This window comes from Polyodon spathula, chromosome 22 (assembly GCF_017654505.1).
Source record: "Polyodon spathula isolate WHYD16114869_AA chromosome 22, ASM1765450v1, whole genome shotgun sequence".
NCBI lineage: Eukaryota > Metazoa > Chordata > Actinopteri > Acipenseriformes > Polyodontidae > Polyodon > Polyodon spathula.
The window spans coordinates 692,480-762,359 of record NC_054555.1 but is presented as its reverse complement, the minus strand read 5'-3'; the positions used below and the strand labels follow the sequence as shown (position 1 = coordinate 762,359).

The 69,880-nt window shown below is 48.4% G+C and overlaps 3 protein-coding genes, 1 long non-coding RNA gene and 3 other non-coding genes across 12 annotated transcripts; all 7 read right to left on the bottom strand.

The window, feature by feature from the left end:
* Positions 1-6,731: 6,731 nt before the first annotated feature.
* On the bottom strand, positions 6,732-24,659 carry LOC121297253 (F-box only protein 38-like). Of its 4 annotated transcripts, none has more exons than XM_041223439.1 (22): positions 24,577-24,659; positions 23,083-23,323; positions 22,726-22,859; positions 22,173-22,336; positions 18,112-18,277; positions 17,681-17,818; positions 17,310-17,447; positions 16,789-16,882; positions 16,530-16,675; positions 15,913-16,083; positions 15,258-15,400; positions 14,598-14,793; positions 14,156-14,287; positions 13,769-13,915; positions 12,933-13,526; positions 12,459-12,559; positions 12,032-12,134; positions 11,785-11,951; positions 11,535-11,680; positions 10,539-10,642; positions 9,966-10,079; positions 6,732-9,237 (listed from the first exon to the last, which is right to left on the bottom strand). In XM_041223439.1, the coding sequence occupies exons 2-22, from the start codon at positions 23,211-23,213 to the stop codon at positions 9,059-9,061; spliced, it is 3,408 nt and encodes a 1,135-aa protein (XP_041079373.1). In that variant the 5' UTR covers positions 23,214-23,323; positions 24,577-24,659; the 3' UTR covers positions 6,732-9,058. The 4 variants fall into 4 exon arrangements, with proteins under 4 accessions (XP_041079373.1, XP_041079374.1, XP_041079375.1 ...); XM_041223440.1 differs by having other exon boundaries at positions 16,530-16,660; XM_041223442.1 differs by lacking the exon at positions 12,933-13,526 and having other exon boundaries at positions 6,733-9,237.
* Positions 24,660-27,206: 2,547 nt separating this feature from the next.
* LOC121296964 (fibroblast growth factor receptor-like 1) lies at positions 27,207-47,074 on the bottom strand. Its single transcript, XM_041222939.1, has 7 exons — positions 46,768-47,074; positions 46,108-46,203; positions 34,342-34,614; positions 29,348-29,437; positions 28,864-29,142; positions 28,018-28,371; positions 27,207-27,775 (listed from the first exon to the last, which is right to left on the bottom strand). Exons 2-7 carry the CDS (start codon positions 46,169-46,171, stop codon positions 27,435-27,437), a joined length of 1,401 nt encoding a protein of 466 aa, XP_041078873.1. The 5' UTR covers positions 46,172-46,203; positions 46,768-47,074; the 3' UTR covers positions 27,207-27,434.
* Positions 47,075-49,430: 2,356 nt separating this feature from the next.
* On the bottom strand, positions 49,431-52,257 carry LOC121297373. 3 transcript variants are annotated; one of them, XR_005947159.1, is made up of 5 exons: positions 52,206-52,257; positions 51,113-51,332; positions 50,485-50,550; positions 50,022-50,107; positions 49,431-49,612 (listed from the first exon to the last, which is right to left on the bottom strand). It is a non-coding gene; the product is annotated as an uncharacterized LOC121297373 (long non-coding RNA). The 3 variants fall into 3 exon arrangements; XR_005947158.1 differs by having other exon boundaries at positions 52,195-52,245; XR_005947160.1 differs by having other exon boundaries at positions 51,230-51,332; positions 52,195-52,245.
* Positions 50,219-50,290, bottom strand: LOC121297637. The gene has a single exon (XR_005947191.1). It is a non-coding gene; the product is annotated as a small nucleolar RNA SNORD63 (small nucleolar RNA).
* Positions 50,776-50,979, bottom strand: LOC121297631. Its single transcript, XR_005947185.1, has one exon. It is a non-coding gene; the product is annotated as a small nucleolar RNA SNORA74 (small nucleolar RNA).
* Positions 52,258-52,770: 513 nt separating the features above from the next.
* LOC121297014 (stress-70 protein, mitochondrial) lies at positions 52,771-63,156 on the bottom strand. The gene is made up of 17 exons (XM_041223026.1): positions 62,476-63,156; positions 61,133-61,191; positions 60,728-60,815; positions 59,442-59,623; positions 59,074-59,198; positions 58,903-58,976; positions 58,458-58,564; positions 58,020-58,182; positions 57,469-57,561; positions 56,610-56,819; positions 56,002-56,229; positions 55,758-55,862; positions 55,388-55,505; positions 55,089-55,183; positions 54,883-54,975; positions 54,347-54,487; positions 52,771-54,225 (listed from the first exon to the last, which is right to left on the bottom strand). Exons 1-17 carry the CDS (start codon positions 62,566-62,568, stop codon positions 54,151-54,153), a joined length of 2,049 nt encoding a protein of 682 aa, XP_041078960.1. The 5' UTR covers positions 62,569-63,156; the 3' UTR covers positions 52,771-54,150.
* On the bottom strand, positions 57,168-57,352 carry LOC121297632. The gene has a single exon (XR_005947186.1). It is a non-coding gene; the product is annotated as a small nucleolar RNA SNORA74 (small nucleolar RNA).
* Positions 63,157-69,880: the final 6,724 nt, after the last annotated feature.

The following is a 69,880-nucleotide window of genomic DNA, read 5'->3' as shown; positions in this document are numbered from 1 at the left end:
GGTGGCCCAATAACGCAGCACTGCCAACATCCCACAGCATCTCAAAGTGCTTCACATGTCGGCTCAACTAGAAATAGCTTAAAACGATTTCTCGGAAAAGAGCTACTCATTCACTCTTCAACTGCAAACCCAAGCTGGCCTTCTCTCTAAAACTGAGGCCCCGTGCTTTAGCCACTGTACCCCAAGTTCCCCTCTAACCCCAGAGGCCTCCTCTGCAGGGCGTTGGGGAGCAGGGGAGCTGCCTTGAGAATGAAACCTGCAGGCTGCTGTTCACCTGTCCTATACCTGCAGCTCAGCCTCGCTGTCACTGAAACGAAACCTGCAGGCTGCTGTTCACCTGTCCTATACCTGCAGCTCAGCCTCGCTGTCACTGAAACGAAACCTGCAGGCTGCTGTTCACCTGTCCTATACCTGCAGCTCAGCCTCGCTGTCACTGAAACGAAACCTGCAGGCTGCTGTTCACCTGTCCTATACCTGCAGCTCAGCCTCGCTGTCACTGAAACGAAACCTGCAGGCTGCTGTTCACCTGTCCTATACCTGCAGCTCAGCCTCGCTGTCACTGAAACGAAACCTGCAGGCTGCTGTTCACCTGTCCTATACCTGCAGCTCAGCCTCGCTGTCACTGAAACGAAACCTGCAGGCTGCTGTTCACCTGTCCTATACCTGCAGCTCAGCCTCGCTGTCACTGAAACGAAACCTGCAGGCTGCTGTTCACCTGTCCTATACCTGCAGCTCAGCCTCGCTGTCACTGAAACGAAACCTGCAGGCTGCTGTTCACCTGTCCTATACCTGCAGCTCAGCCTCGCTGTCACTGAAACGAAACCTGCAGGCTGCTGTTCACCTGTCCTATACCTGCAGCTCAGCCTCGCTGTCACTGAAACGAAACCTGCAGGCTGCTGTTCACCTGTCCTATACCTGCAGCTCAGCCTCGCTGTCACTGAAACGAAACCTGCAGGCTGCTGTTCACCTGTCCTATACCTGCAGCTCAGCCTCGCTGTCACTGAAACGAAACCTGCAGGCTGCTGTTCACCTGCCCTATACCTGCAGCTCAGCCTCGCTGTCACTGAAACGAAACCTGCAGGCTGCTGTTCACCTGTCCTATACCTGCAGCTCAGCCTCGCTGTCACTGAAACGAAACCTGCAGGCTGCTGTTCACCTGCCCTACACCTGCAGCTCAGCCTCGCTGTCACTGAAACGAAACCTGCAGGCTGCTGTTCACCTGCCCTACACCTGCAGCTCAGCCTCGCTGTCACTGAAACGAAACCTGCAGGCTGCTGTTCACCTGTCCTATACCTGCAGCTCAGCCTCGCTGTCACTGAAACGAAACCTGCAGGCTGCTGTTCACCTGCCCTACACCTGCAGCTCAGCCTCGCTGTCACAGAAGCTGCTTTGTAAGTTAAAAAACAGCTGAACTTCACAAACCCACATTTTGATCTTTTGCTCCACTATTGTGGTTTTCACATTACCATTAGGCCTGAAGTCCCCAAGGGCTGCCATTCCCTATGCTTTCACATGATTCATGTACTATACTATAGAGGATTGACACCCAGACACCCAGACAGACAGACACCCACCCAGACACCCAGACAGACAGACACACTCACACCCGGACAGACAGACACACACTTAGCTGCAGGTGTTGTCTTGTATTTAATATAAAAAATCTTTATTAAAAAAATAAAAAATAAATGACTTACCTGTCCCAGTGCTTTGCTCCAGCTATCCCTCCGCACCCATGGGGCAGGTGGGTGGGTTTTGGGAGTGGGGGGTGAGGAGGGGGCAGCTCTCTTTCTGGGCACCCCTCCGGAGCCTCACAATCTGGACATCTTTCCTGAGACGAGGTTCCCTTTTGAAGCCTGAGCAGCACGGGGAGCAAACTTTTCTTTTCCCTTATATGAGCTCAGAGGCAGGCCTGTCGACAGGCCGGCACATTTGGGAAAGCCCACAGAGCCATGTGATTGGCTGGAGGGGGGGCCCCTGCGACCCCCACCCTGTGACCCGACAAAGGGGGAGGGGAGGGGGGAAAGGGGAGCAAAGGAAGCCGCCTTTGACAATTTTCATATTTCTTCTAAATTTGGAGATTTCTGCCCAGGCTGGAGTCTTGGCTGCCTCCCCCACCCCCCCCAGATGTCCATGTGGAAACCATTAAAGACTGAGAGCTTTGGGATTCCTGGCAGCGCCAGGCTTGGGAACATGACAGGATTGCTCAGACACAGTTATCTGGAATAAATAACTTCCTCTCCCAGCCCGACTCACCCATATGGGAAAGCGCTTGCTCACGGCAGGCTGGGATTAGTATACAAAAAAGAAAAGGAAAAAAAAGGTCTCTTTTTGTTTATTTTTGAATGGGGGGAGGCGGGTGAAGAGAGAGAAACCTTGGGAGCCAGACCAGGTCCTGTTAACCCTTTCCTGAAGGGATCCCTTTGATTCAGAAACCGGAGAGAAGAGGAAAGAGAAGCATGTGCTCCTGACAGAACAATAGGAGAATACAACAGAGTGTAACTGTGAAAAGAAAACCCACACATGACAACCGACTCCGAGTTGATTGTTTAGGTTAGAGCAAGAGCTGAGCTCGTTGCCTGCCTTCCACTTGCAGTAAGCCCCGTGATGAAGTTCAAGGTTATCTGAATGCTTGGGCAGTGTTGCAGTTTGAAATACTAGTCTGTGCTATCATAATGAAATGCATGCTGATAGGAGAAAATCACACTTATATGTAAAGTTTACCACTGCCTTTTTGTCCCCCTCTCCTCCCTCCTCAGTGTCTGTGCAGTCTCATCAGCCCATCCTCTCTGTGTTTAAAGGTGCTGTCTCCTGGTCAAAAGCGCTGCCAGACTTAAAGAAAAACTACATCTAGAGGAGGGTGGGAGGTGGGAAAAACAAGCGAGGCAATGTTAGTGTAGCTGTTTGTTAACTGGACCACTGGTTAGCTCGCTGATCCAGGAAGGTCATAGCTCTCCCTCCCCGAGAAGCCTTAAAAAGGCAATGTTTGGGGAAGAATCTCTGTTTACATCTCCCATAGACTGGGGCTGTTGAGAAAAAGAACGAAAAACCTGCTGTCAGCGAGTGCCTCAGAGCCTGGCTGGCCACAGCATTAATAACTAAATAGATTGTGCTTTATTTTTGGAATTGAGTCTTACTTGTCCATCTTTGGGCTTCATGTTATCTTTTCCTCTCTGCGGCTCTGGGCAGCTGGTCATTTTTCCTATGCTCATGTCCTCTGTACAGGTTTGCAATGTTGAAAAGCTTTACTGCTGGGCTGAAATCCCTGTCCTGTGAATTTCAACAAGATTGCAAACAAAACTGGGTTGCAATGGCTCGTCATGTCAAAGATGGACATGTTTCCAATGAGGTGACATCAGCACATCACATCAGCACTTCCACAAAGCCCCGTTGCAATGTCATAGCAACTGTCCGCTCCGCTCCACCATATTAGCAGCCATTCACGCTGCTGCAGATGTTGAAGACTTGAAACTCCTTCAGAAACATGCCAAGAAAAAGGCCTTGTGTGTGTGTGTGTGTTATTTGTTTCTTGTACTGCGTTGTAAATGTTAATGCAGCACCTTTTAACTCTTTTAATGAGTCGTTCAATTCAAACAAACCCCTATGTTTGTACACTAAGCAGGGTCCTGTGCTGGACACTCCCTTCCACTCAAGGGTTAAGAATGTGTTTGGAATAAAAGCCCAGGGCTGGAAACAGCAAGGCTACCTGCCCTGCTATAGTGCTCTCAAGCACGCAACATCACCTTGCTGCTAAATCTCTGCTGACTAGCAGTCCATGATTAGAATGGCATTGTAATGGCGCGCCCTTTGTCTTTTGCACTCAAGCCCTGGCTGTGTACATGAAATATCCTGAGTTTGCAGTAGACTCCCTGCCTCCCACTACAGAGGGAGCAAACCCAGCCCTTATTTGGAAATAGCGACAGTTCTAATAAAGTTCCTTGGAGTCAGAATGTGTGTTTTTTTTTTTTTTTAATTCCCTGTTAAAGTCTGGGCCAGCTGGTTAACTGTTACGGTTCTGAAAATAGTCTGTTTCTTTATCTTCTCAAATACAAATGCTCCTTTTTTAAAGCACTTTTTTAAAACATTTACAGCTAGGATGTAATTCAAAGCACACATTAAAAAAATAAACACAGCATTGCAAATCGATGCAAATCTCTGCTCTTGTAGCTATGGTAAAGAATTGTAAGATTCTGCTAATTCAAATGAGAACTGGCTGCCTATTTACCTACTGTCTTTGTTAAGTGGATAAGATTTATACAGCAGTGTCAATAACGTTACACCCTGATGGATGTGGTGTATATGCAGTCACACTACAGTATTGCTGGCAGTGATATGGAGGATATTACCTCTGCATATTTCTACACTCTCACTGCTGGGCCTACGGCAGTTCAAAGTATTCTATAGATTTCTTATGTCTTGCAAATGCTGCTCCTTCAATGCTTATTTTTTAAACCTGACTGAATTCAGTCACTATCGCTTCAGCCCTTTGTCTGGTTCCTTTTGAAAGTACTGCAGACTGGCTGTAGTATACTTAATTACAAAACTCAGCGGACTGTCTCATCCAATCAGATCCCAGGCTTGCCTGGCGGTCACTATCGCTCTGTAGATGCCCTGAGAGACTGACGGACTGATGGAACAGTTGCAGGAAACCTTTCTGAAAGATTTAAAATCATGACCTGCAACCTCCTTCAGAAGGTAGAAATCAGATCTACGAGTCTTGTTAAGTGAGGGTGTCACATGCTTTTCAATTCTTTTTTTATTTCTGGTTGTTTCTAGTAGCTTTGCCCTCTTTAAATGTCACGCCATGCTGTTTGTCCAAGCCTATATGCTGTGTGCACAATTCATTTTCCAGGGAAATGTATGCATTGCCTAATGATCGCAATACTTTCTGCCTGATGTAATTCCCCTCCTGCATGCCAATCAAAGCCAGAAACTCCAGCCCTGGCAGCGGAGCCGCCTACACTAGACTTGTGTACACACTTCCAATTCTCAGTGTGTCTGCACGGACACACACTGAAACACACACTGCAACACACACCCAGCATCCCAGAATAACAAAGGCACTCCCTCCCTCTCAAGGGCCCTTGATTTCAGAGCAGTCTGCATTGCTGGGACTCACCAGGATACTTTGTCACATGGCTCATTCTACCCTGCCATCTTGACTTCCTAACCTTGCTGTTCTGGTAGAACATTGTGCAGGCGGTTCTATTTGATACAAGCCAGTATCTATCCTGTGAGTGGGCAAACTGGCCAGCTCTGAGCTTGTGGTGAAAATCAGCGTGTTTCTGCCTCACTGCCCTGGACTGTTTCGTTATGAATATATACTTCATTAAACACTTGCAGCTGTTTAATGTTACATTGTTTCCAGGCGATATAAGCGGTCCCACACAAAGACATTTCAGATGGCTGAATCCCATCTATATCAGGCTCTAGTGTGCCTTACACTTTCATCAGCCCAGTGCTCATTTTAAGACAGTATTTACTGAACTGGCTAATCTGTTTCAACCAGCGAGTTGTTTGCCTAATGACTTTCCTGGGAGTTTTGACATTCTGAAGCAGCAATGTTTTTGTACGCATCCTTTCTTAAATTTTACCCAAAAAAGGCAATTCTTTATTTCTACGAAGACAGCAAGATTATGGTTGGATAAGCACCGCGTGGCAGTCCTGCTTTCAGACGGAAACAGTTAAGACAGCTAGCAGAGATCGATGAAGGAGCTTGCATTAACAAGCTAGGAAAAATAACCGGTCGCCAACTAACTCGCTGTGATGGAAAAATGCAACCCCCACCTGTAATTTAATGCACTGCTTAGTTTAAATAACCTGCTAAATCTGTCATGCACAGTTAGTGCATTTTTTATTTTTTATTTTTTTTTTGGTCAGAAGGTTTATCGTCCCCTTCCATTTAAAAATAGCCTCATGCTGTACCCGGCCTGTTTTGGTAATCTCAGTTTAGAGAATGCCTCAGATACTTCACTGTGGTTCACGTCTGGATTCTATCAGCAATAGGAAATGATGTTCACACATGAACGCAGTTAAGAGGTATGTTACCACTGCAGCCAATTCCAAGGTTTTCATCTTTTTTGGTGAAAAGGGAAACGCGCTCCTAGGGAAAAAAAAAACAAAACAAAAAAAAAAAAAAACACTGGGGCCAGTTTTGATAAGAGAACGTTCAGGTCATTGCCACAGCAACTGCGGCAGCCCATGCAACACTTAGTTCAATGTTCCCTTGCAAAATCCTAGGCACACAATTGACTATGTGGATTAATACATCGTATACTCTCCGTTTATATCACATACAAAGGTACAGCTGTGAGATTCTGAGCTACAAAACATTGTACTACATTAAAACTGCTTGAGAGAATACTTAGCACACCATTGGTCAGGGCTGCAGGGGATTAGTTTGTATTTATTTTAACCAGTCACTCTCAAAGATACAATCAACCATACCCATGTATAATCTCGACTCTGTCTCTCTCTCACAAGGAAGCGTTTCTGAGCGGAGTGAGGGAGGCAGTGTGCTCCAGTGGTCAGAGTGGACAGACTGGGACGGTTTGGTCCCGTGGTAATCTTTGTAGGCTATTTGGGGGTGTACACTAAATTCTTCTAAGACTAAGATTTCCTAGAACTTTACTGTGTTGGAAATGAGACAGAAAAAAGTACTTGGAATAAAAGATTTTATTGTAAATGTTTATTTCCTCGAGAAATAACAAATATAACGTATAAATGTAGAAATAAATATGTTTTATTTTTAGAAATATCCGTGCATCACATCGTATTAAACAGTCGCTCCAAACAAACACTTTGTTTCTCGATTTTGTGTAAAAAAAAAAAAAAAACCTAACAAAACAAACAGGAAAAAAAACTAAACAGAAAACAGAAAGTAATTCCTATTTGCTTCTCTACAGAAACTCAGTAAAACACGGTCTCAAAAGTCTCAATGAAACTCCCCATCGAAACAAGAAACCTCACTGTGCAATAGAGCAATTCTTCACAGTCTGCAAGCCTCGTCTGTGTCCTGCGTGGAACCATCACCAGAATGAGCTGTCCTCTGAACCGGGGCCTGCAGATATGTAGCATTATCATTTATTTCATTGTTAACTGGAAGATATTTCCAGGAGCCCCTCTTCCTTTTCCCTGGACTGCCCTTCCCCCGTTTCACAGCTGGGAGGGGCAGAGACACCAGGAGTTCCGAGCACACACTCCCCCCAAGTCAGTACCTGATACGGGTCAGTTCTGCTCGACTGTGGCCTTGCGGGGCCGTTGTGCATTCTGGTGACAGACAAGTGGTCTCTGAATAGATCTTGAGCAGTTTGCTGGGCTGCAAGTGTACAGAAAGCTCTCTTTTAGCGTGTGAGTCCGCGTGTCCGTGGTCGCTTCTTCTGAAAAGTCTCTATAGAGACCAATGACCCTTTCAGCAGGTCTCTCTCGATGCGCTCAGATGATCCAAACAGGAGCGTGTGGTTAATTACCAGCAAATGCAGCTGGACCTCAATAATGTCCCAGGTCACCCTGGGCACGTCCTCACCATCATGATGAAGGTTACTTCCCCATTATAAACTGGAAAAATCACCTTCTGGGCATGACTTCTTTCCCAAGAGCTAGGTGAAAAAAAAAAACCAAAACTTTCCAGTTTGAAAGAGAAAAAGGCACAGAAATGAGGAGTGATCTCAGAGGCTGAAGGTAAACTCTCGTCTCTACTAGAAAAATACTAACAAGAGTTATCTGCTCGCAAGCCAGGCTAACGAGTACAATCAAGATGCATTTCCTCATGCATTCATTTTCTTCTCCCTTTCATCAATAACAACTCAAATCGTTTATGAATTTTCTCTTATAAAACGTAAGAGAGCAAAAAAATAATACAAAATCCCAGCGGCTATTCATAATGCATATCTGTATATAAGTGAGCTGAAGTCGACAGTGGGGGGAGAACGGTGCTGTGTCCCAGCAGCCTGGTTGTGACTGGGGGCTGGAGGGGAGGAGACATACCCAGGCGTAGTTAGATGCTTATGAGCAAGCAGCACAGAAATGACAGGTTAATGACTTTTTCATTTGTATTATCATCATTCATTAGTGCCTTGACTATTGTGATGTTTTTTGTGCTGCGATTCACACACATCATTTGTTACTCTCTCTCCACTCGGACATGCCCTTCGTTTCCAGGCTGGAAGGGGATGTCAACCTGGACCCTGGACCCAGTGCTAGGCAGTGCTCTTACTGGTTTCTACAGTGAAATCTAGGGGTCACTGGGACAAGCATTCGAGTGAAGGACTTTACAGGGCTAGGACTGGGGCTTAAAGGAGAGGTCTGACATCCCATTCCTGTCTGAAAAGAAAAGGGACATGAAAAACAGTAAAACAAAAAAAAAAAAAAAAAAACCCATGCAACTTTAAACCCCAATGAAACACGCAGCTGGACAGTAAATCATCACAACAAGCAGAGACACTGGCAGGTCTGAGGCTCGAGTGCTCCTAGCGCGGGAACTGAGTGTTTCTCGCAAGCTTGATTCGATCTGTGAGCACCAGAGGTAAGAAGCAAGAAAACAACAACATGTTGTCACTCTCGCATTCAGACATCCCACGGCAGCACTGTATTGGCCTCCTGCTCTATGGCTAGTCCCCTGCTCTTAGGAAAGCGCGCTGCTCCACAAGTTTCCATCTACAACAGCGGTGCATTCACTGTGCAGCCCAATCCCGTCCTCTTCAGCAGAGCCACTGAGCACGCACACACACACGCGCGCGGTTTCCTAAACAACGCAACAAGGCCAATGCCTCCGTAGGGCACGCTTCATTCAAAAAGCACGCAGGCACAAACCACTTTTACCAGGGGGTGAAAAGGAAGGCAGATTTGGGCACACCACTGCTGTAGATGGAAAAGTACCTCAGCAAGGCGGTTGAACCATGTGCAGGTGTGACTGTGAAGGGCTGCATTAAATACTGGTGTGTGTGTGTGTGTGTGTGTGTTCCCTTTGTTTAGCTTTGTAGAGATGCTCCACTGACTGGGAAGGGGGGTGGTGTCCTCCGTTAATCTCCACCCCTCTCTCGGAGGCTCCTGCAGCTGGCTATATGTAATCATCCTCCACCGGCTCGCCCCGCACGTCGCAGTAGTGGATGAAGATGGCCACCACTCTCTGGAACACGCCCCGCCTGCTCTGCCGCAGCTCTGAGATCTCCTCCCCGATCGTCTCCATGCAGATATCTGCAGACAGCTGGCCCTTCCGCCGCGGGGCGTAGATGGTGGCTGCAGTGGGGAAAGAGAGGGCGAGAGGGGTTAGGAGAAAGAGGGATGCATTTAGTGCCTCCACAGGGCACTAAATTACTACATTTCTAGCCACTCAAACCCACTGCCTTCCACGCTGCAGCCCAGCGCTTTCTCTAACCACTGAGCCACCTAAACCCACTGCCTTCCACGCTGCAGCCCAGCGCTTTCTCTAACCACTGAGCCACTCAAACCCACTGCCTTCCACACTGCAGCCCAGCGCTTTCTCTAACCACTGAGCCACTCAAACCCACTGCCTTCCACACTGCAGCCCAGCGCTTTCTCTAACCACTGAGCCACTCAAACCCACTGCCTTCCACGCTGCAGCCCAGCGCTTTCTCTAACCACTGAGCCACTCAAACCCACTGCCTTCCACACTGCAGCCCAGCACTTTCTCTAACCACTGAGCTACTCAAACCCACTGCCTTCCACACTGCAGCCCAGCGCTTTCTCTAACCACTGAGCCACTCAAACCCACTGCCTTCCACACTGCAGCCCAGCGCTTTCTCTAACCACTGAGCCACTCAAACCCACTGCCTTCCACGCTGCAGCCCAGCGCTTTCTCTAACCACTGAGCCACTCAAACCCACTGCCTTCCACGCTGCAGCCCAGCGCTTTCTCTAACTACTGAGCCACTCAAACCCACTGCCTTCCACCCTGCAGCTCTCTCAGCAAGCCTGCAGACTGGCCCCGGGTATTAGCAGACTCACTGCTCTCGTCATCCTCGAAGTCGTAGCGCGCGTAGCTGTTGGGCTCGGCCGAGCGGAGTGATCGGAGCCACGGGAAGTCTGTGATCATAGAGTACGGGGCGCTGTCCACTAGACCTGCAGACAGAGAGGGAGGGGGGTGAGAGACAAAGAGAGAGAGAGGGTGGGGGGTTCAAACCTGACACTGTCTGGCCCACACATCTAACCTGGCAAAAACTGGGCACCTCTTTACCCAGAAAAAAAAAAAAGAAAGGGAACTTGGCTGCACATTGTCTTTAAAGGAAACTCAGTTTATTTATAGGTTTAAAAACAACAATAGCTAGAAGTAGTAGTGAAGTTTGAGAATTGTTTTGGGTGAACGCCCTTCTGGTTGTTTTCTGCTTGATTTAGTTTCTTCTAGTTTTTCACTAGAAATGAATGTGGAGAGGCTGAAGTCAGGAGCAACTGTTTCTATAGACCGAGCCCATGGTGCAGATTTTTACTTGTTAATTGTGTAACTGCACAGCCAGCATTAACCAGTCCAGGGACTGCACGTGAAGGGCCTGGAATCTGATTGGAAAGCAGGCTGTCACTCACCCTCCAGAGTGTAGATGTCCCGCCCCCAGGGGTAGTGTGGGTGCCTCTTTACATCCTCCTCAGTCCGGGAGGCTTCTGGAAAAAACTCATACTTGATCAGCTCTCTGTGAAGAGCAAAGAGAAAAGGACAGGAATGAAACAGAGGCCGCAGCAAGGGCAGCTCTGGAGCAGGTCAAAGCAGCAAAGCAGAGACAGCTAGACAATACCCCCAGAGAGAAATCTTTAAACCCGTCCCCGACTGAAGTCAAGAGCATGTCAAATGCGAGGCGGGGTCACTAACAAGTTCATCCATTCTATGACAAGGTGACAGCAGTGCACTATTAGAGCACTGAGTTTCACCATTGCTTTTAATGCCAAAAGTGCTTAACAATGGTAACAGAGAGCACACACCAGTCTACGTGGTGGACATCTCAGAAAACTGCTGTGAACACACTGCCATCTCCTGGCCGGCTGAAAAAAACACACACACACACACACACACACACACACACACACACACACGTCAAAGCCAGAGTTCACTGTTAAACACGAGCCCTGATGCCTGTCGTTAGTATTATTATTTTTTTTAACGAAAAGTATTATGCTTGAATAAATGAATTAAAATAATTTCACAGTTTACTAAAATCTGTGTTCAAAAAATTTTTTGGCAAATACATTTTAAATTTGTACTAATCAAATACGACAAACCCTAAAATCTCTGTAAAGTTGGGATTTTTAATTTTTGGTATTTTTACAAAAAACTAAATTAGGGGAAACCCAAGGGAAACCACAGTAACCGCAAGATTTTAAATGTGCGGCATGCTCTTCATTATTCACTATACTTATTAGTGTGCATGTCCATTGAAGCTCTTGCATTTGTAAAGCACGCATTATAGAATACAATCCATTATAATAAAATAGAATAGACGGCAGCACCTATCTATCTATGTGAACAGTAGCAGCCACAAGCCCCTGCTGCAGGCTCCCCTGTGCTGCCTCGCCCCTCACAGGACTCACTGGTTGATGTTGGCGATGGTGTCCATCCAGCTGCGGATGCGCACCTTGTTCCTCACGTTGGGGGGGTTGCTGAACTCGTGGATGATGCAGATGTGGTAGGGATAGGGTCCGCAGAAGATCTTCTTCTCCAGGGCTAGCGTGTCCACCTGCAGAGAACACCAGCAAGAGGTAAGAGCCAGGAGGCTGAGCAGAACGCCTGGGGAGAGGGGAGCACGATGCATCTGAGCTCGCTAGCTCGTCTGAACCCCACCTGCTGCATGGGGCGCAGGTAGATGATGCGGTTCCTTTCGGGAGGCATGCGCAGTATCTGGTCCAGCACCTGATCCATGTTCAGCTTTTTGCACTGTGCGTAATCGAAGCGGTTCACAATCGGCGCGTTCTCTACCTTCAGGTGCTTCAGCACGCGGCACCTGGTAGCTGGGAAGGGGGAGAAGAGATCAGGCCAAGAAAACACAGAAACGGAAAAACGCTGCACAAGACAGGCATGCCCACCTTACCGTGAACGAACATCATTTTGGGGCAGTCTTTCAACACTAAGTCCGTTATCCCACAGTTTGTTAACGTGATCCCCACCAGGTTTTTGGATTTTAGAGTCAGCACCTGCAAAGCACAGAGACACAGAACTTAGCAGAGCATACTGCTGATGCACTGCCACCCAGTGGCCAACAGCAATACTGCTAAACTTAATACACCAGTTCCAGGGTTTGCTTCTGATTCAACAAAATGGGGCTGGACAATACGATACTCAATGCTAGAATGTCTTCTTTTAAACAGCGCTGATCCAAGTGCACTATGGGATTTCCATTGTGAGGTTCATAACAACATCCTGGCTAGCGCTGTGTAGCTTGTAGCCTACAGTAGTCTCAGTTCTTTTGCATCTTCAATCGCTTTGTATTCTGTCAGTGTGGGCTGCCGCTCTAGTACCTGCACATGGTCGTCCTCGGTGACGGGGTCGCTGGTGCTTGTGGATTTGTCCGAGGTTCGTTTCCGTTTCACAGCGGCCCGCGGCTTTGGTTTGGAGAGCTCTGTGAGGGAAGAGTTCAAACTTTGGTGTTTAAAAGTTTGGAGGAATATAACAACTTTGGAAAAGTTAAACATTGAGCCACTCAAACACACTACCTTCCACACTCCAAACACTGAGCTGCTGAAACACACTGCAGCCCAGCACTCTCACCGCTGAGCTACTCAATTACACTGCCTTCCACACTGCAGCCCAGCACTCTCACCGCTGAGCTACTCAATTACACTGCCTTCCACACTGCAGCCCAGCACTCTCACACTGAGCTAAAACACACTGCCTTCCACACTGCATCCAGGCACTCTAGTAAGTAAAATGTGATGCCATGCGGTCGGTTGGTTAACATACAGCAGCATTACAGATGTACTAATGAACTCTACCTGTCTCGGAGACCAGAGGCACGAGTGACAGCCTGCTTCTGGCTCTGGTGACGGGTCGGTGTGGGTACCCATCTCTCAACCTCCTGTCCTGTCCCCTGCCCCCTGCCCCTTCCTCAGAGCAGTGCCCACTAGTCCTACTGCTGCTCTGCGGCACTGGGCCACCTTGAGTCCTGGGAGGGGTCTCATTGGCCCCACCCCCCTGCCCACGCCCTGTCCCCCCGGGCAGTGTTCCAGGGCCTGTCCCCTGCTCTCTGGCCGTGCTGCTGGGAGGCTCACTTGCCTCGGCTCGAGTCCTGCCCTCTGCAGTGGGCCGAGTCCTGCTGCAAGTGCAGCGCACCGCTCCCTCGTTACTGCCTCCCGCCCCCGGCTGCACTCGACTAGCTGCAGAGGCGTCCCTCCAGCGCATGGAGCACGTGCATCTCCCGTCCCCAGTGCGACCCGCGTTCGAGCTCGCCCCCCTGCCTCCCCGCTCAGGGGTCTCGACAGCAGCCTTCATATCGGCCTTGATCTGCTCGCTGGTCACCTGGCAACCCTTCTCACAACACTGCTCCGGAATGGGGGCCCCTCGTCGCCGCAGGGGGGTCTTCCCTTTACCTAGGGAGAAAAGGGGGGCATTGTGCCATTTCAGTGTGACACAATAACTTGGCTCTACAGCAGGGGTGTCCAGGAGGGCCACTCCACTCCAGGTTTAACAGTGACAGTGACTACTTCAGGGTTTGGATGTAGGTTTATCTGAGTCAAGTAAAGAATTTAGAACAGGGTTGGAACAAAGACCAGGACTGGAGTCACTGCTGCGCTTTCGGATCTGTGTGTGTGCTGCTGTTATGAAAACTCACTGCTGCGTTTCCCTGGCTCCTCAGCGTATCCCGGAGTTGCCCCCTCATTAGTGCCGGCCGTCCTCTCTCCGTCGTCCTCGTCTTCGCTGTCTGAATCAGGCATCACTATAGGCAGCTTCTTCACTGCGGGCTGCACTCCGCTGGGCCCTGAAGGAGACACACAGCTTTGGAACTGAGTGAGTGTGCTTACTGTGCTTTACACACTAACAAACTACTGAAGCACTAGACTGCTAGCTAATAACAAACACACACACACATATGTTTTAAGCCTGGATTTAAAGGTGGACAGGGCATTGCATAACTCTGCCCATTCATTTGATAAACTGCTGCTTGAGCTCTGGCTACGAGGGGACAATCCTTGCTGTTGTATAATCAAAAATGTCATACCTGCTTGTTCCTCGTCCACCTCCACGGGTTTGACAGCCGGTGTGGGTCCCGGGGAGTCCTGTGGACTGCCTGCTGCAACCCCTGCCTCGGCTTCCATGTTCTCCTGCACGGCTTCCTCCATGCCATTGAGCTCTGGAAAGAGTGCAGCAGGAGGAGGGGGAGAGAGAGCGTGAGGGGGACTATTTCAAGCATGACGCTGACTGACACACACACACACACACACACACACACACACACACCCACATCTTCTGACCAGCAAAAACTGGGCCTTCGGTGTTCCCCGGGTGGCAGGAATTGTTGCCACTGTGTTCTTTGAGGTCGTTTGCAAAAGGGAACATGGCTGCACACTGTCTTTAATGAAAAATCGATTTCTAGTTTAAAAAAAAAAAAAGTAGCTAGAAGGAGGACTGAAGTGCTTGGGGGCTCAGGACCCGCGCCGTACCCTCGGCGTGGAGCTGCTGCTCGGGGGCGCCCCCCTCCTCTCTCGCCTCGTCGTTCCCGGGTGGCGCGATGTTGCCATTGTTGTTCTGATGGTTGTTATTGTTGTTGTCGTTGTCGTTGTTGGAGTTCTGGTTGCTGACGAGAGCTGAGGAGACTCCGATCCCTGTGCCGGCACTCAGACCCACGCGGGCACAGCCCTACAGAGAGAACCAGCACAACTCATTACACCCAGAAATGCAGAGAGAACCAGTGCAACTCATTACACCCGGAAAGAAGACATCACGTGCCTCTGAGGCTAGAATACACAGTAGGGTTGGTACATTAAACATTTACCCACGGTTTCCACGTTTTAAATATCTTCACTACACCTCTGTGCTTGACCATGCTTTATTACTCTTTGCATGCTTTTACTATTGGGAAACCTTTGTGATAATCGCTAACTGAAATTTTCATTATTGTCCAACAGAAATACATTTCGAAATACAAAAAGAAACTTAAAATGACAAGTGTCTCTCCCAAAAACAGAACAAAAAGCACAATACCACTGAATTGAAGTTTCTTTAAGTATTTCTAAATTCAGCACTGTTTAGTTTAACAGTTATGGATGAAACCTAATACAGAAGCCTGTGCCCTTGAGCAAGGGGCAGAGCGGGCAGATCACCTTGGGCGGCTCCCTGAACATCTGGTCCAGGGAGATGAACTCCAGGCTGGGCAGCGTCTCGATGAACTGGCTGAAGGATTCCAGTTTAATGGCATGGCAGCGCAGTAGGGTGAGGTCCACCAGCCGGCTCCAGCGGGAGCGATCTGGGAACAGGGAGTGTCCTTAATACCCATCCCGACTCAAACAAGATGCTCTCGCCTAACGCACCGGTTACAGTCCTAACCTGTGTACTTTGTCACTTACTGGCAGCCTTCAAAGTTGAAGAATATCAGAGAGTGTTTTATAAAGCACCCTGTGCTTTTGTTACAATGGATACATAGCAGACATTGTAAGAAGTCGAGTGTATTACATTAATCCAATCGCTACAATCTTAGGATTGCCGTAAGTCTGATTTCTGAAGACTGCGTGTGTGTGTACTTGTGATCCAGGTGTGTGTGTATGTGGGGAGCGGAAGGGGTATCTGTGATCAAGGTGTGTGTGTGTGTGTGTGTGTATGTGTGTTCGCGTTTGTCTGTGTGTGGGGGGGGGGTACCTGTGATCCAGGTGTGTGTGTGTGTGTGCAGGGGTGCCTGTGATCCAGGTGTGTGTGTGTGTGTGCGGGGGTGCCTGTGTTCCAGGTGTGTGTGTGTGTGTGTGTGTGTGTGTGTGGGGGTACCTGTGATCCAGGTGTGCGGGGTGTGGAGGTGGGGGCAGTTGTAGATGCCGAGGTACTTGATGGAGGTGAAGACCTCGTTGACCGCTTTCATTCCGATGTCAGTGATGATGCCAGGGTTCTCTGTCACATCCGCCAAGCCGTACTTCACCAGGTCAGAATGGCTCATTTTACCTGAGAACGGAGAAAGAAACACATAATAGCCCCTGCAGATTTAGGGCTGATCACCCGTCATCAACAATCAACTAACATGTTCAGACCTGGTATGGGAACTGTAAAGCCAAATATAGAATAGCAGGGCCACCCTACAGACTGGGAGCCCACCCTCTCTGCCATGGTTATCCTTACTTAGTCATGTCAATGTCAGCTACACTTAAAAACATCAAGGCGACAAACATTTTGGAGAATGCCGTCATCAATGCTTGAAGTTCTGGCTCAACTGAAATATATCGTGATTAATGGCTGGTTCCACAGACCCAGAACAGCACTAACCTAAAACCAAACATTACACAGTCCGCAGTTACAATTACAGAATAGCTTGCTGACGCAGCTGCCCCACCAAGCTGAGGTTTTATAAAGAATGGGTTTGCTGACTGTGCTGGATAACTGTGAGCGCTTACACTGTAACAGAAACTCATCAACGTATCCCAGGTGCAGAGTCTCAAACTGGGGGAACTCCAGCTCGGCCATCTTCAGTGCAGAGAACACCCCGTCTTTGGTGAGGGAAGGCTGGATTCGGACTTCGTGCAGCCTGGAAAACACAGCACTTCATACCTGCCTTATTTATATATGTCTCGCTGCACAAGACACACACAAGGCACGGCTGTTCTAGAGTAAACCTCCAGCAGCGTCAATGTTTTACCCCTTTCTCTCTCTCACCTTCGGGCAGCAGTAATGATGAGGTAGCCCAGGTCCACTTCCAGTGCATTCTTACAGGCTCCAAACACAATGGTGTGCAGGTTCCGGAACCCTCCTAGAACACAGATGTAATCAGGCTAGTAATTCCGTGCTCTTTGATGCAGAACAACGCATGCTTGCTGGTTTTGTTGCTCTTTCAAGAATGTCACAGCCATTGCACAGGCACTTCCTTATAGAGCACACACTGATACACAGGAGAGGGATTTCTCCATATACAGTTGATTCTCAAAAAAACGATTATTAAAGTTTATGTTTCTACATTTAGTACAAGTGTCTGTTTCAGGGTTACATATTTTAACTATAAAACATTTCTTTTTGATAATTTAGAGAAACAATTCTATATTAAAATGTCTCTTTTTTAGTGCATGACCCTGAGCTAGCCAAAAAAAAACAAAAAACAACAAGACCAATGACTTCAGCTTTTAAAAAATGTAAATCAATGAATGAATGAACTATGGAAGGCACCTGAGCAGCCCTCTCACCTGATCTCCAGCTGTCTTCCACCACGTGCTGAATCAGCCCCCCCAGGAAGGGCACCCTCACCAGCTCCAGCTGCTCCAGGTTCCTCGCCGAGGCCAGGCCCGTCACCAGGGGCACATACTTCAGGGAGTTAGTGGGGCCTGCGGGAGAGAGCAGGAGCGCATCGTCAGACATCCACTGATGTGAAGTGAGTCTGCATCAGACAACTTGTATATACACAGATAATAGATCAATATATTACTCAACCTATCTCTATCCCTCTATAGATATGCTTTTCTCTACCCACACATACACACACTGACTCCCTGACTCCTAGTTTGTTTCCCCCTGTAGAAGACACAGCCCTGGTACCTTTGTTTCAGGCACGGCTCACCTGCACAGTTCCTCATGATGAAAGTGCGCAGGCTGATGCAGAGGAAGTCCTTGAAGGGCTGGGGCTTGGTGAGCCGGACCCACTTCAGATAGAGGTGTCTCAGCAAGGGAATGCAGGGGATCTCCGGCACATTCACTCCTGGAGCACACAGGAAATACACAGCAGCACCAGTCAGCTACGCAGCACTGCAAACACTGACCCTGTTGCTACAGGCTTGTGCCAGCCTCTCTCAATTCTGCATTTGCAGAGGGAGTGCAAGACATTCCCTCTGCATTCATACTGGACAGCCAGTGAAAAAGACACTCTCTTTACTGCATGTTTAGCAACAAGGTTTAAGAAGATCAGCAACAAGAGACAGCGTTCTCAATTTCAAGGGCTGTAATACGAAAGTGGGAGCACTGCCTTCCCTGGCTTTGCTGCGGGCCTCCTACCTATGAGGTGGAGAGTCTGGACCTTGGCACCGATGGGAATGGTGAGCTTGTTTTCTGGCGGGATCGGGAACGCCCCGTTCCGGTTCCTGAATTTTCCCAGAACGTGAACCTGAGGCATGTAGTTCCAGATGGCCTCCACCAGCTCCAAGTGGGAGGTCTCTACTCCCTGCCGAGGAAACGCAGCTCGTTACAACTTACCCCTCACTCAATTACACATGCAGTGCAAAAACTGTGCTTCCATTAGGGACTTACACATGCACTAGAAAACAATGGAAGCCATTACTGGGCTATAAGCAGTCATAAATGTGCTATACATTTATTTATTTATTTTAATAACTTTTTGTAGAAACATTTATCTACTAGTTAAACAAACTGTGCGTCTTTCTGCTGTGTGTGTCTGTCTGTGCGATATGTTCTCTGTCTGTCTATCTATGCGCTGTGTGTCTGTCTGTCTGTCTGTGTATGTGCAATGTGTGTGTGCCTGTGTGTGTCTATGCGTTGTGTGTATGGCTATGGGCTGTGTGTGTGTGGGGGGGTATGCGCTGTGTGTGTGTGTGTGTGGGGGTATGCGCTGTGTGTGTGTGGGGGGGGTATGCGCTGTGTGTGTGTGTGGGGGGGTATGCGCTGTGTGTGTGGGGGGGGGTATGCGCTGTGTGTTTGGGGGGGTATGCGCTGTGTGTGTGTGGGGGGGTATGCGCTGTGTGTGTGTGTGGGGGGGTATGCGCTGTGTGTGTGGGGGGGTATGCGCTGTGTGTGTGTGGGGGGGTATGCGCTGTGTGTGTGTGGGGGGGGTATGCGCTGTGTGTGTGTGTGGGGGGTATGCGCTGTGTGTGTGTGTGGGGGGGTATGCGCTGTGTGTGTGTGTGGGGGGGTATGCGCTGTGTGTGTGTGTGGGGGGGTATGCGCTGTGTGTGTGTGTGGGGGGGTATGCGCTGTGTGTGTGTGTGGGGGGGTATGCGCTGTGTGTGTGTGGGGGGGGTATGCGCTGTGTGTGTGTGGGGGGGTATGCGCTGTGTGTGTGGGGGGGTATGCGCTGTGTGTGTGTGTGGGGGGGTATGCGCTGTGTGTGTGTGTGGGGGGGTATGCGCTGTGTGTTTGGGGGGGTATGCGCTGTGTGTGTGTGTGGGGGGGTATGCGCTGTGTGTGTGTGTGGGGGGGTATGCGCTGTGTGTGTGTGTGGGGGGGTATGCGCTGTGTGTGTGTGGGGGGGTATGCGCTGTGTGTGTGTGTGGGGGGGTATGCGCTGTGTGTGTGGGGGGGTATGCGCTGTGTGTGTGGGGGGGTATGCGCTGTGTGTGTGTGGGGGGGGTATGCGCTGTGTGTGTGGGGGGGGGTATGCGCTGTGTGTGTGTGGGGGGGGTATGCGCTGTGTGTGTGGGGGGGTATGCGCTGTGTGTGTGTGTGGGGGGGTATGCGCTGTGTGTGTGGGGGGGGGTATGCGCTGTGTGTGTGTGTGGGGGGGTATGCGCTGTGTGTGTGTGGGGGGGTATGCGCTGTGTGTGTGTGTGGGGGGGTATGCGCTGTGTGTTTGGGGGGGGTATGCGCTGTGTGTGTGTGTGGGGGGGTATGCGCTGTGTGTGTGTGGGGGGGTATGCGCTGTGTGTGTGTGTGGGGGGGTATGCGCTGTGTGTGTGTGTGGGGGGGTATGCGCTGTGTGTGTGTGGGGGGGGTATGCGCTGTGTGTGTGTGGGGGGGGTATGCGCTGTGTGTGTGTGGGGGGGGTATGCGCTGTGTGTGTGTGGGGGGGTATGCGCTGTGTGTGTGTGTGGGGGGGTATGCGCTGTGTGTGTGGGGGGGTATGCGCTGTGTGTGTGTGTGGGGGGGTATGCGCTGTGTGTGTGTGGGGGGGTATGCGCTGTGTGTGTGTGGGGGGGTATGCGCTGTGTGTTTGGGGGGGTATGCGCTGTGTGTGTGTGTGGGGGGGTATGCGCTGTGTGTTTGGGGGGGTATGCGCTGTGTGTGTGTGTGGGGGGGTATGCGCTGTGTGTTTGGGGGGGTATGCGCTGTGTGTGTGTGGGGGGGGTATGCGCTGTGTGTTTGGGGGGGTATGCGCTGTGTGTGTGTGGGGGGGTATGCGCTGTGTGTGTGTGGGGGGGGTATGCGCTGTGTGTGTGTGGGGGGGGTATGCGCTGTGTGTGTGTGGGGGGGTATGCGCTGTGTGTGTGTGTGGGGGGGTATGCGCTGTGTGTGTGGGGGGGGGTATGCGCTGTGTGTGTGTGTGGGGGGGTATGCGCTGTGTGTGTGGGGGGGGGTATGCGCTGTGTGTGTGTGTGGGGGGGTATGCGCTGTGTGTGTGGGGGGGTATGCGCTGTGTGTGTGTGTGGGGGGGTATGCGCTGTGTGTGTGGGGGGGGTATGCGCTGTGTGTGTGTGTGGGGGGGTATGCGCTGTGTGTGTGGGGGGGTATGCGCTGTGTGTGTGGGGGGGTATGCGCTGTGTGTGTGTGGGGGGGGTATGCGCTGTGTGTGTGTGGGGGGGTATGCGCTGTGTGTGTGGGGGGGGGTATGCGCTGTGTGTGTGTGGGGGGGTATGCGCTGTGTGTGTGGGGGGGTATGCGCTGTGTGTGTGGGGGGGTATGCGCTGTGTGTGTGTGTGGGGGGGTATGCGCTGTGTGTGTGGGGGGGTATGCGCTGTGTGTGTGTGTGGGGGGGTATGCGCTGTGTGTGTTGGGGGGGTATGCGCTGTGTGTGTGTGTGGGGGGGTATGCGCTGTGTGTTTGTGGGGGGTATGCGCTGTGTGTGTGTGTGGGGGGGTATGCGCTGTGTGTTTGGGGGGGTATGCGCTGTGTGTGTGTGTGGGGGGGTATGCGCTGTGTGTTTGGGGGGGTATGCGCTGTGTGTGTGTGTGGGGGGGTATGCGCTGTGTGTTTGGGGGGGTATGCGCTGTGTGTGTGTGGGGGGGGTATGCGCTGTGTGTGTGGGGGGGGGTATGCGCTGTGTGTGTGTGTGGGGGGGTATGCGCTGTGTGTTTGGGGGGGTATGCGCTGTGTGTGTGTGTGGGGGGGTATGCGCTGTGTGTGTGGGGGGGTATGCGCTGTGTGTGTGTGTGGGGGGGTATGCGCTGTGTGTGTGGGGGGGTATGCGCTGTGTGTGTGTGGGGGGGGTATGCGCTGTGTGTGTGTGGGGGGGGTATGCGCTGTGTGTGTGGGGGGGGGTATGCGCTGTGTGTGTGTGTGGGGGGGTATGCGCTGTGTGTGTGGGGGGGTATGCGCTGTGTGTGTGTGGGGGGGGTATGCGCTGTGTGTGTGTGGGGGGGTATGCGCTGTGTGTGTGTGGGGGGGGTATGCGCTGTGTGTGTGTGGGGGGGTATGCGCTGTGTGTGTGTGTGGGGGGGTATGCGCTGTGTGTGTGGGGGGGGGTATGCGCTGTGTGTGTGTGTGGGGGGGTATGCGCTGTGTGTGTGTGTGGGGGGGTATGCGCTGTGTGTGTGTGTGGGGGGGTATGCGCTGTGTGTGTGGGGGGGTATGCGCTGTGTGTGTGTGTGGGGGGGTATGCGCTGTGTGTGTGGGGGGGTATGCGCTGTGTGTGTGTGGGGGGGTATGCGCTGTGTGTTTGGGGGGGTATGCGCTGTGTGTGTGTGGGGGGGTATGCGCTGTGTGTGTGTGTGGGGGGGTATGCGCTGTGTGTGTGTGGGGGGGGTATGCGCTGTGTGTGTGTGTGGGGGTATGCGCTGTGTGTGTGTGTGGGGGGGGGGTATGCGTAAACGCGCTGTGTGGGGGGGGGGGGTTGCGCGCGTGTGGTGTGGGGGGGTACATGCGCTGTTTTATGGTGTGTGTGTGGGGGGTATGCGCTGTGTGTGTGTGTGGGGGGGTATGCGCTGTGTGTGTGGGGGGGTATGCGCTGTGTGTGTGGTGGGGGGGTATGCGCTGTGTGTGTGTGTGGGGGGGTATGCGCTGTGTGTGTGGGGGGGTATGCGCTGTGTGTGTGTGTGGGGGGGTATGCGCTGTGTGTGTGGGGGGGGGTATGCGCTGTGTGTGTGTGTGGGGGGGTATGCGCTGTGTGTGTGTGTGGGGGGGTATGCGCTGTGTGTGTGGGGGGGGGTATGCGCTGTGTGTGTTCATACCAGCAGTGTGGGGCAGGTCTGCAGAGCCTCCAGGACTCCGGGGATGCTGAACGCCTCGTGTCCTCGAACCCGTCGCCGCTCCAGGTATCGGGGGTGCAGGCCGTACAGCTGCTCCAGGTCTGGCATCTTCTTCAGCAGCATCAGGAAGCTGGAGTCTGTGAAGCCTGGGGAGGAGGGAAGGGCAGAGGAGCTGGCTTTGTTTTAGTAATTCTGCACAAAAAACATTCTTTAAAACAACTCAAAAGCCTGCCCACTGTGACGTATCCCCATGTGTAATGCATTTCCCCGGAGTACTGTAATTACCTGAATATAAAGACCCTCTGTGTATAAATCTCTCTTTCTGATGCTCCCCTCAAGAGGTTGTTTGCAGCGCTCACTTTTGTTTTGGCTGTCTGTGCCCAGGCTAGCTGTGCAAACACAAACCGTGTGAGCAGAACTAACAAGATCTGTTCACTTATGTATTCTTTTTTTATATAACAGCTTCTGTCTTTGCAGCTTGCATTCAGGCGGACGGTGGATTGATAGAGAGAAGGACCTGCCCGGCTCAGCCTACCTGAGGGCATGTATTCCCACCAGCGCCCGGCACACAGGTCCACCACCTTCACCACCCGCAGGTACAGCATCACCGCCTCCCGCAGCTTCCGAGACAAGCACTCCATGCACATGATATCCAGCAGGGGCAGGTACCTGAGAGAGAGGACAGGGTCACAAATCAGCAGCCCTGCGCAATTACTATTTCATTACAACAAAAACACACAACACTAGCCTATTTGTAGACGTGTGTAAAACAGGTGAGAATCGTGATCATGTTCAATGTAGAACAATGGCACACAGTTTGCAAACCCTGTATCCTGGAGTATGTACCCTGAATATCTGATCTCAATATAAACCTCCACTGTAGGAAACTCACTTAAATATGTGACAGAGCACTTCGTGGGAGAGCTTGTTGATGTAGTCCTTGGGCTCCTCCTGCTTCTGCACGTCGGCCGGCCCTCCTCCTGCGCACTGGGGCTTGGTGGATTTCCGGCGGGGGACCATCATGGCAGAGGGCTGGAAGAGACTCACCCCAGGAAAGGCTGCACTCCTCCACCCGCTCTGTTTCTATCACTATCACAGCGTTTCACTCGCACGCAATCACACACTCGTCACTTCTGCAACAAAAAGGGGGCACAGTGCATGCTGTAAGCGATTCAACTTGGCTCTGCTGTAAAAGCTGTTTTTTTGTGCAATAAAGATCTGCTGAGATGTCCTGTTCCCAATTATAGGGAAATAAAAACAGATCAGACTTGCTTTTTTATGGCCTGTACTTGCAGGGATGGAAATAAGACCCCCCCCCCATTGTACAGAGGTTTAATCCATTCCTGGTTTCACTATGGTTTTAATAATGACACCCCTGAGTGTGTTACACTGTGGTCAATCAAGCTTGCATTAAAACCTGGAATGGGTGGAACTGCTCTGCAATACAAGTCTTATTTCCATCCCTAATTTGGAGTAAGCTTGGTCACTGGAATACACATTTGGGTTGTGTTTAAACATGCTTGCATTTCGTGTAGATTTAGGCTATGCTGTTTTCTGTATGCATCTGGGGGGTAATTGACACACTGGAATTGAGGTTGATGACAACATAAATTAGCGACTGTACATACAGACGCAGCTATACCCTTCTACATGCACGCTTTTTATGGAAAACGTAAAACTGAGCAGGACGACCCAAGTTTTATATATATAATTAGGAATTTAAACCAATTAGTTAAGTACAGCGCGTGTGTCACATTATTCCCACGACGTGGTGCAGGTTATAGTTCAATGTTTGATTACTGCTGGTTCATTTTTAGCTAGCTGGAGTACTGGTGATCTGAACGCACTGGGGACTGTAGAATATGCAGTATTTTATTTTAAATGAACCCCAGCCCCTATAAAAACAAAGCCGATACGTTATAAAATAAGAACATTGTTTTGAAAATAGAGAACGGTCTCGCCAGCGCTAGCAGTCTTTCCTACGACAACACTAACACGTTACCGCTGGCCACGACACAACAACGCACAACAAACTGCTCACATTCCGGGCTCAACAAAACGGGACAAAGTCTGCGACACACGCGGGCTAGTTATATTAGCGCACTGCAGCTCGGCTCGGAGCTGCTAAACTGTGAAACTAGATTTGGGGAGTTTTTTATTGGTGGAAAACTAAAAGGGCAACTCCGGCGGAGATGCCCCCCTGTGCTTAATAACAGCATACAAGGCCTTTCCCCGCTACCGTGCGGCTGGCACCGGCTTATCAAACCCCACGGGCTGGTGCAAGACCCCTGTCCCGCTCCGCAGGCGCACAGACCCCCCCTGCCACGCCACTATCGGTTCGCACTAGCTCACATTTGAAAAGCATAGGAAGAAAATTTAAGCAAACCTGCGAGCTCTCTTTTGCTGCACCTCAGAGACGCACTTCCGCCATCTTTCCAGCCCGCCCCGCTACGTCACGCTCACCCCCGGTGAAGGCGTGGCCATAATCTACAGAGGCGGGGCTAGAGAGAAACCTCAGCTGGACAGGGTCAAAACGCTAAGCATAATTTAACACAACCAAGTGCATATCCATATACACAGCAGTATATACACTATTTCCAACAGTGTGCAGAATTATTAAAACACATCAAGATCTGTCATTTATATCCTTTATATACCTACCTGCATGAAATCCTCTGGTGTGAGAATTTCAGTTTTCAGTCAGTAATCAGTGATACAGAAATAGGCACTCATGTGAAAATGTTGGAGCACTTTGTGCTTTAATTAGGCATCTTAACAATCACCCATTGCCTATGTTGAAACTTTTCCAGGATGTTCAGCTGCAGTGGTCTATATGTATGTATATATAGTATCGCTCTGTGTTGCCTGGTTCAGGTGCTCTGGACTCTTTGAGTGACAGCCTCCCCTCCCATGCCTACACACTCAGAGGCCTCATTGGATCCCTGTATGCTGCATCACCGCACTCTGTGTTAAAGGGGGCAGAGAGTGCATACAAAGAATCGCTTGGGCTTTGCCTTGTTTTCACAAGTTCATGTTTCAGTAATAACCGCAGCTCCAAAAAGGCACAGCCGTGTTTTTATAAAGCATTTTCAAGAGGGTCCCGTTAGACAACAGAAGGACTGCCCCTGATCTGCAGTGTATGTAGAATAAATATTAACTGAAAGTGCAGCACATTGCTACAGACTCCATGGAGCCAGCATGGCAGTAATAAATGCATTTCAATTCAATCAAAGACTTCAGTGAACTGGACCATGGGAGAGCATGTGGACTGGGGGCCTGTTCCAGTAGATACAAACACAGTGAACTGGACCATGGGAGAGCATGTGGACTGGGGGCCTGTTCCAGTAGATACAAACACAGTGAACTGGACCATGGGAGAGCATGTGGACTGGGGGCCTGTTCCAGTCTATACAAACACAGTGAACTGGACCATGGGAGAGCATGTGGACTGGGGGCCTGTTCCAGTAGATACAAACACAGTGAACTGGACCATGGGAGAGCATGTGGACTGGGGGCCTGTTCCAGTAGATACAAACACAGTGAACTGGACCATGGGAGAGCATGTGGACTGGGGGCCTGTTCCAGTAGATACAAACACAGTGAACTGGACCATGGGAGAGCATGTGGACTAGGGGCCTGTTCCAGTCTACACAAACACAGTGAACTGGACCATGGGAGAGCATGTGGACTGGGGGCCTGTTCCAGTCTATACAAACACAGTGAACTGGACCATGGGAGAGCATGTGGACTGGGGGCCTGTTCCAGTCTATACAAACACAGTGACCTGAACCATGGGCCAGCACGGAGTTTCATGGGTCTGTCAGTTAACCCCTAATGTAACGAGGACATTGTTAACAGACACACACACACACACACACACGACTGGAAGCGCAAGATAAAACATTTGAGATGTATTTTTTATTATTTTCTAAACATACCTCTTAAATTCTACGCGTTACATGCAGCAATTCTTCAATAGGATTATTCTGTACATTATACAGAGGAAATTACATCACAATTAAAACAGACTCCATTGTTGTTCCCAGCGCCTAAAATCACAGGTACAAAACAAAATGTATAAAAATACAATACGGCTTTCTTTAATATTTTAAATAATATCTATATCTAAGCAGGAACATCAAGATATTTAGCGAGCAAGTAGTCTGAGTGAAGTTATCCGGCAACAAACTCCTCATCCCCAGCTGTACTGCTTTCCTAGAATGAGGAGAACATTTCGGGGGTCCGTTCTACTTGTGAGGTGTCTTGCTCATTAAGATATTCACATATTTTTTAAAAAGGAGATGATTATCTGTTCAGAGATACCAGGGTATGTAGTTAGTAAAAAATGTGCAATAAAATCCACAGCCCTAGTCTTGCTTTAAATCATTTGTTCCCATAATTTGTGCCTGTACTGTACTGTATATATATATATATATATATATATATATATATATATATATATATATATATATATATAGACACACACACACACACACACACACACACACACACCTTACTTGAAATGAAAGCATTATAAAGTTGATCTCCATTACATACAAGCTTATGGCTTTTGTCCCATTTTCACAAGTCTGATCATGACCCATATAGGTTCAGTCCATTTCCTTTAGTTTCAAATCCCTTCGCTAACAGAACAGGGAGTATATGCAGAGCACAGAGAAGCTCCTCCCTCCCTGAACACAGTGACACTTATTCCCAACACAAAAACACACCGCACCGCGGAGTCACTGAGAGGAAAGGAACGCTGGAAAAGGAACACCTTCGGCTCAGCGCAGTCATCAGTTTCATTTCCTGTTTTAAACGGGAGCGCGGAGCGCATGTCAATGTTATTATAAACGGGGGAGCGCTATATATATATATATATATATTATATATAAGTATATATATATATATATATATATATATATATATATATATATTTTCTTATTAATTTATTAATTAACCATTAAAAAAAAAGGTTTTAAATATTTACAGGCTTCTAAACAAAATAAATGCCTGTCTGTCTGTCTTTGTTAGTTAGTTTGTTTGTTTTTCGATTAGAGGTAAACCCGCTCCAGTCTTGAATCAATCTGATGCTTTTTCAGTCTTTAGATTTCTTCTCACACCTGTAGAAATGAACAAACAATATGACCCTGAGCTCTGCGGAGATCCCAGACACGGCCCCCTGACTCTGAAGCCGTGGAGCTGCCCTGGGGAGCGGGGAGGGTCTGTGCAGAGCAGCCCAGGCTAACACTGGTAGTGGAAATGCGTGTGCACCTTCCCGTCCGTGTGACAGTGTGTGTGAGTGTGCACGTCCGTGTAAACCTTGGAATAGGTGTTGCTCGGGAGTCCTGGAGCAGGGGGGGCGTTGCTGAACAGTCTCTGTGTGGGGTAGTCGGCCGTGGCCGCGGGGGGGTCCCGGTGGGGCCGGGGGGGGACAGCGCTGTGCCGGCGGCGTGCGTGGCACAGCCACAGGACGATGGTGCCCACGATGAGGAGCGCTGTGGCCGGGACTCCGATGATGACGGGCCAGGGCAGGCCAGGGCTCAGGTGGGGGGGTGTCGCCGGCTTATCCACGCGGCGAGGGTCTGCGGGGAACATAAAGGGGTGCTGGGTTAATGAGGGATCTCCCATTACACTAAAACACAGAGAAAAGGTACTAGTGCAGAAAGCACAGAGTCCAGCACACACACTGACTTTGTGTTTTTATTTGTACTCCTCTTTTATTATGTTGCCTGTGGCCAGGTCATCATTGTAAATGAGAATGCATCTGGATAAACCGTTAACCAAACCCTGCCCCTGCCCCTGCCCTGCGAGGGCTCTCTCCCACCTGGCAGCACAGTGAGGTAGGCGCTCCTGAAGCTGTAGCCCATAGTGTTGGCTCCCAGGCAGATGTACATGCCGGCGTCCTCCTCTTTGGCCCGGACGATCATCAGCTTGTTGAGGTAGGAGCCATCAGGGCGGGACCACACATCCCCTGTGGGCAGAACCACAAAGCGCTGGCCCCCTACCTCCAGCGTGGAGTTGTAGCGCCCCTCGGCCCCCGGGTCCACGCGCTTCAGCCACTGGATCACGGGCTTGACGTCGCTGTGCACCTTGCACTGGAATGAGGTGGTGCCTCCGAACTCCACCGTGGTGTTGACCGGGTGAGTGCCGGTCAGGATCGGCTTGGACTTGGTCCGCTCTGTAGAGGGACAGGGAGGAGGAGAGAGGAGGGAGGGGTGTTGATTAGTCATATATGTACTGGTACAGTGGAGGAGAGCTTCAGATCTTCACAACTTCACAACTCTCACATGCACAAAAGCACTAGCACATGAATTCTGAGTTCCCTGTAGTTTTACTACACGCTTGTCTGGGACGACGTATTGGGATACATTTGAACAGTTTAACAACCAGCTTTCACTCTGTTCATTCACACTGGGAGCACATTTCAAGTGACAATGAAGTAACATTTAATCAACATTTGCATTTTGTTACCCAGACAGTTTTTTCAGTAAAAATCGGAATAATCTATTTAAAAGGCATGCTTTTATGGCACTACAATCTATTTAGTATACCTGTCTGTGCTTTTACGATGCTTGCCTGCGTTTTAGAACACTGTGCTAAGCTTGTCCCATTGTGTGGTGGCTGTTTCTCCACACGCCCTGTTATAAAGCTGTGTGACGGCTGCTCTTACCCACGACGTCCACTTTGTACGTTGCGTTGATCTGGCCGGCGCGGTTGGACACGTGGCAGGTGTAGTGGCCGCTGTCCTCTGGCCTCAGGTTCTTGAGGGTCAGTGTCCACTGCGGCCGCTGGCTGTCCCGCGGGGCGGGGAGGCGTCGCTCATCCTTGGCCCAGGTGATGTCGGGCCGTGGGCTGCCGCTAGCCAGGCACTTGAGTCGCACCGAGCTGCCCAGCGGCCGGGTCAGGACCCGCTGCCTCATCTTGGTGGGCTGAGTGAACCGCGGCTTCACTGAGGAGAGGAGAGGGGTACTATATTTCTAAACGTATCATATCTGACAGTATTTCAGAATCTTAAATTTTGTCCTTGCTTTTAAGAAACAAAATGGGCCTTAATTCCCAAACCCTGAGCTGCTGTAAAAGCCTGTTGTGATTAATGAGAGACATTGTGTGTGTGTGTGTGTGTGTGTGTGTGTGTCTGGGACCTCGGTACTCACCGAAGGGCATGCCGGTGGGGTCCTCGCTGGCCAGCTCAGGGTTCGGGTCCTCAGGGACTGGCTCACTGCTGCTCCCTGCTGCAGAGTCGTCTGGAGAGGAGCACAAACACAACTGTTACACCCGGAGCTCAGCCATTCACGTGCAAGACTATTACAGACTATCCACTGGCTTCATAGACTAAGGCAGACTACTGTCATGTCCTTTAAGATAAACTGATCTTTTCAAAGTAATAGGCAGTACAATATGTGATCACCAGGTGGCGCGCACAGCTAACTCTCGTGTTATTGTAACTCAGGGCTGTTTGCATTGCAGAGGCTCTCATACTGCCACACTGTGTAAAATAAAACAGCGTGCTGACTTAACACTTAGCAGGAAACCAATTCACTGTCTTTCAGATAAACTGTGCACTCAGGGATGGCTCTGTTGTATTTGGGTAGGTGTAGGGCTGGCTCTGTTGTATTTGGGTAGGCGCAGGGCTGCCCCTTTTGTATTTGGGTAGGCGCAGGGCTGGCTCTGTTGTATTTGGGTAGGCGCAGGGCTGGCTCTGTTGTATTTGGGTAGGCGCAGGGCTGGCTCTGTTGTATTTGGGTAGGCGCAGGGCTGGCCCTGTTGTATTTGGGTAGGCGCAGGGCTGGCTCTGTTGTATTTGGGTAGGCTCAGGGCTGGCTCTGTTGTATTTGGGTAGGCGCAGGGCTGGCTCTGTTGTATTTGGGTAGGCGCAGGGCTGGCTCTGTTGTATTTGGGTAGGCGCAGGGCTGGCTCTGTTGTATTTGGGTAGGCGCAGGGCTGGCCCTGTTGTATTTGGGTAGGCGCAGGGCTGGCTCTGTTGTATTTGGGTAGGCGCAGGGCTGGCTCTGTTGTATTTGGGTAGGCGCAGGGCTGGCTCTGTTGTATTTGGGTAGGCGCAGGGCTGGCTCTGTTGTATTTGGGTAGGCGCAGGGCTGGCTCTGTTGTATTTGGGTAGGCGCAGGGCTGGCTCTGTTGTATTTGGGTAGGCGCAGGGCTGGCTCTGTTGTATTTGGGTAGGCGCAGGGCTGGCTCTGTTGTATTTGGGTAGGCGCAGGGCTGGCTCTGTTTCTTATTGAAGGAAATCCTGTGTAAACAGTTTAGCACAAACTGCACACTGCTCACACTAAATATACATTCACAAATGAGTTTCACGTGTTTCTTTCTTTCTTTCTAGTTTCTAGTTAACTAAGCGTGGTTTCTAGCATATTCTACTGAAGTGTTAGGACTAGCAGGGTATGGCTTTTTAAAGGCACTGTGCAGATTTAATGCTGTATATACAGACACCAACAAATTCCCATTTGATCCTATTTGGATGTTTTTCGTACTGCAGGCTGGCAGCGAGCAGCACTGTGTTATGAACAGAGTGCAGCGTGTTTTGTAATTGCGCTTGAACTCTGAATACAAGCCCAAAGATAACATTACTGCTAGATGATGAATGTTGAAACACACAGAGTCTCTGTTCTAGCACTCCATGCAGCCGCACAGACACATTTCGCCTCCTTCTGGGTGTCCTTGTTACTGAAGCTGTTCCCCTCGCTGGGCACACAGTTTCAATGGGCACACAGACCTCATGCTGTTGGTACTTGCTTGTTGGTGTCTGAACCCACATTCACACAAACAACTTGAGGAATAATAATACATAAGCGATGAGTGTGTTTCTGAAGTGGCTCCTCCCACAATCACTTCTATGTGACCAGTAGGGGGCGTATTCCTCTACAGTATATCTGCTGTTTCAATAGAAGAGCATCCCTCCATTAACTGAGTCTGCCTGTAGCATGCACACTATATACCAATGGAAATCCCTATAACAGGATGAAAAGGCTGTGAATGGATGATTGCAACCTGAGCCCAGTTTTCTCCAAAATCTGTGTAATCCCTGGCCTGACACACCCACAGCCCCAAACAAAGGAGGTGACAGTGGGGACGGGACACAGAGGGATTGGCAGAGATGAAAGTCACCATTTTTCTATTGTTGGTTTCGGGCTCGTTAGTCTTTTGCAGTAAGTCAGCACTGCTGGTTCAAATAGGCTTCCTTGATCCTGGCTAGCGGGGGCTATTCAGAGCCGGTGAGGTGGAATTGAAGGCAAATCCTCTGTCCTACGTGGTGTTAGCAGGGTCTCATTCCCAGAACAGGTGCAGGGCTGGAATCCAGAAAGATTCCCTTTGCAGAGCCTGGCTGACTCCACACAACTGAGTGCTAATCTCTCCGTGCTGCACCTGAAGCGAGGCCTCGCCCCTCTCCAGCACGCACACGAAGGAATCTCAAACGACTGCTTCCACCTTCCTATCAGCTGGGTGGGCCTTGAGCTTCAGATGATCAGAGCTAGGTGGACGTGTTCAGTGTTGCCTCTAGAAAGCGCTTGCAGTGCCAGACAGCCAGTCCCCCAGAGTGGAGAGATTCCTGGGCTTCCACATTGCAAGGGTTCTGTACTGAAAGGAAACTGTACTGAGTGTGCTAACCCTCAGTTCTCAGGTTACACAGCTCTCTGTGTGACGACCAGCGGAGGCGCTGCTTACCAGTCACAGCAGACTATTTTTGTCCTACTGGGACATCATTAAAGAGTTTTCTCAAAAGCTTCATTCTCCATTCATTCACAAGTACTAATATACAAAGAGCTTTATTCCACCAGGGAAGGTGGTTGAATATAAATCTGCTTTTACCAAAGCATAAACTTTCCACTTTACGTGCTCTTCATACAGAGCCTTGCATACCACTGTATCTCAGTGGATGAAACAGAACTAATATAAGTTATAAGATTTCATATATATATATATATATATAGAATGAATGTTGAAGGCTGTATTGGAGCATCGTTCTATTTACTCTCTTAAGGGTTAATAGATCACTGTACAGAAAAAGAAAATCGATGTATTTTGGGGAAAGTGCTTCACACTGGGTATTGCTGAGTTGTAGCTTCAGCAGTGGAAATGAAAGAGCTTTAACATAAGTGCAGTTTCAGAGCAGAGGGGTGAAGCCCAGACCTGTAATTACTACTTTAGCAGCTCTTTCACGGCCCCATAAGTGGCTCCGAGCGGCAGAGAAAACTTTGAATTAAAAACAAAAGAAAAAGCCACTGTGAAAGGCAGTGTGGAGAGCATGTGTGTTAAACTCTAAGTGGAGGGATCTGTAATGTGGGGGGAGAGTGAAGGTGGATGATTAGCTCAGAGTTTAATTAAAACCACCCTGGAGATGAAACGTGTGTGTGTGTGTGAGTGTGAGAGTGTGCATGAGAGTGTGTGTGAGCAAGTGTGTGTGTGTGTGTGAAAGTGTGAGACAGTGTGAGAGTGTGTCCTCCCTAATTACAGATGGGACAGTGGGAGTCAAAGTGAAGAAGGGAAACTACACTGTGGGGGCCATGCTATCTAGGAGCCAAAGAAGTCAACACACTCATTTCAAGGTGAGACAGAGGTCAAAACATGGGGAGTCATTGGTGCAAGAGCCTAATCTTTGCAATGATCATGGCACACTAATGGTTTGTTTGTCTTTTAATTGGGGCCAAATTAAAAAAACAGAGAGAAACGGTTTGAAATATTGGAACAAAAGCTCCCTTTCATCTTTCACTTGCATAAATGAGCCCCGTTCTTTCCTCACGCTCTGGCATGGATTCGTTTACGTCCATATGTGTGTGCTTTGAACTTCCGCCACTCATTCCCCTTTAAATAAAAGTCCCTTGTTTTTGACAGCGTGGTTTGCACAGCGGCTCCGAGCTCTTCAGAATGGAGTTTCAAAACAAGCTGCCTCTCTGGCAACAAGAGGCTGAGACACACATGGGCTGAGCTGCAACTCCTCCAAGTCCTTTTGGATGTGTTTTTCTACCTATTTCCAGTCAGCGCTCCAGCACAGAGCCTCTCACAGCCTCTAACCACGCAGTTAAGCCCTCTCTCCGTGTCAATGATGACTCCTTGCAAGCTCGAAGGCACGCTGCCATGTATTCCTCAAATCAAAGGGCTTGTAGAATTTGTGCGCACGAGTGCTAGTGTCGAGGACACCCCACATTAAAGTACAACGCATGCCTTCTGCTCACGCACAAGCAAACCTATACAATTAGAAAGATCCGCCGGTCCTGACCGCTGTCTAACCCGAATCTCCAGCCTCCAGATCTCAAACCTCCCCACCCGTGCTGTCGTTGCTTAAGGGATCCTACTACTGTGCTTGAGAAAGCGCGAGTGATTCATTGTCCCTTGCTTTCACACAAAGGCTCCAGCAAAGCCCTCGAGTTGTAGGTAGGGCTGTGCTTAGTTGTAGGGTTCCTGTCCTGCTCTCATCCTGTCTGTAGTCATCATGCTGTTTACCAATCCACTCGGGCTTTACCTTTCCCTGCTCTCACTCTGAGAACTTCTTATCTCGTCCCTGACATTAGTCTGGGATTCCCTCCCCCTTCACTCTAAGGCACCGCTTTCAGATACAGGGTTGCTTCCGAACCCCACCCTCCTTCCAGGGCTCTCTGCTCTGACACAGCCTCCGATAGGAAGCTTGTCTGCTGGAAACCACTTGTACTTATAAGGGAAGGATGTAGATGTTCTCTTCTGGCAGGCAGGCTCTGTACGGAGCACACACTAACAATGTGGTCGGTGTATTTTTAACTTTTAAACAGCAGGTTTACAGAGCACTGAAATCAACCAGACCACCAGGGATACATCAGGAACAGACAGTGGAGCACTCGGGAACAGACAGTGGAGCACTCGGGTTTGAAGTGTAGCCCGAGTGCTAGTCTAGACGCCTCTGAAGCTGCTCTGCTCAGCCCTGTGATCCCAGCCTACAGAGCACAAGGGAAGGAAGTTCAGGATTCCTGGAGAAAACCTGCACACCCTGGTGCCTTATAACCAGGCTGGACTGAATATTTTTCTATGAAATTGATCCCCTTAGTGAATTAGCTGTTGGGTGTACTGTACCTACCCTGTATTACTGGAAGAACCAAAGCAGAGCACAGTCCTGTGCGTGCATGGGTGCGAGTGTGCGTGCGTGGGTGCGAGTGGTACTCACAGATGACGGTCAGGGTGTAGTTGAGTGTGATGCTGCCGAAGCCGTTGGTAGCTCTGCACACGTAGACCCCGGCGTCGCCAGTCTCCGCCTCCTTGATCTTGAGTCCCTGCTGCAGGATGCGATGGCGGCTCCAGCCGCTGTGCACCGTGCGGCCATCCTTTACCCACATGGTCAGGGGAGGGGGGTCTCCCTCCACCGGGCAGGACAGTCGGATGGTCCTGCCCAGCCTGACCGCCTGCCTCTCCTCCACCCAACGAGTCACCCGCGGGGGTCCTGGAACAAAGGAGCTGGCGTTAGCATTGAAACATCAGGAGTCACAATACACAACAAGAGAGCCGGTGTTAGCACTGAAACATCAGGAGACACAATACACCACAAGAGAGCCGGCGTTAGCATTGAAACATCAGGAGACACAATATACAACAAGGGAGCCGGCGTTAGCATTGAAACATCAGGAGACACAATATACAACAAGAGAGCCGGCGTTAGCATTGAAACATCAGGAGACACAATATACAACAAGAGAGCCGGCGTTAGCATTGAAACATCAGGAGACACAATATACAACAAGAGAGCCGGCGTTAGCATTGAAACATCAGGAGACACAATACACAACAAGAGAGCCAGCTTTACAGGCTCATCCTCACCCCAGCCTAATTCTCACTCATATTCTGTCCAGAGAGGATGTGCATTAGCCCAGGCCAATTCTCAGTTAGTCAAAAGCAGTGTTCTGGGATTGTGGTATGCTTACAAAGATAATAAATAAATAAATAAATAAATAGACACACTCTCTGTAGCGCTGGAGAAAGAAACTCCACAATTTTATTCTAGGACTCCTTTAACTTGAGGACTGCTTATGCCTACAAAGATGAAACTGACCTTTCTGAGCAGAAAGTCAAAATTCCAATGCAAGTTGAGAAGCCTCGATCTGTGACAAAGATCTCAAAAAGCTTTCACAGACCTGGGGGTGAGAACTGACCTGACAGGGTGAAGACCAACCCGGGCTATTTCTCACTCAGACCTGGGGGTGAGGATTATCCTGCAACACCAGCATTAGCATTGAAACAAAAAACACATAGAGTGAGAAAGACATGCAGCACAAGGGAGCTGCTAATGAGACTGGGAATCTCAGAGGAAGGTCTCTATGTTTGAACCTTTCCAGCCGAGGCGTGCCCACGCTGCTCCAGTTCAAACAGCAGCAGCAGCTCATTCCTGCCGTGAGTTAATGCCGCTCTGAGTAAAGGGAGCTGCTATTCAGTTTTCCATCCTGGGGGAGTGGAAGGAAAACCTTGTTTATGTTGGCAGAGGAAGGGGGGGGTGGGAGGTAGTGTTTACAGGACTCCAAGCTGGGGCAACTAGAGAATTTGTCAAAGAACTAAAGATGGAAACTTTATTAATTTTTTTGGAATCTTTTTTTCTGCAGCCTTCTTTGTGTGCGCGCGGCTCTTTTTCCCTGACAGCCTTCCTGGAGAGCTCCTCTTTCCATTTGCTTTGGCCGCTGCCCCCCTGCCACAGTGCTGGCTCACTGTGTACATTGGAACCCTGCTTTAATTCATACTTGCGATTGTCACATCCTGTTGCAGTATCAGCCAGTCAAAGACATTGCAGCCAAGACTTTCAAAATAAAAACAGAACAAACCATTTGATTCTTCTCTGTCTCTAATGCGCTCCTGTACAGAAAGCGTGGGTTCTCTGTCTCTAATGCGCTCCTGTACAGAAAGCGTGGGTTCTCTGTCTCTAATGCGCTCCTGTACAGAAAGCGTGGGTTCTCTGTCTCTAATGCGCTCCTGTACAGAAAGCGTGGGTTCTCTGTCTCTAATGCGCTCCTGTACAGAAAGTGTGGGTTCTCTGTCTCTAATGCGCTCCTGTACAGAAAGCGAGGGGAAGGGTTGAATTTGGCGATTCCAGAGCGAAAATGAAATGATCTTTCAATGACAGACAACAGCACGAATAAAAAAGCATGTTTTGTGTGTCTTCAAACGGAAGCTCGTGATTCTGAAAGAATTCAGACTACAGGCTGACTGCAGCTGATTTGACCCTGACAATAACACAGTGCATTTGCATAACAAAACCCTTTATTTTTAACAGCAGGTTTGCAGCAAGAAGATACGTTTACGACAGTGTTTCACAGTTGGTATGGATACACGCTCTCCCGGGCTCATTTCATTTGATTAAATGTCCACTTGGTCTTATTATGCGTGATACATTGCGACCTGGCGATAGGAATCATATTGTGAGATCAATGCATCGTGACAGCCCTATTGCAATGTGACGGCTGCAGATGGAGGAGCCCAGGCCAGCACAGGTTCAAAGGTGCGAATACGAGAGTATTTTGTAAACAGGTATTTAGGCGCATTTGGAGCCCCTTTGCAAGGTGTTGAGCTTGACTGTGAAGAACATTACAAGGATATCACAGACTCTGCGGGGGAGAGACTTCACAGAAACCTTGTTTTAATAAAGTACAGCAGAGTACTGACTCAATATCAGATTACCATTTCCGCACATAACTCTAACCAGACCAAAAAGTATCTGATCAATACGGCTTTTTAAAAACAGACTTATTGGGCTTTTTGAAAAACAGTGAACTGAAAGAAAGCAACACCCCCCTTTTGCTTTGAAGTCAGCCTGGTGGAGTCTGAGAGCACAGCGCTCACGATGACAGATAAACACGGTGCGGGGCAGGGAGACCCCCAGCTGCTCCCAGGCAGACTGGATCTTTCAGCGGTCCGCGCACAGGGAGAGGACCCTCAATTAGCAAGGGGAGGGGAAGTGCAAGGGCGACCAGGGTGTGTGTATCACGAGCCTGCAGGGGACTGCTATAATATCCGCCGAGGGGCTGGGGACTACCTGCCATCACACACCTCTCACAAGCCCACGGGGCGAAGACTCTAATAGCTGGGATGAGGCTCAGTAAGGGTCTGCAGCAGAGCTCTGCTTCAGTCTGCTGCTCGCTGGATACAGCCGCAGGGGGAGCTGGGGGAGGGGGCTCAGCCATACTGCTTCAGTCTGCTGCTCGCTGGATACAGCTGCAGGGGGAGCTGGGGGAGGGGGCTCAGCCACAGTGCTTCAGTCTGCTGCTCGCTGGATACAGCTGCAGGGGGTGGGGGGGGGCTCACAAAGGGCAGCTTGTTCCTGTCTCGAGCTCGACTCGGAGGCCAGCTTGTTTCAGTCTTGTGCTCGGCTCGGAAACCACAAACCCAAAGCCTGGCTGCTAAAGGGGCTGGAAGCAGCAGCAGGAACTCTGAGCGTGAAGGGCAGAATTAACAGTGACACTCCTCCTGCCTGTTTTTGCTGCTCATCCTCCAGCCTGCTCCCCGACTGACGTGTTTTTGCTGCTCATCCTCCAGCCTGCTCCCCGACTGACGTGTTTTTGCTACTCATCCTCCAGCCTGCTCCCTGACTGAAGTGTTTTTGCTGCTCATCCTCCAGCCTGCTCCCCGACTGACGTGTTTTTGCTGCTCATCCTCCAGCCTGCTCCCCGACTGACGTGTTTTTGCTGCTCATCCTCCAGCCTGCTCCCCGACTGACGTGTTTTTGCTGCTCATCCTCCAGCCTGCTCCCTGACTGACGTGTTTTTGCTGCTCATCCTCCAGCCTGCTCCCTGACTGACGTGTTTTTGCTGCTCATCCTCCAGCCTGCTCCCTGACTGACGTGTTTTTGCTGCTCATCCTCCAGCCTGCTCCCTGACTGACGTGTTTTTGCTGCTCATTTTCTAGCACTGTGTCCGAAAAGCTCAATGCAGGATGGGAGCCAGTGATCTCTGCGAGAACTTGTTTACACAACATTCACAATTCACTCTTTCATACAGTGGCTGGTGATGAATGAGGCCTGCTGCTCAGAAAGCTGTCATGTTTTTGTTATTCTGGCTTTTTTTCAAATTCAGATGTTTTAATTTAACCAGGATAGAACCCATGAAATACAAAGCTACGGGCAAGCGTTTAGCATCGCCTACAATGTTAGGGTTGAGACGAGATGAACATGATTTCGATCTTTTATTTAACATCATGTAATCAAAGATACTACAAAATGATATCACAAAAGTCTACCGGAAGCCATTATAGTGGTGCAGTATTTCATGTTAGATTTTGAAACGTCACACTTTTTAAATTATTGACAGTTTTTCGTTAAGTATCTGGAAAACTACAAAGCGGTGTGTAATTCAGAATATTAAAGGTAACGTTATACAGCTGGTTTCATTCAACTCCAGGAAGCTAAATGAGTTCATTCTTTAGGGTGATACAAAACATTTGGCCAGAGCAGCACATTTACAGGGTGTCCCCTGCCTCACATACAGCAACAAAAGCGTTTGGGGCAGATCAGCTTCATCTCTGAGTGTCTCTGACAGCACTGCAATGAACAGGGGGCACTTCCCCTACCCTGCCACATCACAGCTGGGCTAGTCCGTCTGGAGGACACACAGCCCCGTTCAGGCTGACAGAGGGTGTGTGCTCTCTAACTGTGCTGTCGTATTCACTGGTAATACAGTCTACAGTGCCAGCGCCTTTCACAAGCACCGAATGGCATCCTCATAAAAAAAAAAACACCAAATAAAAGATCTTTTGAGATTTACAAAAAAAAAAATAAAGCGTTCCTGCGAGGCTGATAGGCTGATAAACAGCTCATATAAACATGTCCCACCGTAAAAGCACAGCAATGTCTAATAAAGCACAGTGAAAGCATGGTAAAGCATAGGGGAGCATAGAAAAGGATAGCAGGGTATGGTAAAGCATGGTAATAAACATGGCAAAACAGGGTACACTATGGTAAATGCATAGTTACAAATATTGCCATAAAACAGCCTCACCTCTGGGGGGGGGGGGGGTTTACAGGCTAGATTGTTTCCAGGACTCTCTTGTAAATGAGACCTCGGTCTCAAGGAGTAAATAAAAAGCTACAGGACAGTAAGCACGGTCTCCATACACAGGCACCTCTCCCATTATTAAGAGAATCAGAACCCTCTAATGACAACTTCACGCTCACACACCACAGCCATCCCTAATGGACAGCCAGCGACTGGGAATCACTCACACGGCTTTCAAACACAACTTCATTCCCGCAGATACTATTACAAGCACTAAGAGCCATTTCTAATGGTGTTGCCCAGCTGTCTCGGGATTTTCTAATTGACGATTTTGTGAGTGTTCTTGACAATATTGGAAGCCTTGCCTCACGAGCCAAAGCAAGGCAGTTAACTGGCCTCACGCTATTGAAAAGAAAACAAAGAGATTCATAGTTCTGTATTGAACGGTTCTGTCTTTATTTTGCTATCTGACTTACATATAAAAACAATGTGATTAAAAAAAAAACCAGCGAATAGTAAAAGGGCCCTTCTACAGTAAAATATACTTAACAAATTGTACTGTCAGCACGACCAAACACTATGGAGCACTGAACAGATAAACAGCTTGATAACATCTCCTTTCAAGAGAGTCCTAACCCTAACACATCTGCTTTCAAGAAAGTCCTAACCCTAACCCTAACACATCTCCTTTCAAGAGTCCTAACCCTAACACATCTCCTTTCAGGAAAGTCCTAACCCTAACCCTAACACATCTCCTTTCAAGAAAGTCCTAACCCTAACCCTAACACATCTCCTTTCAAGAAAGTCCTAACCCTAACCCTAACACATCTCCTTTCAAGTGTCCTAACCCTAACACATCTCCTTTCAAGAGAGTCCTAACCTTAACACATCTCCTTTCAAGAGTCCTAACCCTAACACATCTCTTTAAGAGAGTCCTAACCTTAACACTTCTCCTTTCAAGAGTCCTAACCCTAACACATCTCTTTAAGAGAGTCCTAACCTTAACACATCTCCTTTCAAGAGTCCTAACCCTAACACATCCCCTTTCAAGAGTCCTAACCCTGACACATCTCTTTACAAAAGTCCTAACCCTAATCCATCTCTTTTCAAGAGAGTCCTAACCCTAACCCATCTCCTTTCAAGAGTCCTAACCCTAGCACATCTCCTTTCACGAGTCCTAACCCTAACGCATCTCCTTTCAAGACAGACTAACCCGAACCCTAACCCTAACACAACTCTTTTGTCCCGATTGAGAGTCCCGATTGGAAATGGGATTGTTTCAAAGCTGGTCTGGAAAGTGTAGGAGCTTCCCAGTGAAAACACACAGAACTCTGGAATGCCGAGGAGCGGGGGAGTTTCAGGACCAGTGGGACGGCTGGCTGACGTTTGCACAAGGCACTTTATCACGAGTGCTGAAGGCCCTGGTCTGTGAAGCTCTTTCCCCTGGTTAATGTGAAAGAGGCAGCCGCCCTTCTTGCTAATGGGGGCTGTGTGATCTCTATTCGGGGTCAGTAATCCCTCGTTACTGAGAGACAAAGAGCTGCCGGGTATTGAGATTCCCTGAGTAAAAGTAAAGGGCCCCCGCATACAGGTTAAATCTCCTGTGTCCTCTGCCTGTGCATCACTGAGGGGTCCCGCCTCTCCAGTGTCTACAGGGAACAGAGAACAATGCAGCCTCCGAGCTACCTTACTCCCCCACCCAGAGCCTCACCCCAGCTGTGCAAACAGGACGAGAGGAGCGGGAGACAGAGCGAGACTGATGGCATTCTGATGGACCCAACTGAAGGGTTCGGAATTCAGTGAACAAGCTGCTCTTGTTATTTATTGTTCTTTTGCAGGCTCCGATTGGTTCTATCCACTTCTCTGCCTGGGCCCCAGCCAGCGCTGTGCTGGCCTGTACAGGTGGAAGGACGTGAACAACCGCCCAGCTACAGAACACTCAGCCCAGACACAACAGCCCGAGTCTCTGAGATGCTTCCAAGAGAGTGGAAACCTTGGTTCCAGGCAGGTCTGCATTCGATGCCAAATAAACGAACAACGTGTTCAAATCGGCTCACTCTCATTCTAGCGTAAAGTTTACTTAACGGGAATTTTTAATTGTGTTTCATGCTTCAAAACTCTAAATGGTAAATCCATTTTGGCAGTTGGAATAAAGCATGCGTTCTTGTGGAAGGCTGTTTGCTGGTGCTGGCACTCGGAGGAGACATGTTGAGTATGTCACCGTCACTCTGGCACACACTGTCAGACAAACAAACAGCCAACAACAAAGGCTGCTGAGTGCGTGCTTCAACACAATTAAAACAGGCAAAACAAAACAGGTTTTTTTATGCAGCTGAAAATAATCTCAAGAGTGTTTGTGAGCAGAGGCTCCCAAGAGCAGCCCTCATCACATGCATGACAACACTGAATCACATGCAACCAGGCATGTGGACTGCACATTTACACACAGGCAGACACTCTACCCTCTGACAAGGACTGTGACACCCTACACTATCCTGAAACTTACAAAGCAAAACCAAACAATTCACAAAAGTGGGGTTACTGTTACTCAACACACTTGCAACCTTCCTATTACTACAGAGGTCTATTTAGGAACTGTGATTACACCCAAACCCACTGCCTTCCACACTGCAGCCCAGCACTCTCACCACTGAGCTACTCAAACCCACTGCCTTCCACACTGCAGCCCAGCACTCTCACCACTGAGCTACTCAAACCCACTGCCTTCCACACTGCAGCCCAGCACTCTCACCACTGAGCTACTCAAACCCACTGCCTTCCACACTGCAGCCCAGCACTCTCACCACTGAGCTACTCAAACCCACTGCCTTCCACACTGCAGCCCAGCACTCTAACCACTGAGCTACTCAAACCCACTGCCTTCCACACTGCAGCCCAGCACTCTCACCACTGAGCTACTCAAACACACTGCCTTCCACACTGCAGCCCAGCACTCTCACCACTGAGCTACTCAAACCCACTGCCTTCCACACTGCAGCCCAGCGCTCTCAACCACTGAGCTACTCAAACCCACTGCCTTCCACACTGCAGCCCAGCGCTCTCACCACTGAGCTACTCAAACACACTGCCTTCCACACTGCAGCCCAGCACTCTCACCACTGAGCTACTCAAACACACTGCCTTCCACACTGCAGCCCAGCGCTCTCACCACTGAGCTACTCAATCACACTGCCTTACACACTGCAGCCCAGCGCTCTCACCACTGAGCTACTCAAACCCACTGCCTTCCACACTGCAGCCCAGCGCTCTCACCACTGAGCTACTCAAACACACTGCCTTCCACACTGCAGCCCAGCACTCTCACCACTGAGCTACTCAATCACACTGCCTTATATATGTATATATATATGTGTGTGTGTGTGTGTGTGTGTGTGTGTGTGTGCGCGTTGTGGTCTTTAATGATACACAGCACACCTGCAGAGAGTCAAAAGGGCTCCGTCTCTGTCTCTTATATACAGACGTGTGGGAGAAATGGGGGGGGGGGTTGTGGTCACTCCGATCCGGAGCCCTGGACAAAAGTGCCTGCTATCAGTATATTCCCACGCCTCTTTGTGTTTTACAATGCCTGCCTGTGCTTTCCCATGCCTCTTTCTGTTTTACAATGCTTTCCTATGCTTTCCCATGCCTCTTTCTGTTTTACAATGCTTGCCTGTGCTTTCCCATGCCTTTCTGTGCTTTACAATGCTTGCCTATGCTTTCCCATGCCTCTTTCTGTTTTACAATGCTTTCCTATGCTTTCCCATGCCTCTTTCTGTTTTACAATGCTTGCCTATGCTTTCCCATGCCTCTCTCTGTTTTACAATGCTTGACTATGCTTTCCCATGCCTCTCTCTGTTTTACAATGCTTTCCCATGCTTTCACTGTGCTCTGTTACACTTTGCTGTGCTTTTGCTATGGGACACTTTTAGAAGAGGCATGTGAAACACACTGGGAATGTTTGAAGGTCTCTTGGGCTGCTGTGGCCATCAGGCAGGTCCTCATAATAAAAGTCCCAGCGCTCCCAGCTAGCTGGTAAGAGCAGTCTGGGATCAGAAGAACGAGACCCGGAGTGACCCCTCCATTCCTCCTGCAGCCTGCTCTATCAATAGGCTCGCTCCTGTTATTACGGGCTGTGTGACGCATTACACACAGGAGCTCCTTCACAAATTCCAAGCTGGGGGGCTGGCGTGATGAACGGACACAGAAACATGTCATCAAGCAGTGCAGTACGCTCACTTACATTTACAACAGGGGCAATTCAAACACAAAGTGCGTGCGTGTGTGCGTGCATGCGTGCGCGTGTGTGTGTGTCAGTGTGTGTCGGTGTGTGTGTGTGCGTGCGTGCGTGCGTGTGCGTGCGTGCGTGCGTGCGTCAGTGTGTGCATGCGTGTGTGCGTGTGCGTGCGTTCGACTCAAAGACGCAGAGCCACTATCTCAGAGAGTGCAAACACTGTCAGTGCCTCAGTAAATAGAGGATACAATACAGGCTGTGAGGTCACGAAGACAAAGGCAAGGTCCCTGGAATGAAGTGTCTGATTTATAGAGTGCTAATGAAGTCTGCTGGAAGCCCTTAGCTCGCACATTACACACACACGCACAATAAGGGCCTGATGCATGGCAAGCTGTGAATCTCTCGAGGAGAGACTCCATGCAAAACATCCTGTGCCATTGCTGGTTTTTCACTGGCAGTTTTTAAAACTCCTTTTCCACTGCAAGGGTGGAAATGCGACTCCCATTGCACAGCAGTCTGATCCATTCCAGGTTTCACTACGAGTTTAATCAGACACACCCGAGCTCGTTACTTGTATACTGGGGCTAATCAAGCTTGTAGTAAAACCTGGAATCGGAGACACTGCTACGCAATAGGAGTCTTATTCCCATCCCTGTTGGTCATCGCAGTACAGGTATGAAGGTGTTCAATTCAGAATTCACCCACACATTCAGCTTACAATACAAGCGACTCAAACTAGCAAACTGGGGGCTGAAAATCCACTGCCAGCATATTCTCAAGAAACACCTTAAAATAAATCCAAGCAAAGATGAACTGTAAGGTTGAGCGCTGCAGCTCAATACCAGAACAAGATCACATGAAGCCAGGAGATGAGGAATGTGAGGAAACCATTGGAATGGGCAGAGTGCGTCACCTCATTCACACAACCCAACCCAGGAGCCCTGGAGTTCTCTTTGACTGGCTCTTTACTGTTATTTTGCAAGACCGGTGAATTTGAGAGATTTCCGTCCAAAGATCCATTTCATTTTGTTTGTTTATTTATTAGAGTTTTTTCAAAAAGGTCCTGACTTTCATGAAGTTGGATTTGTATATTTTGTCAGTAAATAGGGCAAGCTTTAACAGAACATTAAGTGTGCGACAAACGAACTTTTCATCAGTTTCCAAAGAAACATTTCCCTCATCCTGTCAGAACCACATCCTTCATGAATCACAGGCAAAAACAACCCACAGCGATTAAACACAGCGGTGCTACATTTAGAAACACCGAAAGAGGTGCAATCAATTCCATGGAAAACGTTTCCACCAGAAGTCTTATTCAAAGTCGTCAGTGTCTATGTAAAAACAACATATACCAGTAACATATTATATATAGTAACATATTCAAGAATGCAAAGCAAATTATCAGAAATGACGCACCAAAGATGACGGGACCGCAGCTAATGAAGGCGTTCTTTTACTTCGTATTCATGTGTTTATTTACATCAGTACAACAAACCACACCCAAGGAACGACAGTGTAATAAAAAGACTCAAAATAGCTGCAATCACGTTTGTGGATTCAGCGAATATGCATTTACATGAAATAACATAATCTAATCAATTCGCAATTTACACCTCCTGTACTGAACCACAGAAACGCTAACCCGCCGCTCCAGTTACAGTGTGCAGTATTACACTAACACTTATTCTCACTAACTGCCCATTTAACAATTAGATTGACTGTATTATTATTATTATTATTATTATTATTATTATTATTATTATTATTATTATTATTATTATTATTATTAATAATAATAAGCTGTTTTTTCATTTGTATAGAGTTGGCGGATGAAAAGCATATTATATTGAAGGAGCACGATAAAGGACTCATTGTATAAACGCATACAGATGCGTGTATTCACGGACGGAAACCGCCCCCCCCCCCCCCCCAAACATATACAACGTTTTGACCACAGCACTGAGGTGAGCTATAAGGGGGCATTGTTCAAACCGTGAACGTGTAGATGCAACACCTAGTCTTCATCTGCCAGTACCGCTGGTTCTTACTATAGCGCCGACACAGCGGCCGCTTGTTCAGCACCGAGCTTTGAAAGCACAGACTGTCACCGTGTAACTGTTTATTTATTTATTTATTTATTGTTCCTGGGTAGTAAGTGTTATTTCCTAATTGCTTATGCCTCAAAAGTATAGAAAATGGCTATTATTCCCCACAAACTTTGCTTTTGTGACCAGGGCAGTGATATTTCAAAATATCACTATTTCCAATGGGAAAACGGGCAAATGTGTGTCTTTTCGTTCACGTAAATTTACAGTATAATCGTAAATCTCGAAAAACTACTCACTTCTAAATCATTTGTAGTCATTTTGTATTACTTTAGTATACATACATGTTAATTTGGATTCATATGTTGTTTTTTTCTGACTTTATGTGAACGAAATGACACACATTTGCCCGTTTTCCCATTGGAAATAGTGATATTTTGAAATATCACTGTCCTGGTCACAAAAGCAAAGTTTGTGGGGAATAATAGCCATTTTCTATACTTTTGAGGCATAAGCAATTAGGAAATAACACTTACTACCCACGAGCATAACTTGTGTTACATAGTGCACCGAGCGGGCCGCTAGAAACACGGGGCTGCGTGTCATCAGGTCATAAAAATACAAACTAGTTTTGTTGAATGTGTTTTCTGAACTCTTAAAACAATTTGAACACGTCGCAATGCACTTACCCCTGGCCTCGCATGTCAGCAGGAGAATGAACGCAGTCACACAGACGTGCAAGGTGAGCCCCATGTTACAATAATTTACAAACCCGACTTCTTAAACTGCAAAGAAAAAAATTAAGATTTTCTTGGTTAGAGTTATGCATCCAGCATGCTGACACAGCTGACTCTCTCGCGATATCACTCTGTGTTCGGCCGTTGTGTAAGTCGGGGGGTTTGAAAAGTGAGTTTTTAAAGTGTATTTTTAAGCCAGAAAGAGAGAGAGTCATATATATATATATATATATATATAATATATATATATATATTATATATATACTCTCTCTTATCTGAGAATAAACCGAATTTTTATGTGAAATTTCTGGACATTATCATAATTTATGCTATTTATGAACGGAATAGCTCCGAACCAGGCAGTTCTTCACGATACTAAACTTTACACACGCACTAAACATGACAATAACAAATAGCTCCATTAACAGAAAATGTGAAGCACATCAATATTTATTTTGTAATTGTCTTTTACACTTCGTGTAGTTATAGAGATAAAGAACGAGGAGGAGAGAGAGAGAGAGAGAGAGAGAGAGAGAGAGAGAGAGAGAGAGAGAAGAGTCCAGCAATATCAAGAAACAATCCAAAACCAAAACTCCAAACATCCAGACTCACCTGTTTAATTCTGAAAGAAATTATTCCAAAACAACAGAGAAGCCTATCATGATATACTGATATTGTATAGAGAGTTTAACACATGCGTCCTGTCTGTTATAACTAAGCGGTTTGAGAAAGCGCTGGTCAAGTTGAAGGTCCACGTCTCTTGGGCTCCTGTGCCAGGGTGTGTCAGTGGTCTTTCTCGGCCGGTTGTCCACAGGGTAGGTACCGAGCTGGTGAGCTGTGCATGCCACCTGTTAATTAGGCTAATGATGCTGATTGCGAACCGACCCCTCGCGATTCCCCTCTGACCTCACAATACACACTCGCATCCTTTTCAAGCTGAAAACTTTGCCTCAAAAGTTTCGCAGCTGTAGGCAGCTTCCAGCCAATCACAGCCCGGCTAGAGGAACGGTCTTCAAGCTCATTGGCCTCCGCAGCGCCATGCAGCGTGAGCGCCCCCTGCGGGCGGAATGGCTGCTTTAAAAATAAATTTGCATTGAGCTGCGTATAATGTGGTTTAGTAAAGGAGCGCACATTAACAATCTCTGCTTTCAACAACCGCAAAGAACACGATCCGCATTGCCATTCCTTAAATACACTGAACAGCCCGAACGGAACTTACATTCATGGGAATACAGAACAGTGCCTGTCTTTACATGCAGCATGACAGCACTGCAAATGTGTGGGCTGAAACACTGCATTGTAAAGTTAGAATTGTGGGTTGATCCAATACGCTTTATTATTCTTATTATAATTTGCATTATTTTTACTGGTGGTATATGTAGTATAATTTTCTGTAAACCCCAAACACTCCTATACTGTTTGTGCCTTATGTGTTTTATTTACAGTAGAAATATTGCTGACATCTGTCCGGTTCGTTTAACGTGGCTTCTTAGCAATTACCCCGATATGGATCCGTGCTTTAATTGTTTCCACCATCAATACACAACGATGAAAACCCAGGCTGCACTCCCTCTCTCTCCCTCCCTCTCTCTCTCTCTTCATACATTTAAACCTCTTCTTACCCTCCCCTCCCCTCTCAACAGGCGAAGATGAATAAATCAATCTGAAGAACGCCTGACAGCTTTGCCACACTGATTTGGTATTTCGGGGGACTTCAAACACGCCACTGTGCTTTTATCGCTCGCATTGAAATGTAAATGTGGCTCACGTCTAAGCGATTTACTTTGAACCGGTGAGTGAATAAAGCGAAGCAGCCGAGACAGCGTGCACTGCTGCCGCCGCTTCAGACTGCGCCACGCTTTCATCGCAGGAGTTCACATGCGCCCAATACAATTAACGTGTACTGCACCCATCTTCTTAAGACAAGGCTGGCGAGTTTACTTCTTGAGACCTATTATTAAATGGATCCCTATGCAGGGCCTACCTAGGTTTTATATTTGAATGCGCAAATTACACATAATCAAAATCTTATATATATATATATATATATATATATATATATATAAATTTGCTAATGGTCAACATTATTTCACATTTCTCTTTATTAATATTAGTTATTGACCGTATTATTATTTATTAATCTCACACGTTGCATAAACTAACACAAATACTTTAAACTGAAGCACAAATCTTCTGCAACTGATTTTGAAACACGTAAGTATATTTCCACCTAATCTAGTTTACAGTGCATTGGGATAGCCTTGGTACTGGCAGTGCTTCTGCAGTGTATTCTCAACCAACTAAAATAAACCGCAAGACGCGATTCTGCTCTAACGTTTCAAGATTATTTTTTCACATTCACGATTCATGAACAGAATCAGTTTTCACATTCCGAGATTAAATAAGAAAAAAACAACATTCCACTCCTCCGGCAGGAATTACTTTGGCTGAGATCTTAATTCTTTCCAAACTCCCTGTTTCCAAACACGCTTGAATAGTGTAAAAATACCTCATTCAAAAACAAAACTGAAACACATCCTTTTCGTTCACTCCCAGCCGTTTATTCTTACATCGTCGTTCAATAGCAAGCTGTTTTATAGACGGACTTCATTATACACGCTGAGAACAGCAGCCCCTGCAGGCTTGTCCTGGCGAGCTCTCCTTTTCAGCTGCCAGCTCCAATGCAAGCGTGCTGTACAAGTACACGATGCACTTAATCTCAGTAAGGTCTCTTCATAAAAGCCTGCCTTAGACCTGTAAACAGTCAAAGCAGACCAGACTGGAAGGGCTCTGTAAAAACATTATATAGTGTTTCTGGGATGTGTACACCCATATTCAGGGTGTGGAAGGGTTAACCCTCATGAAATGGTCCTATATATATATATATATATTATATATATTATATATATATATATGGGATAGATATATATATATTAAAGATATATATATTGAAATAAATACTGTATGCAAGAAAGAGTCTCTAACTGCTGGGATAGCAGTGTTCACAACTCATTAAAGTATTTTGAATGAAAGTTTTGTTCTAGTTGCAGATTTCCAAGTAAGACAAACAGGAGTGAAAGCAATATATTGAGCAAAGGGTGGACAAGGAGAGGGCTGCAGAAACCCTTCACATCAAAGCACACTGCTTCTATTGAAGCTAGAGACAGCAGCAAACAGCATGCCTGCTCAGAGACCAGAGTAATATGCTGACATCCACATTACCAATACAATACAAAAAAGCATACCACAATCATTCAAAACAGAACGAGTCACAATGCTGTAATCTAGGTTTAATGTTTTCAACATTCAGATCAGTTTGCTTTGACCTAGGATTAGGCACAACAGTGTACATGTCATGGTTTCATACTGGATTATGCCCAGCACTACACATCATGGCTTCACAACAGCAGCTACACATGGAGGGGGGCACTCTTCAGCCTCTGTCTCTTGATCAACTCTGCAGGCAAGAAACAAATCCGTTAGGGTTACATTATATTAAAAGTACTCTCATAACTGGACATCCTATTTTAAAATGAACACCCCCCCCCCCCCCCCCCCAACATTCAGAAGTCATATTAAAAGCAATTCTGCGAGAAGATGGCATCATGCAGCAATTTCACAATTAGTCTGCAATAACAGTTTTAAAATGTCCCAGGTCTTCTAGTCAGGTCAGAGCGGAAAGGAGCCGGGTAAACCTGTGCCAAAGTCCTGCCGGTTAATATCCCAAGTTCAAAGGATCACAGCAGGGAAGTGTCCTCTGCTATGATAGAGCAGACTTGGTTATTGGATGTGAAGCTTCAAATCACACTGAGCTCTAGTCATACAGGAGTCAAGCAGCTATTCGTTATATTGTAAGATCACAATACCTTGTCAGGAAGGCCAGGAGGACAGGCAGCAGCTCCAGCACTGTGCAGTCTCATCATCTCCACACATTCAGCAGCAGATTCAGCGCCTGATGAACACAGTTGAAGTGCAGACTTGTGTATAAATCCACATTTGCTGCTAAATCATTTTTGTGAGCAACTATTCCTATGCACGCCTCCCGAGTGCCCTGGTAGAGATCTGTGCTCAGTGCTTGGAAAGTCTCATCACAGTAATATCAGAATGATGTGTTGAATTTTCATCATCATAGCACAGATCAGCCCAGTCAATGCACCTCAGAGTCACACACTTCCAGGAGCAGCATGGTTGAATTCAACGCACAGGAGACTCTCATTTACATTGCAGCATGTGAACTGCCTTCTCTGCTGAAGGCATGCAAGCAGGGCTGGAGGAACACTCAAGCAAAGTAACCAAGAAGCCCCTTCACACCTGGGATTGAAGACTCACCTGGAACTGGTCAGCCCAGTCAACAGCCACATGCAGCAGCATCACTCCCTTTCAATAGCAAGGTTCCTAAATCAGAAAGGAGCAGAAACTGAACACATGAAGCAACACAATAGAAACATCCACATCTCTCAGTTCATGTAGACCAAGACAGATTTCACCTCTTAAAACATTAAGGGTTTAATAAAACCAAAATATAAAAGAACTAAAAGGATGCAGGTATAAGGAACCACTCTTTCTGCCATCCAGTTGCTGTGAAAGGCTACCAGTCATTCAAATCTTCTCATCTATGTATCTGTGTGCACCCTGACTAGGGCTGCTCCATGGGAGCTGGTTCAGTCCACTCTCAGAGGGTGCACAGCGCAGCCACAGCCCGGCTTCAGCAGCCACTAAAACAGTGTCTCCCACAGCCAGGCTACCGGACCACGCCTTCCTCTCCCAGCAGTGTAACACCGGCACAGGCACGGGGAGCCGCCTGGACAGCTGACTACCGCTGGGGTGCAACAACTTTGTACATCGATGAACAGCGATGATTTCTTCACATCCATCGCACTCAAGAGATGCAATACAACAGAGCTCACTGTAGTTCAAACGGTTCTGGCAAGACAGCTTTCTAGCTGTGCATACGTACCCTCCCTATCTCTGTTTAACAAGTCAGTCCATCTTTAAATTCAATCTTATCATGCCTCACACAAGCAGTCAATGTGGACCAGGTAAGGTGATGTAGATCATACAGGGTCCTGCATACCATCACACCCCCACTGATAGGATGGAAGAGATCAGCAGGGAGCATCACGGTCAGCATGGTGAGGGACCAGGTCACTGCGGGAGGCAGTTTCACATTCATCAGTCTGTGTGGAGAGAGAGAGAGAGGAGAAGACCTCAGCATGTAAACTAGCTTCAGAAAGGGTTTGCAAAAGCATGCAGCAACAAAACACCATGGTTACCCACAGAGACGATAAAGACTAGGCAAATGGTATTGTCCAGGTACAGACTTGCACAGCATGTTCAGTACATTGCTGGCATGGATCTAACCAAGCAGAAGCCAACCAATGCAGACATCCATCCTGTTATAAATGCGATTATACTGAACTAAACAAACGGACACAAAAAGACAACGTGAAATTCTATACTAGGAGTATAGGAGGAGTAGTCACTGCTTAGGGATGCTAGTCCACATAACCCTTCAAACCTGTATTTCAGCGTGCATCTGTGTGCACCCCGACTAGGGCTGCTGGTATAGCGCGGCCACTAAAACCGTGTCTCCCACAGCCAGGCTACCGGACAGCGCCTTCCTCTCCCAGCAGTGTAACACCGGCACAGGGAGCCGCCTGGACAGCAGACTACCGCCGGGGTGACAACGCGATTCGAGAGATGGGTTCACATTGCTGTGGGGAACATCATAACGGGTTTGGGGTGATAACTAGACTAACCATCCCAAGCCCACCACTATCCGAACTCCATCGTCCAAATTAAAAACTCAACGCAACTCACGTCAACTGCGTTTCTAAAACCAGACAAGTAAAGCGACAGTGCCCAAGAGACGTGCCTCCCCATCAACGTGCCAAAACATTGCCAAACTCGCGTCAGGTAAGCCGCAGTCACACGGAGGATGCAAGCTCTCGTTGCATGTAATAGATGGGCTACGAACAACATGCGTTTGAAACAAAGATTTATAAAGATTGAAGCCGATTGACTTGCAAAAATACTAACCATATACCAACCTCCAATCTGCCGGTACTAGCAAGACCGAGCATGCGCCTCGGAAGCCTCTTTTATACTTCAAGCTTGCACCATCGAGTTCTCCCTCGGGATGTGCATATCGATGTTGCATTGTGGGATACGCCCAGAGCGTTGTCTCCTCCACCGGAGGTTTGTTGGAACAGAGTACGGTGCTGATTTGCAAACTCCGGCGGCGCGGTTGTGTTATTCTTGTCCTCAGCGTGATAACTGCAGTGCTCTGCGCCGTTTCGAGCTAGTACTACCCAAGCTCTCTTTCATAGACACCGGCTCATATGAGCACATGTGCAAGAACGGGTCAATGTTAAACAGCTGCTGGGGTTTGCAATGCACAGCGGATTACAACAGCAGCCTTAAACAGATGTCTTGTGTGCTCACTGGATATCACGTTTTAAGGATGCCACAGCTCAGTCGCCTCCGGTCTGTTGTCGGCCCGTGTGTATTCACCAGATTGGTTTACTTTAGCCTGTGAAAGGGCAGCTCGTGCTTTCAGGTGTGACTGGAATCTTTTGAGACAGGCCTCGCAAGAAACTGACAAACAATCAAGAGTTTGAATCTCAGATTTTATTAAAAAAAAAAAAATCTTGTTACTATATTATGTTGCAGAAAAATAGGATGCGACTTGAGTGCCGAACTCCCAACACAGTATTTAGACCTCAGCCCCTCGTCAATGTTAATGTGTAACCAGAGCCATTAGCTCAACCCCCTCTCTCAACCTTCAGCAGCTCAGAGTCCCGTACAGTGTGCAGCAGGGACCAAAACTCAAGAGATCAGTTATTACTTCTGCTCATCGCTAACTTTAAACACTCACATTCGAATGATTTCAGCACTAGAAAGACACTGCATTTATTGACTAGTGATTTCTGCATATGCGCGCATATTTTATATATATATATATGTGTGACATGTATTTTTCTCACAGAATACCTAACCTACACAGGCTGTTGTCACAGAGACAAGCTTCACTCTCATGTTAAGTGTGGTTATAAAATGTTGTGGGATGAAGCTTCGCTAATCCTTGCAGATAGAGGGATCACAGGAAACTAAAGAATATTATTCTGTGTTCAGATTAACACCCAGCACCCCCATTTTTTCTACATGGCAATTTACAAACACAAGAGCGTTAACTGATCACAGGGCAGAATGTGCACAGACAACAAGCAGCATCCCAGACAACATCCCACCATACTGCAATGAAGAAATACCCGTGACAAGGCCCTACTGGAGCTCCAATCACGAACGTGCCTGTGCTTCCCACAGGCCCAGCCTGGCACTAAGCAAAACTTAGTTGAGAGCTGGTCATACGTTGTATTCATTTTAATAAATCCAATTTCTTAAACTACAATAAATAAGAGGGTTGTAACTAAGACAGATCAAGAGGAACACAGTTTGTCTGGAATAGACATGAACTGCATATTTAAATACAGGGCAGTATGGCAGCAGCTCAGAGGGCTCCAGTGTGAACGTGTCACGCATCAGGGGCGCAGTTTCTTGTTTCTTTGTAACTATGATGCTGCTGCAGATTCCTAGCTGGACGGTAGCAGAAACGGACACATCGTGTGATGCTCCTCACAGTGTCTCCAGTACAGGCCCTTTTGATGGTTTTAAATAAGTTCAAACAAAAGTATGCGAAAGACAGGACCAGACAAAGCGAGGTCTATCCTCCCCGAAAAGCAACATTCCAGACAACGTATCATAATTACAACATGGTTAAAAAAAATCTTTAAAAATGAGGGCAAGATATACTTCTGAACTATTAAATTACAAAATTATGAGAGAACAGAAAAATCAGCCATGTATAGAATACTGCAAAAACACAGTATACGAGAATGACTCGTGAGTGTTACTCGCTCAGGAGAGCAGATGAGCGACGCCCTCCCAAGCTTCTTCAGCCCCTTGCCTCAGGGCAATTCAGCATGGGACGGGGCTCTACTGCTGCCCCTCCTTCTTCTCTTCAGTGCCAGTACTGCTGCTGCCACCACTGCCCTCCCGATCAGACGCCATCTGGAAATACAAACAAGATGCTTGACAATGACACAAAGCAATCTGGAAGGGCAAGGCTGTGCCAAAGAAAGAGTAACGACGCAGCCTGAGGACAGACGTCAAGGGGCCCCAGGGTACCTACCTTCTTGTAGGCCATCTCGAAGAGTTTGAGTGAGGCCTGCTGCAAGGTGCTCGCAGCCTGCTTGATGTTTTCACCAGTCTCTGAGTCCTTTCTGGCCAGCAGCTCTCTCACTTTGGCGATCTCTTCTTTCAGTTTGTTGCACTGAGAGGAGAAGGAGGAGTAGGAGGACTCACTATTACAGTTACACAAGAGCCTTCAATAATTACAGGAGGAGTGCCCAAGTTCCCATCAACTACCTGAAGGCCGGTCTCAATGAAATGTATACGGGTCAGGAAATGCAGCTGGAATATTTGTTTTAACAGGAACATACAGGAGCACAGGTTGGAAGGAAATAAGACTCCTGTTGCACAGCAGTTTCACCCAGTCCAGGTTTTACTAAAAGCTTGATTAGCCCCAGTGTACAGGCAACAAGCTCAAGTGTGTCTTATTAAACTCATACTAAAACCAGCAATGGATCAAAGTGCTGTGCAATAGGAGTCCTGTTTCCATCCCTGTATTCACCCCACAGCAGCTATGTGGGCGAGACAAACACACACCTCATCGGCAGGGAGCTGTTCCTTGAACTCCTCCATCTTAGATTCTGTGTCGTGAACGATTCCCTCGGCCATGTTCACAGCTTCGACACGCTCCTGTGGAGAAAAACACAGCGTCAGTTTCAGTGAGGTGGTACGTTAGCGCTTTGTAATGAGAAATGAATGCAGTTCAAGTTTAGCAGGCTGTCTAGAGCCCCCTGCTCTCATACCTTTCTCCTCCTGTCCTCCTCAGCGTACTTCTCTGCATTCTTCACCATGTTCTCGATGTCATCTTTGCTGAGGCCGCCAGATGACTGGATTACAACTGGAGAAAAAAAAAGAAAGGCAGCTGAGCCATGAGGAAGCAGACACTGTCGCTTCAATTTCCCATTCCCTCTCAATCCATTCCCATTCCCTCTCAATCTGCGGTGCTGATTGGGGTTCTCTTTCCAGGGCTGCAATCGTTCCTTGTTAGCAGAGGTCTCTCTTGCTCTCTACTCTAGTCTGCCATGCAGAATCTCCTGCTTACTCTGCTGCTCGCGGCCGGTGCCCTTGTCCTTGGCCGACACGTGGACGATCCCGTTGGCGTCGATGTCAAAGGTCACCTCGATCTGGGGGACTCCGCGGGGTGCAGGGGGGACCCCAACCTGCGGGAAGGGCGACACAATTGTTAATACCATCACAAAAAAGGGGGCTGGCTTTTAACAGCATTTAGTTAAAGCATTTAACAGGTCATTTTGGACACAGCAGCAGAGCAAACAGGGGCCCAAGAAGACAAACTGAATACAAATACAGCACCTACACAGCAATTTGTCTGCAGCTTTCCAGCAGACCCTCCTGTCTGTTCCGATAAGGGCTAAGCTGGCATTATCATGGCTCGGAGTCACAGGGCAACTTACCAGAGTGAACTGCCCCAAGACCTTGTTGTCTGCTGCCATCTCTCTCTCTCCCTGGCACACCTTGATCTCCACCTGCGTCTGTCCATCAGCTGCCGTGGAGAACACCTGCAAACAGGGAGACTCGTTACACCGCAATTAGAGGGCAGCTCTACAGCCCCTCTCAGTGTGTTAATGCACACCACAAAAACACTGTTGAGTTTCCAGCGGCTTCATTAGCACTATATAAATCAGACACTTCATTCACCTGGCTCTTCTTGGTGGGGATGGTGGTGTTGCGGTTGATGAGCTTGGTGAAGACCCCCCCAAGGGTCTCGATGCCCAGGGACAGGGGGGTGACGTCCAGGAGCAGCACGTCCGTCACGTCCCCGGCCAGCACGCCCCCCTGGATGGCGGCTCCGATGGCCACGGCCTCGTCGGGGTTCACAGACTTGCTGGGGGCGCGTCCAAACAGGTCCTGCACTGTCTGCTGCACCTGGGGGAGCACAGAGCACAGAAACATTCACATCAAAACGCACGCACCAGCCTGCAGTGGAATAGGGAACAAGTGGTGTCAACTGCAAACAGTGTGAGTTTCAACTGTTCGTGTGAAACATTTTTGATTGATCTATAAAAGTAAACACGTTGAAAATTAACTATTTTAATAATTAAGATAGTGAGTTTTCAATTTATCAATTGCTTTTTTTCTTCACTAAGTATTTCTAGATATCGAGGAGTAATCCTATTGGATCCCGATTCTCCTTCTATTAAAAGCTGCTTGCTGTTTTTAAATTCCATCTCTATACACACACACCTGTCAAGTAAGTGCAGTGCAGGTAGCGGAGGCACTGAATGGTGCTGGCAGCAGGACGTTACCTTTGGCATGCGGGACATGCCCCCGACCAGCAGCACCTCCCCGATCTCGGTCTTGGTGACTTCGGCGTCCTGCATGGCTTTCTGGCAGGGAGCCACAGTCCTGCGGATCAGATCGCCCACGATGCCCTCGAACTGCGAGCGGGTCAGCTTCATGTTCAAGTGCTTGGGACCCGAGGCGTCCATCGTCAGGTAGGGCAGGTTGATGTCAGTCTGCGCGGGGGAGAGGAGAGAGAGCTCCGCATGGAAGATACACCACAAGAGTTCAAGAGAGACACAAAAGCACCGCTACAGCCTGGCTCGCTGCTGGACTAAGCACTGCTGAACCTGAGGAATGTTTATCAAAAAGCACATATGGAGTAGGAGTTTGATGTCCCTAACTTTAATAAGGAATCAGATCATACCTTTTAAATCAAACACACACTTTTTAAATGCAATACTTCTGCAGTAATATACTAGAATATTTAAAAAATTGAATACTCAAGTACAGGTTTTAAGCAAACTTTGACTTTTAAAGTTGACAACAACACAAGTCACTATCTGCAGCTCTGTGTGTATCTATCTGTGTGCATCCAGTCTAGGGCTGTTCCAGGGGAGCTGGTTCAGTCCACTCTCAGAGGGTGCACAGCGTGGCCACAGCCCGGCTTCAGCAGCCACAAAAACTGTGTCTCCCACGCCTTCCTCTCCCAGCAGTGTAACACCGGCACAGGCAGGGGGAGCCGCCTGGACAGCTGACTACCGCTGGGGTGTAGTCCACAAGAACTAAGGGAGTCCTCCTGGGTGGCAGGGGTTCAGGAGGCTGCTGCAGCAGCAGGAACTCGTGGTCCACAGCTACTCCACACATGCCCTTGTGGTGCCGTACCTGCAGGGAGGAGGACAGCTCACACTTGGCTTTCTCAGCAGCCTCCCGGACTCTCTGCAAGGCCATGTTGTCCTTGGTGAGGTCAACACCGGACTGCAAGACAGAAAGAAAGTGAGCAAACAGTAAATCCCTTTACCATACAAACTCACTCACGTGTGTGTCTGGTACTGCTTCTATTGTCTCCTTCAAACTAATGAGAGAAATAGAACAGAACAGCTTTACAGTAAAGCCTACAATGGCTTGCAAAAAACCCAATGCAAGAGGCCAGGTTAGTTGTTACAGATACATTCATAGTTTTGAATGAATTAGACGCAAAGAAAAAAGGACCAGACATAAAAAAATATATATATATATATATATATATATATAATCAATTAGTAATACCTACAGGTACTGGCACAGTGGGTTAGGGGAAATAATCACTACAGTGTACAACTCTGTGCTCGTAATCTCTGCTTGTGTGCAAACTGATCTATCTTTTATTCTGATGATGCCCCAAAGTGAACAAGGAAAGCACAAAAAACACCAAACAGCGTGTCTGACTCCCAAACCTCTCTCTTGAACTCCTTGACGATGTGTCTCAGCAGGGCCTGGTCAAAGTCCTCCCCTCCCAGGAAGGTGTCTCCGTTGGTGGACTTGACCTCGAACACACCCTTCTGGATCTCCAGGATCGAGATATCGAAGGTCCCACCTCCCAGATCATACACAGCGATGCTGCACAGACAAGAGAAGGGCGAGCCAGGGTCAACCGGGTACCAAAGACACACACACAAGAAACTAGAACAGCATCACTGTCAACCAAAATACCCCACAGCGCTTGCTCCACCCCTATTCTAGAACACCCACAACTTGGATCATGGATTCTGGAACAGAAAGGCATGATATTAGTTACAGTTCCCAGCGTTCAGCTGGCGTGGTTCGTTTGCAGTCCCGTCGTAGTATTCACTGTGCACCCAGCAGCACAACAGGGCCCTGTTCCCCACACTTACATTTTGTCCTGGGACTTATCCAGCCCGTAGGCCAGAGCAGCAGCCGTGGGCTCATTGATGACACGCAGCACGTTGAGCCCGGAGATCTGGCCAGCATCCTTGGTGGCCTGGAAGAAAGAGGGAGGGAGGGAGAGAAGTTTAGTGCTGCAGATTACTGACCTCATCCAATTCTGCTGCAAACGTTAAATATTTGAATACCATTGCTAAAACAATCATATTGCTACTACTATCCAGCTAAGGATGACAAATAATTTTCTGCATTGCAGCAATCTGCTTCAGTTTTCAGAACTTGCTACAGCACACGGCTGTGTGTATGGTTTAAGACTTTGGAGCACATTTCTATTAAAAGGAAAAAAAATAAAACACTCAGTTTTAAATTTACCAAACCAGCAGAAAGAGACAGACAGAGACACAGTCAGTCACTGGTCTGAAGCCAGTTCCTCACCTGTCGCTGGGAGTCATTGAAGTAAGCAGGGACCGTCACCACAGCATTCTTCACACTGTGACCCATGTAGCTTTCTGAAAAAGGGAAACAATAACAACACGCCTTCAGCTTAACAAGGAGGAATCACAGCAAAACATCTGCCAGGCACGCAAGTAACTGCGACGCACCCACCTGCTGTCTCTTTCATCTTCATGAGGACGAAGGCACCCACCTGGCTGGGGGAGTACATCTTCCCATGGGCCTCCACCCAGGCGTCTCCGTTAGAAGCGCGGACTATCTTATAGGGTACGTTCTTACTGTGGATGAGATGGCAAGGTTATACAGCAATGGTCTTGCCGTTAATCTACAGGGATGGAAATAAGCCCCCACTGCATAGCAGTTTGATCCATTCCTGGTTTTAGGAGGAGTTCAAATAGATGCACCCAAGCGTGTTACCTATACACTGGGGCTAATCAAGCTCGTAGCATAACCTAGAATGGATGACACTGCTATTTTACAGCAGTCTTATTTCCACAGACAGGAAGCAGCTCTGCACTTACAGGTCTTTCTGCACTTCTGCGTCGTCAAAGCGGCGTCCAATGAGGCGCTTGGTGGCGTACAGGGTGTTGTTGGGGTTGGTGACAGCCTGGCGCTTAGCTGGCATCCCCACCAGCCTCTCACCGTCAGCAGTGAACGCCACAACAGAGGGCGTGGTGCGGGCACCCTCTGCATTCTCCAGGACCTGCGGGGAAACGGACAGGGGTCCGATCAGAGAGCACAGAGACGGGACAGAGATAGAGGGGGTCCGATCAGAGAGCACAGAGACGGGACAGAGATAGAGGGGGTCCGATCAGACAGCACAGAGACGGGACAGAGATAGAGGGGGTCCGATCAGAGAGCACAGAGACGGCACAGAGATAGAGGGGGTCCGATCAGAGAGCACAGAGACAGGACAGAGATAGAGGGGGTCCGATCAGAGAGCACAGAGACAGGACAGAGATAGAGGGGGTCCAATCAGACAGCACAGAGATAGAGGGGGTCCGATCAGAGAGCACAGAGACGGGACAGAGATAGAGGGGGTCCAATCAGAGAGCAGAGACAGGACAGAGATAGAGGGGGTCCGATGAGACAGCACAGAGACGGGACAGAGATAGAGGGGGTCCAATCAGAGAGCACAGAGATAGAGGGGGTCCGATCAGAGAGCACAGAGACAGGACAGAGATAGAGGGGGTCCGATGAGACAGCACAGAGACGGGACAGAGATAGAGGGGGTCCGATCAGAGAGCACAGAGACGGGACAGAGATAGAGGGGGTCCGATCAGACAGCACAGAGATAGAGGGGGTCCGATCAGAGAGCACAGAGATGGGACAGAGATAGAGGGGGTCCGATCAGACAGCACAGAGATAGAGGGGGTCCGATCAGAAAGCACAGAGACAGCACAGAGATAGAGGGGGTCCGATCAGAGAGCACAGAGACGGGACGGAGATAGAGGGGGTCCGATCAGACAGCACAGACGGGACAGCGACAGCAAGTCCAGGAATTGAGCGAATCGAGCATGAGCTGACAAAAAAAAACTTATGAAGTTTGTCTACATGGACTGTTATCATTGAGTGAATGAACGTGCTATTCCTTTTTTTTTTTTTTTTTTCAGGGATAGAAATAAGACTCCTATTGCACAGCAGTTTCACCCAGTCCAGGCTTTCCTACCAGCTTGATTAGCCCCAGTGTGTACAGGCAACACGCTCAGGTGTGTCTTATTAAACACATAGTAAATCCAGGAATGGTTCAAACTGCTATACAATGGGGGTCTTCTTGCCACTCCTGTAATTGTTCCTCAGCACTTACCTTTGCCTGTTTGCCTTCCATCACTGCCACGCAGGAGTTGGTGGTTCCCAGATCGATGCCTATTACTGACCCTTTGATTGCTTCTGACCTGCAACACAGGAAGAGACACGACTGCAGCCTCAGACTCTGCTCTGTTAGAATGAGAAGCAGCTAAATGAAATGCTAGTGGAGAGGGGCTGGAATCTCTACACACCCACACTGGAGAATGGAAACAAAGTGGCCGGTCAACCTCTGCTTTCTGATAAAAGCTAAGTGTGTAAAGAATGCTGAACGATGGAAACATGTAGAAGGTAAAACAATACACTGTGGAATTAAAGTGTTAAACTAAGCAGAACATATGCACATCTATAAATAACTTGCAGGTACATTAAAAAAAAAACTACCCTAAAGACAATAAATACTTACGCATAGTCACGTCTGGATACTGTTCTGAGGACATCTTGACTCAGTCCGTTCCAACATCCCTAAAATATAAAAATACATAAACACACAAAAATAAATTAACCACCACGGCAACACACGTAATTTAAATTCCCAAGGCTTTACGTTTTATCATCAAATTAAAACACACGCATACACATTATCGAGCCTGCCCGAGTAACACAGTCTCTCCAATGAATTCCTTACAGCAGGAAAAGCATGTCGTTGTGTAAAACTGGGCGGGCGCTCTGTTTTATAATTTAAATGTTTTTTTTTTGTTTTGTTTTTGTGTAGAAAGATGGGTCAGCTGAGAGAATTCAACTGCGGAGTTTAAATTTGAAATCACGCCTAACCATAACAGACAGAAAGTAGTACAGTTCTAAACTGGCCCGTCTTTCTGCTCCTATGCCCTTCCCTCCCTTTTTGTTTTACTACAATTCATGCCTAATCACAGGTTACACTGTGTGCATGCAGTGTGGCAGACAATGCGCTGGTTTAACCTTGGCATCAAAGAGCACCCTCCACATCACGATAAAGGAAGATGATTCTTTCAGGGTAATATGCGAGGACACGCCGTGAAGGTCACACTGCACTAGCTGCACAGCTTGCCGCATTTGTCCAACCCCTCAAAATAGTGTTTCATTGCAAAATAATGAATAAATAACCACCACACACCAGAAAAAAAAAACAAAAAAACACACATTACAACCAAACAGACTGCGAAGCGAGCTGCTTTATAAAGAATGTGATCCGCAGCGTTGCTCATACCCACGCAGGCAGAGATTACACAACCCATCACAAGATATACAACACTGATAGGGGCGCTTGCATGTACACACGGTTTAAAAAAAAGACGAACGACGTACACTTTCATTCATTTTTTGTTTTTGTTTTTTTTATTGTAAATAGTAACATCTTTGTTAAGGCCTACAGACATATAACCCCCAACACGTACAGTCCAGCACATCACTACTAAAAACGGATATTCATGTATTTCGTTTTTATCTTTGATGTTTTACTGATCGTTGATTTAGTTTGTAGTGGCAGAAAGTACTATTTTAATAACACTGCCTGCTTCACTCAATCGACAGCAATGTCTGCCCCCGTTTTACCCTCTCTGCAACATTACACAAGTTATAATGAACAGACTAGCGTTTCAATTAAATACAATTCTTACAGTTTATTAACCACGCTGTCGTCACTATTACTTGATACATTTTTAAAAAATAACAGCGACAGCGCAGCTTCTTCAAGTCCTGTCCTCGGCTCCTGGCTGCCGTGGAGCCGTTTTTAAAACCTCAATTGGGAAAACCTGCCCCCCTTCTTACCTTGTTCGTGGCGAGAGAGGCTCCGCTCCTTGCGCAGCCTGCCCGGGTCAGCAGGAGAGTTTGGGAGGCAGTCCTGGCCGCACTGAGCATCATGTCTGCGGGCTGGTTGTGTCAGACTCTGGGGCTAGCTGAGGGAAAGAAAGGGCTCGACTCCGCGACAAATGCGTTGTTATTCTTTGTCGTGACTAAAGATCGAGACAGGACAGCATGCACTATTCCGATTCTCTTGTGAGGTTTTTAATAACAGGGAGCCTGTCTGTGCACGCCGGTCAGCGCCCCGGTAATCACTGGCTCTGAGCGGATTGTAAACCTCTCTGAATAACCCCGAGTCGCTCTGCTTCTGGAGCCAGTCTCTGTGTCTCTGAATAACCCGGACGAGTCGCTCTGCTTCTGGAGGCAGTCTCTGTCTCTGATCGGACTGAAACCCTCAATAACCCGGACGAGTCGCTCTGCTTCTGGAGGCAGTCTCTGTCTCTGATCGGACTGAAACCCTCAATAACCCGGACGAGTCGCTCTGCTTCTGGAGGCAGTCTCTGTCTCTGATCGGACTGAAACCCTCAATAACCCGGACGAGTCGCTCTGCTTCTGGAGGCAGTCTCTGTCTCTGATCGGACTGAAACCCTCAATAACCCGGACGAGTCGCTCTGCTTCTGGAACTATCCGCACCACATGGGCCCGCAACACGCTCCTCTGACAGGACCCGCTCGGGGAGCTCGGGAGACGCCTGAGCCGAACCGCACTGCGCGCACCATCTTAATCAGGGTGACCAATTATTTGCACACGTTCATTTTCACGCTCGGGGATAACTGCTATCCCAAAGGGTGACAATCGCTGTTTGCCAAATCATAATTACATTTTCAGGGTCATTTTTTTTATTTTTTTGTGTGGCGCATTTATGGTCAGCCCGGGGCCTGATAAAACACGTCGCCCTGAAGGTCAGCAGCAAAAGAGGGCAAGAGTTGCCCAGGAGTTGCGTCAGAGAGCCGGTCTCGCCAGCGCCGTGCAGACAGGCGTGCATGTCAGCGTGTGTGTGGTTTGCACTTATCCCATCAAAAGTTATTATTTAAGGACCATAGTTTAGCATTGTCCTTAAATAGCTGTGTGTTAAATAAATGCTCAACAATATAAAGCCATATATAAAATGGTAGACTATATTATTTGCAAATATAGTCTTACATACACAATTATATTTGCTTTCAGATTTCAAGTTATGGCTACAGTTTTGAAACAAACTTCTTTTTTTTATGTGTTCATAATCATATTTATGGACAAGTCCCCAAGTTATTTCCGGGCCAGATATTGAAGGCCAGATAAACTATGGTCCGGAGTCTGGGAGGCTTACTTTATAATGATTTAAAAATATAATAATTTTTACAGCTTTGTTTATATTTTTTTGTTCAATAGTCTTATTTGAGGTGTCGGTAGCTGTTTACTTTGGACACCAAGAAAAACAAAGTGAAAAAGGTAACGTTTCACACGTGGTCACCACGTCCTGCAGTTTCTAAGTGTCTGTTATCACGGGTCCTTACCCTGACTAAGAAGAAAGCTCGGAGCTGGTATGTGTCATATCCACTGGGGGCAGTGTGGCGTTGCAGGGGCAGGGGTATGCAGGTGTATATGGTGATGACATTATAATTGAGAATGATTCTGAGACCAGGGGTACTTAAGACTTCTGAGTTTCGAAAAATCATCAGAAACTGATGACTGAAACACAAAACGATGCAAATTGAATCTAAACCAGAAGGAGAACACATATATATATAAATGTCATACTCCTAACAAGAATGATGATAATATGATGCCTTCAATATCATTCAGAAATCTAAATGTAATGCATCAAATTACATAAATAAGTACAGTGTGTGCTCTCATTTATTCAAAGAAAGCTGTATTTGGTACTTAATGGGTTACAATATATGATTTCCGTATCCTAAGCCATTGTTGCGAGGGCTGTTTGTTGGATTCAAGTCCTCCATAACATCATCGTCAGTGATGGCAATCGTCCTGGTGGCTGGGAGATGGGTGAGTAAGACAGAGAGATGGAAACCCATGTGATCTGCTTTCCCAGTCAGGAGATAGACCAGGCTGGAGCTGCTGCCTCTGTGCTTATGAGTCAAGGAGCAGAGGAGCACAGCTGCTGGTACTGCAGCAGCTCATTGAAGCTGCGAATTGGAAACGATCACCGTGGAAATGGAAGGATGTGCTGTTCTTATTGCTGAGCACGCTGAGGAAAGCCCCAGCATGAACGTTGCTTTCCAGAAGAGGCCCTGTCTGTCCCACAGTGTGCATTGCAAAGGTGGGGAGCAAGGTGCTGCACTGCATGTGTGGAAGGTAGCCCTTCTGTGTAGTGGCTTTCAGTTCATCAGAAGCCGTGTCCAAATGCTGGGGTGCAGGTATTTCTGCAGAGTAGCCCTCAATGACTGTACACTCATTTGGAAAAAAGTTACAGGCAGGTCCTGTCCCCCTGCTTGTCTCTGCAGTGTAGATAAACCCGCTGTGTAGATTACTCGGGGAATCCCCTGTGCATTGCAAAGAGAGCGTCCCATTAACACCAGCGGAACTGTGTGCTGATTCCACCCGAGATATCTCAATTACCAGGGGATCCCAGAGGGGGTAACCCACCCACAGATCAGGAACGCAAAGGGGCTTATTCTGCTTACACAGTGTGGCCCTGAGGAACACATGGAGATCTCTCCTGGTTTAAGGAAAGGGTGAGATCAGCCCAGTGGATCCTAATGCCAATATTTCCACTGTACTTGTATTGTCTTTAGAAACAGTAAGAATGAACGTATGCTTCTCCTGTAACTCAAATAAACCCCAGTGTGCCGGGGGTCGGGCACTAATGATTGCCTGTACAGACAGGTTTAAAAATCATCTTCTGTTATATTTTCATGCAGTGCTGTCAATAAGGGGCCTGAACAGCACCCCCCCAACCCCACCCCCCCACGCATCTGCTGTTTGTAATGCAAGAGTGAGCTGGGTGTGACGGTGGTGTAGCTTCCTGGTGAAGAACTGCCGGAGTCAAAGGATTCATCTGTAGATAGGCATTGGGGAAGAAACCAAAAACAAAGGAGCAAGTCCCTGCTCTGTAACAGCTGCGGGTGTAATATTTCTCATTGTTTCACTATGAAACGTTTTGATCAATGTGCGGAAAAAAAACAACACAGTGAGGGCCTCGATCAGATAAGCAACCTGACAATTGTGAATAAAAATGACTGCAAGCGTAGATAGCATCGCTACGTAGGAGTTTGGCTTAAAACGACGGAAAACAAAAATGACAGTCTTAATAAATCTGAAAGTTACAATCTGCCGGATATCTCCTGTGAGTTAAAGCGCTCCACGTGTTACCATGCCGTGCTCCGGAGCCTGTGTATCAGGGTTACACTGTGCTCACAGACTCGGCCAGGCAAGCCCTCCCTGTCAGAGCCAGCACGTGTAACAGACCAGCGACCTGCACCCCGCACGCTAGTGCCTTAACCACTAAGCAAAAGTGTTAACCTCATCTGATCACCCACTGACCCACTGACAGCTGGGCAGTGTTAACCTCATCTCATCACCCACTGACCCACTGACAGCTGGGCAGTGTTAACCTCATCTCATCACCCACTTACCCACTGACAGCTGGGCAGTGTTAACCTCATCTCATCACCCACTGACCCACTGACAGCTGGGCAGTGTTAACCTCATCTCATCACCCACTGACCCACTGACAGCTGGGCAGTGTTAACCTCATCTCATCACCCACTGACCCACTGACAGCTGGGCAGTGTTAACCTCATCTCATCACCCACTGACCCACTGACAGCTGGGCAGTGTTAACCTCATCTCATCACCCACTGACCCACTGACAGCTGGGCAGTGTTAACCTCATCTCATCACCCACTGACCCACTGACAGCTGGGCAGTGTTAACCTCATCTCATCACCCACTGACCCACTGACAGCTGGGCAGTGTTAACCTCATCTCATCACCCACTGACCCACTGACAGCTGGGCAGTGTTAACCTCATCTCATCACCCACTGACCCACTGACAGCTGGGCAGTGTTAACCTCATCTCATCACCCACTGACCCACTGACAGCTGGGCAGTGTTAACCTCATCTCATCACCCACTGACCCACTGACAGCTGGGCAGTGTTAACCTCATCTCATCACCCACTGACCCACTGACAGCTGGGCAGTGTTAACCTCATCTCATCACCCACTGACCCACTGACAGCTGGGCAGTGTTAACCTCATCTCATCACCCACTTACCCACTGACAGCTGGGCAGTGTTAACCTCATCTCATCACCCACTGACCCACTGACAGCTGGGCAGTGTTAACCTCATCTCATCACCCACTGACCCACTGACAGCTGGGCAGTGTTAACCTCATCTCATCACCCACTGACCCACTGACAGCTGGGCAGTGTTAACCTCATCTCATCACCCACTGACCCACTGACAGCTGGGCAGTGTTAACCTCATCTCATCACCCACTGACCCACTGACAGCTGGGCAGTGTTAACCTCATCTCATCACCCACTGACCCACTGACAGCTGGGCAGTGTTAACCTCATCTCATCACCCACTGACCCACTGACAGCTGGGCAGTGTTAACCTCATCTCATCACCCACTGACCCACTGACAGCTGGGCAGTGTTAACCTCATCTCATCACCCACTGACCCACTGACAGCTGGGCAGTGTTAACCTCATCTCATCACCCACTGACCCACTGACAGCTGGGCAGTGTTAACCTCATCTCATCACCCACTGACCCACTGACAGCTGGGCAGTGTTAACCTCATCTCATCACCCACTGACCCACTGACAGCTGGGCAGTGTTAACCTCATCTCATCACCCACTTACCCACTGACAGCTGGGCAGTGTTAACCTCATCTCATCACCCACTGACCCACTGACAGCTGGGCAGTGTTAACCTCATCTCATCACCCACTGACCCACTGACAGCTGGGCAGTGTTAACCTCATCTCATCACCCACTGACCCACTGACAGCTGGGCAGTGTTAACCTCATCTCATCACCCACTGACCCACTGACAGCTGGGCAGTGTTAACCTCATCTCATCACCCACTGACCCACTGACAGCTGGGCAGTGTTAACCTCATCTCATCACCCACTGACCCACTGACAGCTGGGCAGTGTTAACCTCATCTCATCACCCACTGACCCACTGACAGCTGGGCAGTGTTAACCTCATCTCATCACCCACTGACCCACTGACAGCTGGGCAGTGTTAACCTCATCTCATCACCCACTGACCCACTGACAGCTGGGCAGTGTTAACCTCATCTCATCACCCACTGACCCACTGACAGCTGGGCAGTGTTAACCTCATCTCATCACCCACTGACCCACTGACAGCTGGGCAGTGTTAACCTCATCTCATCACCCACTGACCCACTGACAGCTGGGCAGTGTTAACCTCATCTCATCACCCACTGACCCACTGACAGCTGGGCAGTGTTAACCTCATCTCATCACCCACTGACCCACTGACAGCTGGGCAGTGTTAACCTCATCTCATCACCCACTGACCCACTGACAGCTGGGCAGTGTTAACCTCATCTCATCACCCACTGACCCACTGACAGCTGGGCAGTGTTAACCTCATCTCATCACCCACTGACCCACTGACAGCTGGGCAGTGTTAACCTCATCTCATCACCCACTGACCCACTGACAGCTGGGCAGTGTTAACCTCATCTCATCACCCACTGACCCACTGACAGCTGGGCAGTGTTAACCTCATCTCATCACCCACTGACCCACTGACAGCTGGGCAGTGTTAACCTCATCTCATCACCCACTGACCCACTGACAGCTGGGCAGTGTTAACCTCATCTCATCACCCACTGACCCACTGACAGCTGGGCAGTGTTAACCTCATCTCATCACCCACTGACCCACTGACAGCTGGGCAGTGTTAACCTCATCTCATCACCCACTGACCCACTGACAGCTGGGCAGTGTTAACCTCATCTCATCACCCACTGACCCACTGACAGCTGGGCAGTGTTAACCTCATCTCATCACCCACAGACCCACTGACAGCTGGGCAGTGTTAACCTCATCTCATCACCCACTGACCCACTGACAGCTGGGCAGTGTTAACCTCATCTCATCACCCACTGACCCACTGACAGCTGGGCAGTGTTAACCTCATCTCATCACCCACTGACCCACTGACAGCTGGGCAGTGTTAACCTCATCTCATCACCCACTGACCCACTGACAGCTGGGCAGTGTTAACCTCATCTCATCACCCACTGACCCACTGACAGCTGGGCAGTGTTAACCTCATCTCATCACCCACTGACCCACTGACAGCTGGGCAGTGTTAACCTCATCTCATCACCCACTGACCCACTGACAGCTGGGCAGTGTTAACCTCATCTCATCACCCACTGACCCACTGACAGCTGGGCAGTGTTAACCTCATCTCATCACCCACTGACCCACTGACAGCTGGGCAGTGTTAACCTCATCTCATCACCCACTGACCCACTGACAGCTGGGCAGTGTTAACCTCATCTCATCACCCGCAGACCCACTGACAGCTGGGCAGTGTTAACCTCATCTCATCACCCGCAGACCCACTGACAGCTGGGCAGTGTTAACTCATCTCATCACCCACCGACCCACTGACAGCTGGGCAGTGTTAACTCATCTCATCACCTGCAGACCCATTTAAAGCTGGACGGCAGCAGGAACCAGATAGAAATGATAATTTCTGGTAACACTTTACATGTAGTGTCTCTAATTACTGTGCATTTACAGAGTAGTTACATAGTAAACGTACATAGTAGTGCACTTATACACAATTACAATGTTATGCACAGTTACAGTGTACTGAATGTGTAAATGTTTTTGCACAATATATGCAAGTACACAATTGTATCAGAAAAGGGGTCCAGTTATATCGTGCATAAAGATTTCCACGTTAAGTGCTTTGTAAATATGCATAATCACATTGTAATTGTGTGTAAGTACACCCAGATTTACTGAGTAACTACTATGTAAAGACACAGTGATTAGAGACAATGTAAAGTGTTAGTTCTGAGGCAAGGCTGCTGTATTTCTCCAGGGCCACTGAGACTCATGCTTGTTCGATTTCAGCCTCAATATCATCTGCCTGTGTCGGCACGCAAGGAGGGGCAGCTTAGATTCTACTGGCTGATTTTGCCTGATGTTAATAATGTAGTAACACTGGCACTGGGCATGTTAATTACACTGGAGTCAAAACCAAAGGAAGTGTTTCAATAATCTGAAGTCAGACTCATGAGCCAAAGCAGTGTCCCAGCGTCTTCTGAGTCGGATTTCAAAGCGTATTTAGACTCTTCTTATTGGTTCTTCTTCTGCACACGTTCAACAGAAAAGTACCAATGTCATTTTTGCAG

Bases quoted from the DNA above. Each gene is read 5' to 3' on its own strand.
- LOC121297014 (XM_041223026.1), bottom strand. From the start codon at position 62,568: ATGATGCTCAGTGCGGCCAGGACTGCCTCCCAAACTCTCCTGCTGACC. The intron at 58,183-58,457 runs GTAAGTGTGGGG...TTGTCTGTGCAG, and splicing joins GATAAGTCCCAGGACAAAAT to CATCGCTGTGTATGATCTGG. The intron at 55,863-56,001 runs GTGAATGAAGTG...CCCTGTTTGCAG, and splicing joins TCCCCACCAAGAAGAGCCAG to GTGTTCTCCACGGCAGCTGA.
- LOC121296964 (XM_041222939.1), bottom strand. From the start codon at position 46,171: ATGGGGCTCACCTTGCACGTCTGTGTGACTGCGTTCATTCTCCTGCTG. The intron at 29,438-34,341 runs GTGAGTACCACT...GCTCCTCTCCAG, and splicing joins CTACACCCTGACCGTCATCT to ACGACTCTGCAGCAGGGAGC. The intron at 29,143-29,347 runs GTGAGTACCGAG...TCCTCTCCTCAG, and splicing joins CCCCACCGGCATGCCCTTCG to TGAAGCCGCGGTTCACTCAG.
- LOC121297253 (XM_041223439.1), bottom strand. From the start codon at position 23,213: ATGATGGTCCCCCGCCGGAAATCCACCAAGCCCCAGTGCGCAGGAGGA. The intron at 16,883-17,309 runs GTGAGAGGGCTG...TCTGTGTTCTAG, and splicing joins GGAAGACAGCTGGAGATCAG to GAGGGTTCCGGAACCTGCAC. The intron at 13,916-14,155 runs GTATGACATTTT...TGTCTCCTTCAG, and splicing joins GGTGGACGAGGAACAAGCAG to GGCCCAGCGGAGTGCAGCCC.